This window comes from Zea mays, chromosome 2 (genome assembly GCF_902167145.1).
Source record: "Zea mays cultivar B73 chromosome 2, Zm-B73-REFERENCE-NAM-5.0, whole genome shotgun sequence".
NCBI lineage: Eukaryota > Viridiplantae > Streptophyta > Magnoliopsida > Poales > Poaceae > Zea > Zea mays.
The window spans coordinates 232,297,201-232,369,289 of NC_050097.1; the positions used below are offsets into that span (position 1 = coordinate 232,297,201).

Below are 72,089 nucleotides of genomic sequence, written 5' to 3' on the forward strand. Positions count from 1 at the left end.
CGCGGAGGAAGAAAGGGCGGAGGGGCTTACCGTCGGCGAGATGGCTCCGGTGAAGTGGTCGAGGACGTAGGGGAGGTCTCGGGGATCACAACGGTGTGCGGGTCGCCGTCCGGGATGGCCGGAGTCGGTCGGTCCACGCGCGCAGGCGGGGATGCTCGTCGGCGGCGAGGGGTCCGGCCTGCTCACGGCGAGATAGTTCAATTGGACGGGTCAGAGAGGTTCACGGGATGCCAGAGAAGATATGGGTGCAAGGAATTGGACGGAGACTCACCGGTTAGCTCTGTCCACGCGCGGCGGCGAAAGACCGAAGTCCGGTGAGGTCGATCTCGAGCCTCCGGTGAAGTCCGGCCTGGTCCGAGGGCTTGGAAAGCTTCACGGGCCACTGGCGGAGCTAGCCGAAGCACTGGCTCAACTTGGGGGTGGCTGGAGTGGGCTGGCCACGGTGGCCGAAGCTCTAGCGGCAATGGCGGGCGGAATTGAGCTCGCCGGAGCTAAGGAGAGGGGGCTGGCCGGTGAAGGTGAGCGCGGGGTGAAGTGGGGCGCGCCTGGGGAGGCTTTATGGGCACGACGTGGTGCATGGGTGGCCGTGGACCGGCGAGCGCGCGTGGACGTGCACTGGGAGGCGCGGTGCGCGAACGGGCGTGAACCGGAGGTGTCAGGCACGGTCGAACACGTGTGCCCGTTGCCTCTGCCCATGTTCAAGCGTTGGTTGGGTGCAAATCTTCGCGAATTTGGGCAAGATCACTGTGAAGGATTTGTTCACCTAACCTTGCTTTGTCTTTTGTGTATGGACGTCGCGCGGTTTTAGGCTAGGGACAGGGAGTTGTAGCGTCACCAAGGTGCCAGTGTCAGAATGTCTGGTCCCGAGGTCAAACTGCGCCAAAACCGTGTCAAATGAATTTGGTTTGAGTTCAAACTTTTTTAGGACGTGTTCAAGGGAATTTGGCACAATTTTGATATTTGGATCTTCTAGTTTTGAGTTTCGAAAAACAGAGGACGCAATTGATCTTTGGAAAGAGGTCTGAATTTCAGAAATCTGAATTTCTCCAAGGGTTCATGGTTCAAGGGCTGATTTGGGAATTTTAAAAAGACCAAAAGGCCAAACTCTCTTACTATGTTTTGTTAGTTATTTGGTGAACTAAAGTTTTGTGATTTGATCATATCTAAATTTTTGCATTTTCCCTCATGACTTCTCCCAATTCCCTTTTATGCTTAACTTGGCTTACTTAGGGTTTATTAGGGTTGCAACATTATTACCTTTTGGAAAGACCCATTTGCTTTGATCATGATACTTTTAAGTATATGCTTGGTGAATTCTTTATTCTTAAGTTAATTTGATGCTCATGCTCACTTTGGTTCACATAAAATGATGGTTCTTGATTTGGCATTTTTAAGAAAAAACCCTAGGTGACACTGGGGTGTCACACGTTCATCCTCAAAGCCAGGTGGTTGCTCCACATACACCTCTTCCTTGATTGGTCCATTGAGGAAAGCGCTCTTCACATCCATTTGGAACAACCTGAAAGAGTGGTGAGCGGCATAGGCTAACAAAATGCGAATAGACTCTAGCCTAGCCACGGGAGCAAAAGTCTCCTCAAAATCCAAACCTGCGACTTGGGCATAACCTTTTGCCACAAGTCGAGCCTTGTTCCTTGTCACCACCCCGTGCTCGTCTTGCTTGTTGCGGAACACCCACTTGGTTCCTACAACGTTTTGCTTGGGACGTGGCACCAGGCTCTAAACTTCATTCCTCTTGAAATTATTGAGCTCTTCCTGCATGGCCAACACCCAGTCCAGATCTTGCAAGGCCTCTTCTACCCTGAAAGGCTCAATAGAAGAGACAAACGAGTAATGCTCACAAAAGTTAGCTAGTCTTGAGCGAGTAGTTACTCCCTTGCTTATATCCCCCAGAATCTGGTCGACGAGATGATTCCTTTGAATCGTCGCTCGGACTTGAGTTGGAGGGGCCCGTGGTGTTTCTTCCTTCATAACTTGATCTTCTTGTGCTCCCCTTGATCACACGCCTCCTCTTGAAGAACCTGTTCATCATCTTGAGTTGGGGGTGCACCATTGTTGAGGAAGAAGGTTAATCCTGCACTGGGTGTTCCTGTGGTTGCACAACTCTAATCGCCATGGTGCGAATTGCGTCTGTTGGAACATCATCTTCATCTACATCATCAAGATCAACTTGCTCTCTTGGAGAGCCATTAGTCTCATCAAATACAACGTCGCTAGAGACTTCAACCAAACCCGATGATTTGTTGAAGACTCTATACGCCTTTGTATTTGAGCCATAACCTAGTAAAAACCCTTCTACATCTTTGGGAGCAAATTTGGAATTTCTACCTTTCTTCACCAAAATGTAACATATGCTCCCAAATACACGAAAGTATGAGACGTTTGGTTTGTTACTAGTCAGAAGTTCATACGAGGTCTTCTTGAGGAGTCGATGAAGGTAGAGCCGGTTTATGGCGTGGCAAGCTGTGTTCACAACTTCCGACCAAAATCGCTTGGGCGTCTTGAATTCTCCAAGCATCGTCCTCACCATGTCTATGAGCGTCCTGTTCTTCCTCTCTACCACATCATTTTGCTGTGGTGTGTAGGGAGAGGAGAACTCGTGCTTGATTCCTTCCTCCTCAAGGTACTCCTCCACTTGTAAGTTCTTGAACTCGGACCCGTTGTCACTTCTTATCTTTTTCACCTTGAGCTCAAATTCATTTTGAGCTCTCCTTAGAAAGCGCTTTAGGGTCCCTTGGGTTTCTGATTTATCCTGCAAAAAGAATACCCAAGTGAAGCGGGAAAAATCATCAACAATAACAAGACCATACTTACTTCCCCTGATGCTGAGGTAGGCGACGGGTCCGAAGAGGTCCATATGAAGTAGCTCCAGAGGTCTTGATGTGGTCATCACATTCTTGCTGTGATGAGTACTTCCCACCTGTTTACCTGCTTGACAAGCTGCACAAAGTCTATCTTTTTTGAAACATACATTTGTTAGTCCTAACACATACTCTCCCTTTAGAAGTTTGTGGAGGTTCTTCATCCCAACATGTGCTAGACGGCGATGCCACAGCCAGCCCATACTAGTCTTAGCGATTAAGCATGCATCTAGATCGGCCTCCTCTTTCGAAAAATCAACTAAGTAGAGTTTGCCATCTAGTACACCCTTAAACGCTAATGAACCATCACTCCTTCTAAAGACAGATACATCAACATTTGTAAACAAACAATTGTAGCCCATGTGGCACAATTGACTAACAGACAGGAGATTATAGCCTAGCGACTCTACTAAAAATACATTAGAAATAGAGTGCTCATTTGTGATGGCAATCTTGCCCAAGCCTTTGACCTTGCCTTGGTTCCCATCTCCAAAGATAATCGTGTCTTGGGAGTCCTTGTTCTTGACGTAGGAGGTGAACATCTTCTTCTCCCCCGTCATGTGGTTTGTGCATCCGCTGTCGATAATCCAGCTTGAGCCCCCGGATGCATAAACCTGCAAGACAATTTAGGCTTGGGTTTTAGGTACCCAACTCTTGTTGGGTCCTACAAGGTTAGTTACAATAGTCTTTGGGACCCAAATGCAAGTCTTGTCTCCTTTGCATTTGGACCCCATCTTTCTAGCAACCACTTTTTCATTTCTACATGAAAGTACATATGTAGTGTTGCAAGCATGATAGACAGAGGTAGGTTTATTACACATTTTCCTAGGAGCATGAGACACAAAATTTCTCATAGGCCTACCATTAACATTGGAACTCGAAGCAATCATAACATGTGAATCAAAAGCATTATAACTCCTATTATAATGAGAACTTCTAGAAAATTTTCTATCATTATACATGAAAGCATGATTCTTTAGATTACTACTAGCCATAGGGGTCTTCCCTTTCTCCTTGTTGGGAATGGGAGCCCTTTGGCTTGTTAAGTTCTTGGCTTCCTTTCGAAAGCCAAGTCCATCCTTAATTGAGGGATGTCTACCAATGGTGTAGGCATCCCTAGCAAATTTTAACTTATCAAAGTCATTTTTACAAGTCTTAAGTTGGTCATTAAGACTTGCCACTTCACCATTTAATTTTGTAATAGAAGTAAGGTGTTCAACACATGCATCAACATCAATATCCTTACACCTATTACAAATGACAACATGCTCTACACAAGAACTAGTTTTATTAACTACTTCTAGCTTAGCAATTAGATCATCATTCAAAGTCTTTAAACTAGAGATAGATTCATTGCAAGTAGATAACTCAGAAGGTAGTAATTCATTCCTCTTAATTTCTAAGGCAAGTGACTTTTGAACACTAACAAATTTGTCATGTTCCTCATACAAAATGTCCTCTTGCCTCTCTAGTAGTCTATCTTTTTCATTTAAAGCATCAATCAATTCATTAATCTTTTCTACTTTAGCTCTATCTAATCCTTTGAACAAGCTAGTATAGTCTACTTCATCATCACTAGAATCTTCATCACTAGAAGTAGAATACTTAGGGGCTTCTCGAATGCTTACCTTTTTCTCTTTTGCCATGAGGCAAGTATGACGCTCGTTGGGGAAGATAGACGACTTGTTGGAGGCCGAGGCGGCGAGTCCTTCGTCGTCGGAGTCGGACGACGAGCAATCCGAATCCCACTTTTTGCCAAGGTGCGCCTCGCCCTTCGCCTTCTTATAGGCCTTCTTCTTTTCCCTCTTCCCGCTCTTTTCTTGTTCCTGGTCATTAGTATTATCGGGACAATTTGCTATGAAATGACCAGTCTTACCACATTTAAAGCAGGAGCGCTTTCCCTTTGCTTTGCTCTTGTTGGGATGCTCCTTGCGTCCTTTTAGCGCCGTCTTGAAGCGCTTGATGATGAGGGCCATTTCATCTTCATTTAGCCCGACAGCCTCAACTTGTGCCACCTTGCTAGGTAGCGCCTCCCTGTTGTTGCTTGTTGCCTTGAGTGCAACAGTTTGAGGCTCATAGATGGACATTGGGCCGTTCAATGCATCATCAACATATCTTGCTTCCTTGACCATCATACACCCGCTCACAAACTTTCTGAGTATCTCCTCGGGCGTCATCTTTGAGTACCTAGGATTCTCACGGATTAGGTTCACAAGATGAGGGTCAATGACAGTAAAAGACCTGAGCATAAGTCGGACGACGACGTCGTGGTCCGTCCATCTCGTGCTTCCATAGCTCCTGATCTTGTTGACCAGGGTCTTGAGCCTGTTGTACATTTGTGTTGGCTCCTCTCCCCTGATCATGGCAAACCTTCCTAGCTCACCTTCCACCAACTCCATTTTGGTGATCATGGTGGCGTCGTTCCCCTCATGCGATATCTTGAGTGTGTCCCATATTTGCTTGGCATTATCCAAGCCACTCACCTTGTTGTACTCATCCCTGCACAAGGATGCTAGCAAAACAGTGGTAGCATGTGCATTCTTATGGATTTGCTTATTGATAAACATAGGGTTATCGGTACTGTCGAATTGCATTCCATTTTCTACTATCTCCCATATACTAGGATGGAGAGAAAATAAGTGACTACACATTTTATGACTCCAAAAAGCGTAGTCCTCTCCATCAAAGTGTGGAGGTTTACCAAGAGGAATGGAAAGCAAATGAGCATTGGAATTATAAGGAATACAAGAATAATCAAATAAAAAATTCGAATTAACCGGTTTCTTTTTCTCGTCGTCGTCGTTGTCTCTTGGGGAAGAAGAAGACTCGTCGCTGTCGTAGTAGATGATCTTCTTGATGCGTCTCTTCTTCTTCCCGTCCTTCTTCTTATGAATCGAGCCAGAGTCAATGGGCTTGTCGTCCCTCGGCTCGTTGAGGAAGGACTCCTTGTCGTTGACCACCATCCCCTTTCCCTTAGGATCCATCTCTTCGGGCGATTAGTCCCTTTCGTGAAGAGAACGGCTCTGGTACCAATTGAGAGCACCTAGAGGGGGGGGGGGGGGGGTGAATAGGTGATCCTATAAAATTCAACAACTAATAGCCACAAAACTTGGTTAAGTGTTAGAATGGCTAAGTAGCGAGCTCTTGTGAACACACAAGTATCACAGAAAAACAATCACAAAAGACACGCGAGTTTATCCCGTGGTTCGACAAGTATAACACTTGCCTACCTCCACATTGTGGCGTCCCGATGGACGAGGGTTGCACTCAACCCCTTTCAAGTGATCCAATGATCAACTTGAATACCACAGTGTTCTTCTTTGCTTATCTCTTTTCCCGTTTGCGAGGAATCTCCACAAGTTGGAGTCTCTCACCCTTACAACAAATATCAAAGTGAAACCACAAGAGTAAGGATGGGAAGCAACACACACAAATCCACAGCAATACGCACACACACAAGCCAAGACTTGAGCTTGAATGAAGCACAACTAGTTCACTACTAGAACAGAGCTCAAATCACTAACAAAGTCAATCAAGTGCGCGAAGACGGAGTGTGGAAGACTTAGAATGCTCAAAGTATGCTTAGATGACTCCTCCATGCGCCTAGGGGTCCCTTTATAGCCCCAAGGCAGCTATGAGCCATTGGAGGCATTCTTGGAAGGCTAATCTTGCCTTCTGTCGGGTGGCGCACGGGACAGTCCGGTGTGCCACTGGACAACCACTGTTCATGTCCGGTGCGCGATTTCCTTCCATTCCTGGCGCAGCCGACCGTTGCAACTTCGGGCTGGTTGGCGCACCGGATAGTCCGGTGCCCCAGCCGATCGTTGGCGCGGGCCACGCGTCGCCCGCGGATTGCGCGGCCGACCGTTGCGCTGGCGACCGTTGGCTCACCGGACAGTCCGGTGCACCACCGGACAGTCCGATGAATTATAGCCGTACGCCGCCAAAATTTCCCGAGAGTGGCCAGTTCACCGGAGACCTGCGTGGCGCACCGGACACTGTCCGGTGCACCACCGGACAGTCCGGTGTGCCAGACTATGCTGAATCTTGGCTGCACACAGACACTCTCTTCCAATCTTTTTCTTTTCCTGTTTCTAGCACTTAGGTAACTTCATTAGTACCAAAAACAAATGTACTAAGTCTAGAAACATACCTTCTTGTTGATTTGCACTTCATTCATCATTTGGCATATTATAACCCACTTAATATGTGTTGGACACTTAATCACCAAAATATACTAGAAATGGCCCTAGGGCACATTTCCCTTTCAGAGGCCAGGGGAGCTCCGTCCGCCGAGGCAAAGACTCGGGGAGACGGGAGACTCCGGTCGTCGGGGCAGGAAGCAGGATGTGGCCGCCGGTGCACGGGTGAGGACTTGGGGAGTTAGGGTTGAGTTGTGTATGTTGGGACTTAGAACTAAGTTGGGAGTCGTCTCGAATATAGTCATGCGGTCTACGGATGGTTGAAGATCCATGGAAGCCCACGCTTATGTAAACCCATCTACACCCATGAGTATCAACCATTTTGATCCACAATACAAAATAAACCTACCCAACCCAACCCCTTCACAATCAAAACCCATCACAACCCACCAAAATAAACTCATTTATTAAACCCACCTAAAATACACATTTACACCTACTCTGTTTGTAGGCCTAGGTCTGAGAGCCCACATATATTTCAGAGGGCCTCTCGGCATGTCTGTTGCTCTACAGGGTGATGTGGTGAGGCAAAGCACAATTTTGATGCCCATGTTCTCACAATATTCCCCGAACACCCCACTAGTGAATTTTACCGTTATTAGTGATCACTCGACTTAGTACCCTAAAACATGTGACAATGCCCTGAAAAAATGTGAGCTTTTTCGTTTCGCTCGTAAATCCTATCTCATAATTTTTTTATATGCCAAACAAAGTGGGCGCTAATGTTGGTTTATATCGAACAAATGAGAGACAATAGTGGAAATCAATTGAAAAAGTGCAAATGAATTATTCAGACCCCTCCCCACCTCCTCTCTCTCCCTTTTTTTAAGGAGGTGGGAGAGAAGATTTCCATTATTTCTATTGGTGAAGTTTGTATTTGTAAATGAAATTTTAAGGAATATTTGAATGCACTAGATCTAATAGTTAGTTGCCTAAAAATTTGCTAGTGAAATGAGCTAGCTAACAAATAGCTAGCTAACTATTATCTAATTTACTAAAATACTTAATAATTAAACTATTAGTTAAAGTGTTTGGATGTCTCCAGCTAATTTTAGTTACTAACTATTAGCTCTAATGCGTTCTAACACCCCTAAGACGATAAATGACTCTTAACTATTATTTTACAATGAGTGAGATGCAACAGGGGTCCTCAAACTTGGGTTTCTATGTCGCTTGGGTCCCCAAACTAAAAAAACCCATGAAAACGAGTGTCGGGACTTGGTGGCCATCCAGAACTGTCTAAAACTGGGTTTACTCAAACCAGATGCTAACATGGCGTGTCATGCTGGAGTCATTTGGGTTTTTAAACTTGGCATGCTGTGTTATTTGAGCTTCGAACTTTTATTAGTGTGCTCCAATGTGTCACGCACGTCGACACTCGATTTGCACAAACCCGACATTGGACAGTTTTACACGAATCGACCAAGTTACAGGACCCATTTCTATGATTTTTTAGTTCGGGGACCAAATAACACAGCATGCCAAGTTCAACTGATAGTGTATTTCATTTTATGAGCCTCTTAACTATATAATTAGATTCTAAGTTTACTAAAAGAAGTTTCTAACACGTAAAATAGACCCTACAACATGACTTAAACACAAACATACATTAAATTATGTGATTAAATTATGTGATGATATGTCAAAAGATGCTAGAAAGAAAAGGAAATAAAAAGAAAAGAAAACGTGGATTTGAAGCATGGATGTTAAGCTCCAAACTCACATTCACACTTATCTAACCAACAGAACACATATTTTTTGTGATTTATATTTTAAAACTAGTCAGTTGCCTGTGCTTTGCTACGGTTGTTATATATCATATAACTAGGTATTGAGATGTTTATTTAAATATAATTATTGTTTACTTCTTAACAACGAGGTACATGTGGTTTGGTGGTTGATCTAAATTTCATGGAGTAGAGGGGCATGGGTTCAAGCGCTCGCTTTATACTATTTTTTGCGCGATGTGGCTGTGTGGGAAGGGTCGGATGGAGGTGGGCCTAGAGTGTTAGCGTGGAAGGTGAAACCGTGGTAGCACCAAGTGCTCATATTATATTCTTAATAGAGTAGTACTCCCTCCGTTTCTTTTTAGTTGTCGCTGGATAGTTTAATTTTGCACTATCCAGCGACAACTAAAACGAAATAGAGGGAGTATAGATTATGCACAAATAAGGGTTCGAACTAAGGTTGTTTTTAAGAATCCAGTTTCTATCCCCAGTTTCTAGAAACTTATTTAAAAAATGGTTAACGGTGTTTGAAACCATCTCAGTTTTCATAAACTAACTTTAGCTAGAAGATGCTAGTTTATTGGTTTTTAAGAAACTGAGAATCTAATTTCTATAATTGGGACATAAATTAGTACGTTTAGAACCAACTCGATTTTCACAAAACAGTTTCTTTAAAACTAGATTCTACCAAACAGACCTTTACTCAAGGATAAATAAAAACATATCAGCGTATGAGCATTTTACTAGTAGAATTTTATTTTTTGGTTCATCTAAAAACCTATTAATTTAACACAAATCTAAGTTTCACGAGACAAAGACCACTCGAGCAACTTATTCATTCTTATATCTATATTTAAACTCACACGGTACAATGTACACTATAAACAATTAGCTGGTGGACGGTTTTACCCTAACCTTTTCACTGCTCCATGCTCCAGGGAAGGCACACAGCCGCCGCTGGTCATCTTCCCGCAGTTCCATCTTCCGCTCACTCCCTTCATCGCGCTCGGCACACAGGCGACGGCGGCGGAGCTCATGCTAGGGCTCTCAGCGAAGGCATCAGCTGCTTCCCCTCCCGCCTCTCGCCAATCGCCTCCCGTCCTCCGCACACCGGCCGGTGATCCTGCGTGCGTGACTCTCTCTCTCCTCCCGCCTCCGGTGTATCGTCAACGGCGCCCGGCCCCGGCTGCTGCGCCGCGCGCGGCCTGAGGGCAGCCGGAGCCAGCAGCCGCTGCTCCAACAAGGCGGTCGTGACGTTTTGGGAGCCCTTCTGCCCCAAAGCGAAGCGTTACCCGTCCTCTTAGCGCTTCAGCGCGCGCTTAGTGACGCTTTTGTAACCCGTTTTTCCTTACTATTTTCCTGGTCTATTTCTGTGCTCATTTAACTTGAATATGTTATTTTATTTCTGGGATCTGCTGAACTCATTAAATGTTGATGTTAGTGATCTATCCTTTTCGAGAGATTCTGATATTTGCCATCAGCAAGAAACAGATTTGTAAAATTGCCATCAGACCCACATTTCATAGAACTAGCCGAACCTACAATTCATAGACACAATGTTAATTATAACAAGAAGACAACATTGCGAGTGGCAAAAATCCAATTATCTCATCCTTTTCAGAATGTTATTCTTTCATCATTTCCGTGAAAGCACCGAACATGAAGTCTGCATTTGCAGTAATGCATAGACAGTTATAGTCATAAAAGGGGTGATAGCTTGGATATGCATCGCTAACTAATGCAGCATTTCTCCTTAAGTCTTAAACAAATCTGTCAACTTACTCAGTGAATAAGCAAGACTATATTTTATTCTGCATGGTCAAATCTAGCAAAAAGTCAGGCAAATTGTGACACTATGAGTTGTTCGTAAGAAACACATTGTTCATGAGTTAATTCGCCTTGCAATCTGGTGTCGTGGTGTGCCTGGTTGGTCCTAGGAATGGGTCCACACGTTACTTCGGATTCCTGCCAAATGGACCTTTAGTATTATAGAAATGTGTTTTTCTATGTTGATATGTTTACCTTTGCAATGTAACCTTATATTTTCTTTTTCTTTATTTAGTTATCCTCATACTCTTTAATGATATAGTAACTCTTTAATTGTGTGTGATTCAAAAAAAACTCTTTAATTGTGTGCCTCAGGCGCTGTGATGAACTCTGGGCTGGTGTGTGGTTAAAAGATGCTTTTTTTTTTCTGTGCAGGTCTTTTCATTCGTAAATCATACTCCAGGTATCTGCATCGCAGGGGAAATGGCAAGCAAAGCAGGTGGTGATGGCAAAGAAGCCATAAACGAGCAAGTAGTTGCCAACACTTATGCCAACATGCGTACCGAAATGAACCAGCTCTATACCAAGATCACAGAGCTGGAGATGGAGGTCAGTGAGCACTCCCTCGTGATTGGTGCGATCGAGCCGCTGGACCCCTCAAGGCGCTGTTACAGGATGATTGGTGGGGTCCTGGTTGAAAGGACCATCAAGGAAGTCCTGCCTGCTGTGAAGCGCAACAAGGAGGGCCTTGAAGAAGTGATTGCTCGCATGCATGAGGCACTGGAGAGGAAGAAGAAAGAGATCACCGAGTTTGAGCTTAAGTACAAGATCAGGATCCGGAAGGCTGACAATGACGCAGAGGACGAAGGCGGCAAGAAGGAAGGCACTGCACAGGGAGTCCTTGTTGGGCCTGCTGGACAGTAAAACTTAATTAGATGGATTTTGTGTAAAAGATGAGGACCGATGTGAACTGAAGTAGTTTCTTTGTTACCTCTTCGGGTGCTGCAGCAATCCAAGTTTCTGTTTGTTATTGATGACACATCGCAAATCTCCCAGGACTAGAATCTCTGTTCGTGATTCCTTTTACTATATTCTCAAAATAATTGTGGATTAGTCATCTGCATGACTTCATTTCAACTGATGCTGAAATATTGTGGTGCTTGGTGGCTGGTAAATTCCTGTAATTGAGCTGTTTCAATGGCATACCAGCTTGTTGTTCCTTAAGTTTTGAGGGAAAAAACCTTGAGTATTTTGCTTGAGTTTTCTCCATAAGCTTGGTTCTGTTATCTGCCTAGCTCCAATATGGTAGGAAGTGCATGAATCAGTTTATATAACTTATAAGTGTCATGCTCCTTAATATGAATCACCCGGCAATTATACTTCTGTGTTTTCTCATCCAAGAAAGTGCATGAAACATAACCAGACAAACTATAACACCCATACATTGATACATATACTCTGAAAAAGTGTTTTGTTCTCTTTGTTCATTATCTGAAATTGGACATGGTTTCTAACTAGGAACTTTAATCATACAATTTGCAGTGTTATATGAAGCAAGGTCAAACACATGTTTTGTTCTCTTTGTTCATTATCTGAAATTGGACATGATTACAAAAGAAAGAAGCTTTTTCAGGTGAAGCATTGATGCTACTTGCATTAGTAGAGTGACATGTTTCATATTAGAACACCCCCTTGGCTTTTGAAGGCACCATGCATCTTTAGCTAGAATATAATTTTAGATTATGTGAAGTAATAGTAATCAAATACAATTATTTTGTTTATCGATTTGTTTTTATAAGCCATCTGATTTCACCTTAGTGCTTGACACTATTCACTGACTTTTATCTTCTTCTTTTAGGAATATACCACTAATCCATTTTAAGCATTTCTTTTATCATACTAGTATTATTCATTTTTCAGCTTTAAAAATATACTGTATTCATTTTTTTCCGCAATTAACATCATCAGGGCAGTAGCTAATATGGATATTAAGCTAGATTTTGTTCCACCATGGTTGATCAACTTCATATCAAGGCAACTAATAGGCAGCGGGCATAAGCTGTATCAAAAGGTTAGTGGCTGGTAATGTTTTCACATTTCAGCTATATTGTCTACAATAGTTTTCCTTGTACCATAGTGTGTGGTGGGGTGGTAAATCAGGGCATCAGATAAATCGTGCATGCTGATTAATGAGCATGAGCTTCTAATTGAACACCAATAACCTACTGAAGCATTTCTGCAGGCAGTCAGTACTGTGGCCAGTCATGATGGTGACTACAGGAAAGCTTTGAGAGGATCACTCTACGCCAGGATCCGTGAATACCAGGATTCTGATAACAAGGCGAAGGTGGCCCCTGATAATGCCACTACACAAAATCGTTTGTCGCTAACAAATACAATATTGAATAGTGAGATTGTTGAGGAGACTGAACAGAACACATCCATCGCTGTGGATAATCTTCCAACTAGCCAACCCTATGTACCAGTTGAGCAAGCACAACGCGTCGAAAGCAAACCTTTATATCAGTCCTGAGGTAGAGCATGCATTGTGCATATTGGAGACTGTTATTGCAGTTCTCAAAGGCAATAAGGCTGGAAATGTTACCACACGTTATGATGCAACTTTGGAAGAGAGTACTGCTGGTTCCAGAACTTCACAAACAGACATTTGTTAACGCAGACGACCTTCTGAATGGCCATCCTGTTACCACAGCGCCACAAGGCTCCAGGTCAGCATGAAAGATTGACTTCTTTTGTGATACAGTTACGTTTCAGTTACTGGGTCGGTTGTGATCCAAAATATGTTTTCCTTGATGCAGAGATACCCGACAAGCACATCCATTGGCTAGTGAGAAAATTAGCGATAGAGCAGAAGACGCCATCAACAAAAGTTCTCTGAAAATTTCGACAACTTAGTGAAGAGAGCCTAGGCACTAATGGCTCCCATCAGAATGGTTTCGGCAACAACAAAGAGTCAACACGAACAAGGAAGGCCAAGAGATGGCCCTACCACCATTGGATGATGGAACCCATCATAAGACTTCATTCAAGTTTTAAATTGCTGATTTTTGAAGGTACAGTAGGAAATAGTAAATTATAGAAATTTAGCCCTTCATCGGTTACACGATGTGGGTTCAGATGACAAATCAGGATGCCGCTTCTTGTCGTCACAGCTCGTAGATAGTATCTTGATAAATGTAAAGAAGTATTGTTGTAAACAATACGTAATTCTTGATAAATGCAGTACAGCTGCTACTATCTACTTACAGGGTAAGTAAGACTAGTTCCTTGACATTCAGTGAACCCTTTTGAGATTTTCGGAGATGTTACTATGAGTCTTATTGATCGGCTGTCGTCAGCATTGGATGATGATGCGATGCAACCTGGAACATATATATAGTGGAGTAGCATACCGCGCTCCTGGCGAAGCTCATTCAGCGATGTGTCTGGCATATTGCACTAATCACTGGGGGTATAAAGTTTGAGTGCGGATATCACCTAGGCACGGGCACCGTCTGATCTAAGAGCCATCTAGGCTCTACATCAAGCAATTTAGCTTCTTATCTGTGTGGTTTCCTGATTAAGCATCAATAGTAACAATGTAACAACACGTCCACTCCCGGACCAGCGGTATTTACTTCTGGCAGTTCTTTAGGATCATAGAGTGGACCAGCGGTATTTACTTCTAGCAGTCCTCTATAATTATAGAGTATCCGCACAGACCAACACGAGTCTTTTGTGCGCACTTTGTTCTCACTCGTGCACATCCGAAAAAACTTCTTGGTCGGTCACCCACCCCGATTGCTCTGGATCAAACACGTTTAACCCAGAAGTTCTTTTGGGATAGACTTCTGAAAAAAGATGTATTTTGTTGGTATGCGTAATCTATTAATTTTATTAAGCCTTGGACCTTCCACTTGGACCAGGATATCACAAAACACCTTTGTCAAATTAATAAGATTAGATGCATATGTGGGACCCACATATGAAGCTCGACCATAAAACTTTAAAACCTCACATTGACACTTCAGAATTTGGATGAAATTGATGGAAACTTTTTCATGTGACTTAGTATGACATCCGACTACTTTGTGCATACATATGGAGTATCCTAGTCTCATAGATAGATAGTAGATACATCACATAAAAGCAGATAAGTATATAGCAATCAAGGTACCAAATAGATAAATAGATACATCACATAAAACACACATAATTATATAGCAACCAGGGTACCAAATAGATAAATACAACATATAAAACACACATAATTATATAGCAACCAGGGTACCAAATAGATAAACACAACACATAAAACACATATTTAATGTTGCTCAGCGATGAAACAACACACACAAGCGTAGACAATAAACTGGTGGTGGTGATGTGGATGCAGAGAAAGGCAGAAGAACAACGTAGTTGAAGCGGAGGGAACCAACCACACACCACGACTTGAAGAGGGAGATACCAATAATTAATAGGAGTCTTATTTCATCGACTGCTGTCAGGAATGGACGTCGACACTGTGCAACCCGCAACATATATATGGAGTGGAGGGATCCATCCGCCTCCAATGGCAGCTGTTGTTGATTACCTGCAAGGAATTATTCAGTAAATTGATCAACAACACTATATATACAACAGTATGGGATGATTGAGTGAATGTCTAGGCATGCATGCAATAAATTGGCTGATCACTTGACCTGAGGACGCTGCCTCTAAGAAGCTTGGGCTTCCTGTAGTGGCATGAGTGCTTGGGGCGGAAGAGGGAAGGGTGGTGCTTGGCCTCCAACCCATCCCACTCGAGGGCGTTCCACCAGTCCTTCTCGCACACCACTGTGGGTGGCTGCCCGAGACGGCCGCCGACTGCCGGCAAACGTCTGAGTGCTAGGCAGCCCGTGACATTGATAGTCTCGAGCATTGGTGAAGACATCATGCGGCCACAAATGCTGCGCAGCGTCGGGAGGTTGTGAAGGTGGATGCGTCGTAGCTTGGGGAAATGCTTGACAACCTCCTCTTGGTTCTCGAGCCTGGGATCCTGTGGGCGGAAGATCTCCCTAAGATCACCGCAACAAATGATCTCTAGGGTCTCAAGCTGAGGCAGCGACATATTCGAGTCCAAGGGGAGCACGAAGATGACCCTCGGGCAGTAGTCCAGGTGCAAGAACTGGAGCTGTTGAAAGGAGTATGCAGATGGATAAGCTCTTGGACTCCAGTTCCAGATGTGCTTTGCCATCGGGAGGTGTGATGCCCAGAATGTTGTCAGGTTTTGAAATATCAGCCATGAATCACTAGAAATATCATTTTCTTTTCCTTCAGAAAAGGCAGTGAAGACAGATCGCAACATGGGGCACCTTTCAACTCGGCACCAATTAAGTAGATCCCATGAGGTAATGTATGACAGAGAAATGCCGGAGGTGATGGACAGGCAATCATGCACATGCATAACATCAGCACTTGTGCATATAAATCTAGGGGGCATAGACCATGTTCCACCTATGTTCAACTCTCCCTCCTGCTCATCATCCTCTGCTTGTACGTGAATATACAAGCCATGACCATGCATCGTCCGGGTCGTTGGGCAATCCCACATCCAGTGGATCGCTCCTTCACCGTCCTCATCACCCGCAGTTGCATCCTCATCATGAATAAGTTGGTTATGGGTGATCATATCTCTTGCATATACATCTACAACATGTATAGACTGCTGCAAGATATTGACTCCTTGAGCAGCAACAAGATCACCTGATGCTGGTGGTGTAGTGAACTCCACACGTGCAGGCCAGCCAATGGAACAACGATTGTTTTCATAGGTATAAAAGACATCTAGCGACCGTAGGAGCCTCGCATCCCTTACACAAATGTACCAGTTTCTATCCAAGGATGATGATTCTGCAGTAGAAGCAGAGGTAGCCTCCTTCCTCTTTTCTTCCCATTTACATAGATGTGGCCATTCCTGTCCTGATGCTGTGGATGGGGTGGTGCTCACACAAAACACATCCAAGGTCTCAAGAATAGACGAGGATCTCGGTGGCCATAGTATTGCACGGAGCTTCTGGCACCCAAGTAGGATGAGCCGCTTCAATCTCTGGGCTTCTACCTCTCGCAAGTCGACGGTTTCCACAGATGTGCAAGAGAGGTCCAACTCATGGAGGCAACAAAATAATCCTCCCAGCAATATACTCCTCAACTGAGCACAACCACGAAAGGAGATGTATGTAGCGCCTTCATCTTTAGCATGGTTAACGAGGACGGCTAGTTCCAGTGCAACAGAGTTCTCAAGTATTAATCTTTGTCCGTCAACGCTGCCGTCTTCTACTCGAAGCTTGACAAGCCTGCCACAACCACGTAGATGACTTGTGCTCAAATTCTTGATTCCCTTTGCATTCAACTCTCTGAGGTTGGCCATTATGTTCATCCTTTGTGACAGCAACCACCACCATTTGGTGTAGCTCAAATCCATTACTTGCAGCTTCCCGAAGCAAGCCCTCCATGCTCCACTCTGGTCGTCAAGTTCCTTGCCCTCTGTTGGTGTGATACTTGTGCCATCGTCCTTGCAACGGTGAAGGAGGAGGAACCTTAGGTTGCTGCAACAGAGGAATGGTGGAGATGCAAATCTAAAGGTGCATCCAGAGAGATGCAGCACACGCAGATTACTGGCTGAATGTTTGAACATAGAAGCAAGTAATTGAGATTCTTCATCTCCATATTTTGGTTGTAGAAAAAAGGATGTTGCTTCAGCAGGCACACTAATAATCTCGGAAGTGCAGCAAATCGCTGGAGGTCGTGGTAAATAATGCTGCATCTGCATCTCAATAGCTGAGGATGAAAAGAAATAATCCATATAAGACCTACTAATCCAGCCCAAATGCATGTTTCTCTGTAGTGCATCACCAACCTTCCAATCCCATGCTTCCGAGCTACTACTGCCTTGTATAATGCCATCACAAACCCAGTAGTTTGAAGCATGAGTATCCCAATCTATGTTACCCATGTCTTTTAGCTTCCACGTGTACAGGATGCACGCCACCACTGCCATGTGGTCAATGGTACCTGTGTACTGAGCAACCTCCTTAGCTTCCTCATTCACAATGCCCCATAATGAAGTGTCATCTAATTGCACCGTATCAGGATCCACATAAAGGTACACCATATTAGGATCCTTTTCTTTTATAGTGTAGCTAACATAGGGTCTAAACCTCCCTTGCATTGTCCACAACAACACATCACCTTTGAAGTTTCGGTTCAGTGGGATACCAAACTCGCTCAGGTCAATGAAGCTACCACTTCCATTATGGAAGACCACAACTAATCTTTTGACGGTGGCTAGCTTTGTGTAGGTATGCTTAATGATTTCCCGTACCTCATTTCTAGCGCCTTCTTCTACACCGTTGAAATCATCCTCCTTGTCATGCTGGCTCAAGATGGCCATCACTGAATGGGGGAGCTTTATCTCCTCGGCGATAGCCTTCTGTAGGGCCCTCCTACTTTTCCATAATGAGCAATCCAAATGGAGAACGCTGTCAAACTTTGATGCTGAAGATTTTAGGCGTTTTGCTGCTTCCTTGAGAGCAGCAGATGCACCAATTCCATCCCAGCCATCAAAGTAGAACACATTTGCATGCTTATATCCATACTCCACTTGATAGAGTATTTCTCTAGCTGCATCAAACGTGTTCTCCGCGTAAATAGACCTTCTCTACAATGTTCAAAAACAATTACCAAATGAGATCGTTTGAATTACTTTCGTATTAAAATTGTTCATGTGTGATAGAGAGCGAGGAAATTTCCTTTTCTATGTCTCAGGCAAGCGACCGGTCCAAAAACAGAGCAAGGGGCTGAGTATCACTTGTATATGTTTAATGTTATGCGATCAGGTGATAGACTGCTAACAGTTAAAAAATGGCGTTCTAGGTGCTGAGATGAGCAGTGTTAAACCCTTGCACAAGTTGATTTAAGAAAAAAGTTCTCAGTAATTAAGGCCTTGAGGTTTGGACTCTTCCCTAGAGCAAAAATAATTACTGTTTATTCAAACAAACAATAAAAATTACTCGAGTAAAATACGACAATTCAAAAAAAAAAGTAATCAATGGTAGTATATAGTGCTATTAGTAAGTAGAAAGTTCTTAACACATCGGAGGTTACCAAGAACATGTCTCTTTGAAGTCAACAATTAAGAGTCTTATCCTAAAAGTTATTTGTCAGCGCTTATGTGGCCACGTTCTCACCATCAAAGAAGACATATGACAACTAAGAACATGATATGCATATTTCGGCCTTATTTAGATGTAGTTATTGAAGATCAGAAATCCACAACTTAGTGAAGGACGAGGACCCTAAGTCTACTATGAATCTGAACTCAGCAGAAACAAAAAAGGCTAGTGCTAGAATCCTTCCTATATGGCTAGGATAAATACACCGATATCTATTAGGCAAGGATGTTTGTTAATAGATAGATTGATCTTTATTAGATAAGAGTCGGTATTCATTGGTGTTAGAATCCTACCTTTATGGCTATAATAGATAGATCGATCTCACAAAGGTCTCGGTTGATAGATTGATCAATAATCTATATTAGGCAATGATCTCGGTTGATTGGTTCTATTTCTATAAAACTCAGCTATCCTTGCTTACATATGTGTAACATCATATCTCCTACAATACAACAATATCCTTTCTATCATGATATCAAGAGATGGTCACAATCCAGTGGCCCTCGCTACTGCCTAACCCTACCCTAGTTACTAGCCCCTAGTGAGGTTGAGCTTGCCATAGCTCATGTCCAAGAGTAGGTTGTACAACATGCCAAGGAGGACGCTAGTGCCACTAAGAGGAGAGGGACAAACTAGTCACCAAAGCCAACATCAACGCCAAGCTTGCTGCTGATGCCTATGTCCATGTCCTGGACACAACTGAATCAATAGAGAAGGAACAAGCACCCACCACCACCCTAGAGTATACGACCATGCCGCTCTCAAGCTGGCCTAACCCCCTGCCATCTCCTTCTCTAACATTGAGGCAGCAACGATCCATGAGGCCTCCATCATCGCCAACCTCCACTTGTTGACTACCGATATCCAGAACATCTGATTGCTTCTCAAGATTACAAATCCACAACTTGGTGAAGGACCCTAAGTCTACTATAAACTCGAACTCGATCATTGGGAACCAAAAAGGCTAGTTTTAGAATCTGACCTATATGACTAGGATAGATATATTGCTCTCTATTATACAAGGATATATAGATTTCTCTCTATTATGTAATGACATTCGTTGATTGGTGTTAGCATCCTACCTATATGGCTAGGATAGATAGATAGATCTATTTCTCAATGATTTTTGTTGATAGATAAATCAATATATATATTAGGTAAGGATATCCGTTGATTGGTGTTGTTTCTATAAACTCTTGGCTATCCTTGCTTATATATGTGTAAAACACTATATCTCCTACAATACATCAATAGGCTTTTATCATGGTATCAGAGGATGGGCATGATCCTATGGCCCTCATTTCCACGTAACACTACCCTAGTCTCCACGCACCACCCTTCTTTTCTCTCCCATCGATGCCTCATCTCCACCATGTCGCTGACATCGCCAACCCCAATGAGCCCAACTCACATCTGCTGGTGCTTAAGAGGAGACTACATAGTGCACCAAGGAGAACACTGCTACGACTAAGAAGATGATCAACATAGTCGCTAAAGCTGATGTTGACGCCAAGGCTGCTACTGATGTCTGTGCCTGTTTCATTGCCGCAATCAATGCCCTAGAAAAGGAACAAGTAGCCACTGCTACGCTAAAGTGTGTGACTGCCACCACTTTCAAGCTGGCTCAGGACCGCAGCGTTTCCTTCTCTAACGCTGATGCCTCTACAATCTACGAGGTCTCCATCATCGGCAACTTCCACACGTAAGTTGTTAGTGTTGAAAGGGAAATGTGCCCTTGGGCCATTTCTATTTTGTTTTGGTGATTAAATGCTCAACACATTGGGTTTAGACTAACATCATCTTGTATGAGCAAAGAGAACAGGAATGAAAGGGAAATGGGCTTAATCATTTCCTATAATCGATTTTGGTGGTTGATGGCCATCACAAACCACATGGACTATTTAGTTTGCCAAGATGTCATTTATCTCAGGTGCATAAGGTTGAACACAAACCAAGAAAGAAATTCAGTTGGGGACTCAAACAAATTTGGAGCAAAGGACTTAAGACTGTGTTGCAGTGGCGCACCGTACAGTGTCCGGTGCACCAGACCGAGCTACACTCAAACAGCTCACTCTCGGGAATTTCCAAGGGGCGCTTCGCTACAATTCACCGGACATGTCCGGTGAGCCAACGGAGCAACGGTAACCTGGCGCCAACGATCGACTGCAAAAGTGAACAGTAGCGAACAGTGCGCGGCAGAAGTCAAAGTACACCGGACTGTCCGGTGCAGCTACAAGACAAAGGCTTCCAACGGTCAACCGCTCTAAACCCCAACGAGCGTGCTGACGTGGCGCGCACCGGACAGTGAACAGTACTTGTCCGGTGCGCCACCGGATTGTCTGATGTGCCCATCGACAGCAAACTCAGCCAATGGCTAGGAAGTGGTTGGAGGCTATAAATACCCCCAACCACCTCCTTCATTGGTACCCAACTTTTCTGAAGTTCACATTCAATACAAGAGCAAAAGACTTCACTCCAAGACACATTCAATAGATGAAATCCTCTCCAAGCCTCCAAATCAACTCAATTCCATTAGTGACTTGAGAGAGGGTGTTTTGTGTTCTTTTGTTGCTCTTGTTGCTTGGATTGCTTTTTCCTTCCAATTCTTATTCTCTAAGTGCTTTGTAAAGCTAGCAAGAGACACCTATGTGTGTGGTGACCTTGTGGGGTCTTAGTGACCCAAGTGATTAAGGAAAATGCTCGACCGGTCTCTGTGACCGTTTGAGAGAGGGAAAGGGTTGGAATAGACCCGACCTTTGTAGCCTCCTCAACGGGGACTAGGTTCTTTGGAACCGAACCTCGGTAAAACAAATCACCGTGTTCACTTGTTGATCTTCACTTGATTTGTTTTCCTCTCTCTCTCCGAAGTTCCCTTGCTCATATTGATTTGAGTTTGCTCCCAAACATTATCCGCATTGATTGAGCAACTCTAAGCAAGGAGAACTATCTTTTGAACTCTGATTTAATTCTAATGCTAACCCCGGCCTTAGTGCGAGTTTAAGTTTTTAAATTTCAGGTTTCGCCTATTCACCCCCTCTAGGCGTCTTTCAGTTGGTATCAGAGCCAGTGCTTCATTAAGAGTCTAACAAACTCGAAGTGATGTTTGGAGATCACGCCAAGAGGGAGATCGTCACTGGCGACAAGCCCGTAGGCTCGGGGAGGACTCTATCAAGGGAGTCCGGCGACAAGTTCAAGGAGGAATCCTCTTCCTCCATCAAGTCACTTAGGAGGGGTGACAAGAAGAAGAAAATGAAGAAGGTGGTCTACTACGAGACCGACTCTTCATCACCCTCCACATCCGGTGCCGAGTCTACAACTTCAAAGCGCCACGAGCATAAGAAGTATAGTAAGATACCACTTTGTTATCCTCGCATTCCTAAACACGCTCCTCTACTTTCGGTACCCCTAGGCAAACCACCATATTTTGATGGTGAAGATTATTGCATGTGGAGTGATAAAATGAGGCACCATCTAACCTCACTCCACGAAAGCATATGGGATATTGTTGACTTTGGAGCGCAGGTACCTCAAGTGGGCGACAAGGACTACGACTCGGACGAGGCCGTCCAAATTAGCCACTTTAACTCCCAAGCAACTTCTATACTCCTCGCCTCTTTTTGTGTCGAGAGGAGTATAATAAGGTGCAAGGGTTAAAAAATGCAAAAGAAATTTGGGACGTCCTCAAGACGACACACGAAGGGGACGAGGTGACCAAAATCAACAAGCGCGAGACGATAGAGGGAGAAGTCGGTCGATTCGTCCTCAATAAAGGGGAAGAGCCGCAAGCTATGTACAACCGGCTCAAAATAATGGTGAACCAAGTGCGCAACCTTGGGAGCACCAAGTGGGATGACCATGAGATGGTCAAGGTTATTCTTGGATCACTTGTTTTTCGTAATCGCACTCAAGTGCAACTAATCCGTGGAGACCCAAGGAGGTTATTGGCAAGATTGTGAGCTTTGAACTTATGATTAAAGACTGTAAACACATTGTCAACTTGGAACAAGGCGCCACCTCCACACCCGAGGTGCAACCCGTTGCATTCAAAGCAACAGAAGAAAAGACGGAAGAGTCTACACTAAGTAGACTACCAATCAACGCCTCCAAGCTTGACAACAAGGAGATGGCTCTTATCATTAAGAGCTTCCAGCAAATCCTCAAGCAAAGGAAGGGGAAGGACTACAAACCCCGCTCCAAAAGGGTTTGCTACAAATGTGGTAAGTCCAGTCACTTTATAACTAAATGTCCATACTCCAGTGATAGTGACAGGGACGATGACAAGAAGGGGAAGAAGAAAATGGATAAGAAAAGATACTACAAGAAGAAAGGTGGCAAGGCACACATGGGGTGGGAATGGGACTCCGACGAAAGCTCCACTGACTCCTCCGACGAGGATGCCGCCAACATCACCGTCAACAAAGACCTTCTCTTCCCCAATGTCGGCCACAAGTGCCTCATGGCAAAGGATGACAAAATAAGAAGGTACATTCTAGAGATACCCCCAAATATACTACATCTAATGATGAGGGTAGCTCTAGTGATAATGAAGATGATTTAACCTCTCTTTTTGCCAACCTAACTAAAAGTCAAAAACAAAAGATTAATGAATTAATAGAATCCATTAACGAGAAGGATGATCTCTTGGAATGCCAAGAGGACTTGCTCGTTAAGAAAAACAAAAAAATTATTAAATTGAAAAATGCTTATACTCTAGAAGTAGAAAAATGTGAAAACTTGTCTAGGGAGCTTAGCATTTGCAGTGATTCAATTTCCTGTCTTAGAGATGAGAATGCTAGTTTAACTGCTAAGATAGAAGAATTGAATGTTTGCAAACCCTCTACATCTACTGTCGAGCATATTACTATTTGCACTAGATGTAGAGATATTAATGTTGAAGCTATTGATGATCACCTTGCCATGATTAAAAAACAAAATGATCACATAGCTACATTAAATGCTAAAATTGACGAGCGTGAGCTAGAAAATGAAAAAATTAAATTTGCTAGAAGCATGCTCTATAATGGGAGACGCCCTGGCATTAAGGATGGTATTGGTTTCCCCAACAGGGGAGCCAAAACAACACCAAACTTAATACCCCAAAAAATTATCTAATTTTGTTAAGGGTAAGGCTCCCTTGTTCAGGATAGAGAGGGCTACATTTTATATCCTACAAACTATCCTGAGCATAAGATTAGGAAAATTCATGCTAGAAAACCTCACAATGTTTCTCATCATGCTTTTATGTATAAAAATGAGGCATCTAGCTCTAGGCATTCAACTCATATCAAAATGCCTAAAAAGAAAATTGCGAATGCATCAAATGAGCATGACATTTCATTTAAGACTTTTGATGCTTCTTATGTGCTGACTAACAAATCAGGCAAAGTAGTTGCCAAATATGTTGGGGGCAAACACAAGAGTCCCAAGACTTGTGTTTGGGTACCCAAGGTGCTTGTTTCTAATGTCAAAAGACGCAAGACCGTTTGGGTACCTAAGAATAAGGCCTAAATTTGTTTTGTAGGTTTATGCATCCGGTGGATCAAGTTGGATAATCGATAGCGGGTGCACAAACCACATGACAGGGGAGAAAAGAATGTTCTCATACGAGAGAAATGAAGGTCCCCAAAGAGCTATTACATTCAGGGATGGAAATCAAGGTTTGGTCAAAGGTTTGGGTAAAATTGCTATATCTCCTGACCATTCAATTTCCAATGTTTTTCTTGTAGATTCTTTAGACTACAATTTGCTTTCAGTTTCTCAATTATGCAAAATGGGCTACAACTGTCTATTTACTAATATTGGTGTTACTGTCTTTAAAAGAAGTGATGATTCAATAGCATTTAAGGGAGTGTTAGGTGGTCAGCTATATTTAGTTGATTTGAATGTTAACAAGGTTGAACTAGACACTTGCTTAATTGCTAAGACTAATATGGGATGGCTCTGGCATCGCCGACTTGCTCATGTTGGGATGAAGAATCTTCACAAACTTCTAAAGGGAGAGCACATTTTAGGACTAACCAGTGTTCATTTTGAAAAAGACAGGATTTGTAGCGCATGCCAAGCAGGGAAGCAAGTTGGAGTCCATCATCCACACAAGAACATCAGGACGACCGACAGTCCGCTTGAGCTACTCCACATGGATCTATTCGGCCTGATAGCTTACATAAGCATCGACGGGAGTAAGTATTGTCTTGTAATTGTGGATGATTATTCTCGCTTCACTTGGGTGTTCTTTTGCAGGAAAAATCTCAAACCCAAGAGACCCTAAAGATATTCTTGAGAAAAGCTCAAAATGAGTTCGGATTGAGAATAAAAAAGATTAGAAGCGACAATGGAACAGAGTTCAAGAACTCTAAAATTGAAGGATTTCTTGAGGAGGAGGGCATCAAGCATGAGTTCTCTTCTCCCCACACACCTCAACAAAATAGTGTAGTGGAGAGGAAGAATAGAACTCTATTGGATATGGAAAGGACCATGCTTGATGAGTACAATACACCAGATCAGTTTTGGGTGGAGGCGATTAAAACCGCCTGCTACTCCATCAACCGGTTATATATTCACAGAATCCTCAAGAAAACATCATATGAACTCCTCACCGGTAAAAAGCCCAATGTTTCTTATTTTAGAGTTTTTGGGAGCAAATGTTTTATTCTTATTAAAAGAGGTAGAAATTCTAAATTTGCTCCTAAAGCAGTAGAAGGATTTTTACTTGGTTATGACTCAAACACAAGGGAATATAGAGTCTTCAACAAGTCGACTGGATTAGTTGAAGTTTCTTGTGACATTGTGTTTGATGAGACTAATGGCTCCCAAGTGGAGCAAGTTGATCTTGATGAACTAGATGATGAAGAGGCTCCATGCGTCGCACTAAGGAACATGTACACTGGGGATGTGTGTCCTAAAGAATCCAAAGAGCCTCCACAAGCACATGATCAACCATCATCTTCCATGCAAGCATCTCCACCAACACAACATGAGGTTGTGGCTCAAGAGGACGAGGATTAAGATGAAGACGATGAACCACCTCAAGAAGAAGACATTGATCAAGGGGGAGATGATGATGATGAAGACAAGGAAGATGATTAAGAAATACAGGATCAAAGACCGCCACAACCAAGAGTCCACCAAGCAATTCAAAGAGATCACCCCGTCAACTCCATACTTGGTGACATTTATAAGGGGGTAACCACTAGATCTCGAGTTGCTTATTTTTGTGAACATTACTCTTTTGTGTCCTCTATTGAGCCATACAAGATAGAGGATGCACTAAGAGATCCAGATTGGGTGGTGGCAATGTAAGAGGAGCTCAACAACTTCACGAGGAATGAGGTATGACACTAGTTCCACGTCCTAACCAAAATGTTATAGGTACCAAATGGCTATTCCGCAACAAGCAAAATGAGCATGGTGTGGTGACTAGGAACAAAGCCCGACTTGTTGCCAAAGGTTATTCACAAGTCGAAGGTTTGGATTTTGATGAAACCTATGCACCCATAGCTAGGCTTGAGTCAATTCGTATATTACTTGCCTACGCTACTTACCATGTCTTTAAGTTGTATCAAATGAACGTGAAGAGTGCTTTCCTCAATGGCCCTATCAAGGAAGAGGTATATGTTGAGCAACCTCCCGACTTTGAAGATAGTGAGTATTCTAACCATGTTTATAAGTTCTCAAAGGCGCTTTATGGGCTCAAGCAAGCTCCAAGAGCATGGTATGAATGCCTGCGAGACTTTCTTATCACTAATGGCTTCAAAGTTGGAAAGCCCGATCCTACTCTCTTCACCAAGTCCTCTTGTGAAAAGTTCAGTAGGATCATGATACAGAAAATCGAGATGTCTATGATGGGGGAGTTGAAATATTTCCTTGGATTTCAAATCAAGCAACTCCAAGAGGGCAACTTCATCAGCTAAACTAAGTACATTCAAGACATACTTAAAAAGTTTGGAATGAAGAATGCCAAACCCATCAAGACACCCATGGGAACAAATGGGCATCTCGACCTCGACACGGGAGGTAAATCCGTAGATCAAAAGGTATATCGGTCGATGATAGGTTCTTTACTCTATTTATGTGCTTCTCGACGTGACATTATGCTTTCTGTATGCATGTGTGCAAGGTTCCAGGCAAATCCTAAGGAAGTTCACCTTAAGGCCGTGAAAAGAATCATGAGGTATTTAGTTTACACTCCTAAGTTTGGGCTTTGGTACCCAAGGGATCTGCCTTTGATTTAATTGGGTATTTCGATGTCGATTATGCTGGATGTAAAATAGACAGGAAGAGCACATCAGGGACTTGTCAGTTTCTAGGAAGATCCCTGGTGTCTTGGGCTTCAAAGAAACAAAACTCAGTAGCTCTTTCCACCACCGAAGCCGAGTATATTGTTGTAGGCCATTGTTGTGCACAATTACTCTGGATGAGGCAAACCCTCAGGGACTATGGCTACAAGTTGAGCAAAGTCCCTCTCCTATGTGATAATGAGAGTGCAATCCACATGGCGGATAATCCCGTTGAACACAACTGCACTAAGCACGTAGACATCCGGTATCACTTTTTGAGAGATCACCAACAAAAGGAGGATATCGAAATTTCTTATGTTAATACCCACAACCAATTAGCTGATATCTTTACCAAGCCACTAGATGAAATGACTTTTAGCAAACTTAGGAATGAGCTAAATATACTTGATTCTCGGAACTTTGATTGAAACATTGCACATATTTCTCATTTATATACCTTTGACCATATCTCTTTCATTTGGTACAAATGCATAATTCCTATTCTTCTTGTGCCAAGGCTAAGGCTAATGTGTTTTCAAGTATATTTTCTATGATTTGTCTTAGATTGAAAGGGAAATGGAGTATTCGGCAAAGACAAGGCTTCCACTCTCCTCTGATGATATCATTTATCCTTTGTCGTTACTCAAGAAAACTCTCAATTGGTATAACACTTCACTCATATTTCTTCTACCAAAGGGGGAGAAAGTATAAAGGGCTCTCAAGTTCTCCGTTTTTGGCGATTAATGCCAAAGGAGGAGAAAGTATTAAGCCCAAAGCAAAAGGACCGCACCACCACCATTTTTTAAAATTTTCAAAAACTAAAGGAATAAATTATTTCAATCGATATTTGAGTTCATTTCAAAATTTTCAATTGGTATCTTATTTGGCTTCAAAATTTCAAGACAGTATAAAAATTTCAATTGTTATAATTTCTTTTGATATCAATTTCAAAAAGGGAAATCATTTCAAAACCCTCTTGAAAGCTAAGGGGAGAATTTCTTCAGTGGGAGCTTTTATTTAGTCAAAGAAAAAGCATTTGAAATAGGGGGAGAATTTTCAAATCTTAAAAATGCTTCTTGAAATCATATTCTTATACCTTTGGCTATTTAGCAAAAGAATTTGAAAAGATTTCTCCAAAAGATTTACAAAAACAAGCATGTGGTGCAAATGTGGTCCAAAATGTTAAATAGAAGAAAGCAATCACGTTTATTCTTAGACATATGCATAAAGTCTTTCAATTGGTTTAAATCTAAGTAACTTATGCACATCTATCATAATTGCAAACTAGTTACATTGTTACACTTTATATTTGCTTTGGTTTGTGTTGGCATCAATCACCAAAAAGGAGGAGATTGAAAGAGAAATGGGCTTAATCATTTCCTATAATCGATTTTGGTGGTTGACGACCATCACAAACCACGTGGACTAATTAGTTTGCCAAGATGTCATTTATCTCAGGTGCATAAGGTTCAACACAAACCAAGAAAGAAATTTAGTTGGGGACTCAAACAAATTTGGAGCAAAGGACTTAAGAGTGTGCTGCAGTAGCGCACCGTACAGTGTCCGGTGCACCAGGCCGAGCTGCACTCGAACAGCTCACTCCCGGAAATTTTCAAGGGGCGCTCCGCTATAATTCATCGGACATGTCCGGTGAGCCAACGGAGCAACGGTAACCTGGCGCCAACGGTCGACTGCAAAAGTGAACAGTAGTGAACAGTGTGCGTCAGAAGTCAGAGCACAGAAGTCAGAGTACATCAGACATGTCCGGTGTGGCACCGAACTGTCCGGTGCAGCTACAAGACAAAGGCTTCCAACGGTCAACCGCTCCAAACCCCAACGAGCGTGCTGACGTGGCACGCACTGGACAGTGAACAATACCTGTCCGGTGCGCCACCGGATTGTCCGGTGTGCCCATCGATAGCAAACTCAGCCAATAGGTAGGAAGTGGTTGGAGGCTATAAATACCCCCCCAACCACCTCCTTTATTGGTATCCAAGTTTTCTGAAGTTCACATTCAATACAAGAGCAAAAGACTTCACTCCAAGACACATTCAATAGATCAAATCCTCTCCAAGCCTCCAAATCAACTCAATTCCATTAGTGACTTGAGAGATGGTGTTTGTGTTCTTTTGTTGCTCTTGTTGCTTGGATTGCTTTTTTCCTTCCCATTCTTATTCTCTAAGTGCTTTGTAAAGCTAGCAAGAGACACCTACGTGTGTGGTGATCCCTGCAGGGTCTTAGTGGCTCAAGTGATTAAGGAAAAGGCTCGACCGGTATGTGTGACCGTTTGAGAGAGGGAAAGGGTTGAAATAGACTTGGCCTTTGTGGCCTCCTCAATGGGGACTAGGTTCTTTGGAACCGAACCTCAGTAAAACAAATCACCGTGTTCACTTGTTGATCTTCACTTGATTAGTTTTCCTCTCTCTCTAAAGTTCCCTTGCTCAAATTGATTTGAGTTTGCTCCCAAATGTTATCCACATTGATTGAGCAACTCTAAGCAAGGAGAACTATCTTTTGAACTCCGATTTAATTCTAATGCTAACCCCGACCTTAGTGAGAGTTTAAGTTTGTAAATTTCAAGTTTCGCCTATTCACCCCCCTCTAGGCTTCTTTCAAGGAAGTTAAATCAAATTGAGAAAAAGGCACTTTTAGGCTTGAAAGTGGGCATACCACAAATCCATATGGTACCAAGTGAAAAAGGTAAGCTACAAACACTTAGTCAATTGTTTTAGGTACTAATCATATTTGTCTAAGTGTTAGGGACTATATGAAGTCAAGTCAAAAGGAGCAAAAGAGAGTTGAAATGAAAAAGGAGCATCTAGGATGCTATTCTGCAGAGCACCGAACGGTCTGGTGCCACCCACCGAATAGTCCGGTGTGCACCGGACAGTCTGGTGCACGGTCCGAACAAAAGGGTCGCTCTCAAAAAAGAAGCCTTTGTCGACTATAAATCACCGAATAGTTTGCGCAGAGCGATTGACAGTCCGACGTGCCAGCCGACCAATGGCTAGTTAACACGTCGGCCGAAGCCAACGGTCAACTGGAGCACCGGGCAGTCCGGTGCCACTCACCAGATGCTTCGGTGCTCCCTAGAAGAGGAAATCAATCAATCAGGAGATACATAGCCGTTGTGTTGTGCATTGTCTGGTGTGCACTAGACAGTTCGGTGCACCCGCGGATAGAAGGCAACCGGGGCCTTCCAAATGGAGCTCCAACGGATCCTAGGTCCCTTGGGGTTATAAAAGGATCCCCTAGGCACATGGAGCTATTACCCAAGCATACTAAGAGCACACCGAAACGCCGATTCAACACAACCACGCCTTCGACTAATTCTAGAGAGAATTGAGCATTTTCTTGAGAGAAACTCTGTCATTTTGATTCTTGTGTTCTCTCCTTTGCTTGTGTGCATGGTGTTGCTGCTCTTGTACTCTTGTGTCTATTTCTACTCCCTCCTTACTCTTGTGCTTTGATTGAGATAATTTGTGTAAGGCATAAGGGACTCCAACTTGTCGAGATTCCTCACAAAAGGATTTGTTATATGGAAGAACAACGTGGTACTCAAGTCTGATCTTTGGATCACTTGAGAGGGGTTGAGTGCAACCCTTGATCGAAGGAAGTCACCACAACGTGGAGTAGGCATTGGCTGAACCATGGGATAAAATTGTTGTGACTCTTGTGCATTTTCTTTATTGCAATTGTTATCTTCTAATAGTTCTCATATTTCACTTGCATTGTTGTTCCTAAGTTTAATACACATATCCAAGGAACAATCAAGTGAAGAGTTATCTTCTCCTCTCCACCTCTACTCATAACAACTTGGTTTTAGTTTTCACTAACACTCATCATAAACCAAGTTTGTCTTATTTAGAGTTGATTTTTGCAGGATCACCTATTCTCATCAAATACAAAGGCATATAGAGTCTTTAACAAATCTTTGGGTTTAGTTGAGTATCTAGTGACGTTGTATTTGATGAGACTAATGGCTCTCAAAGATTGCAAGTTGATCTTGATGATATAGATGAACATGAGGTTCCGACGACCGCAATGAGGACTATGGCGATAGATGATGTGCGACCACATGCACAACAAGTACAGGATCAACCTTCTTCCTCAACTATGGTGCAACCCCTAACTCATGATGAGGAATAGGTACGTCAAGGCGATGGCATAAATCAAGGGGGAGCACAAGAACAAGAAAGAAGGGAGAAGGAAGAAGTACCACATGCTCCTTCAACACAATTTCGCACCAACATATAAAGGGATCATCCAGTGGATCAAATTCTTGGTGACATTAGCAACGGAGTTACTACTCGTTTATGTGTTGGAAATTTTTGTTAGCACTACTCTTTTGTCTCTTCTATTGAACCTTTCAGGGTAGAAGAAGCCTTGCAAGATCCGGACTGGGTGTTGGCCATGCAAGAAGGGCTCAACAACTTCAAGAGAAATGAAGTATGGAGTCTGGTGCCACGTCCAAAGCAAAATGTTGTGGGCACCAAATGGGTGTTTCACAACAAACAAGATGAATATGGAGTGGTGACAAGAAACAAAGCAAGACTTGTAGCAAAAGGCTATGTTCAAGTCAGAGGTTTGGATTTTGAGGAGACTTTTGCTCCTGTAGCTAGGCTTGAGTCTATTCACATATTACTAGCCTATGCTACTCACAATTCCTTTAAGCTCTTTCAAATGGACATGAAGAGCGCTTTTCTCAATGGGCCAATCAAGGAGGAGGTGTACATGGAACAATCCCCTGGCTACGAAGATGACAGGTACCCCGACCATGTGTAGAAACTCTCTAAGGTGCTATATGGACTTAAGCAAGCCCCAAGAGCATGGTATGAATGCCCTATAAATTTCCTTATCTCTAATGCTTTCAAGGTCGGGAAAGCTGATCCTACTCTTTTCACTAAGACTTGCAATGGTGATTTGTTTATATACCAAATATATGTCGATGACATAATATTTGGTTCTACTAATCAAAAGTCATGTGAAGAGTTTAGCAGGGTTATGACTCAGAAATTTGAGATGTCCATGACGAGAGAGTTGACTTACTTCCTCGGATTTCAAGTAAAGTAACTCAAGGAAGGGACATTCTTCTCTCAGACAAAGTACATCCAAGATATATTTAAGAAGTTTGGGATGAAGGACACAAGGCTTGCTAAGACACCAATGGAACTGATGGACACTTGGACCACAACGCGGGAGGTAAGTCTATAGATCAAAAGGTATACAGGTCTATGATAGGATCCTTACTGTATCTTTGTGCAAGTAGACCGAACATTATGCTTTCTATTTGCATATGTGCTAGATTTCAATCCGATCCCAAGGAATGTCACCTTGTGGCTATGAAGCGTGTTCTTAGATATTTAGTTCACATGCCTTATATCGAGCTTTGGTATCCTAAGGGGTCTATCTTTGACTTGATTGGATACTCAGACTCCGACTATGTTAGGTGCAAAGCTGATAGGAGGAGCACATCATGGACTTGTTAGTTCTTGAGAAGATCCCTGGTGTCTTGGAGTTCAAAGAAACAAACTTTCGTTGCCCTATCCACCGTCGAGACCGAGAATGTTGTCGCAGGACAATGTTATGCGCAACTACCTTGGATGAGTCAAACTCTCCGGGACTTCGGCTACAATTTGAGCAAAGTCCCACTCCTATGTGATAATGAGAGTGCAATCCGGTTGGCATATAATCCCGTTGAACATATCCACACTAAGCACATAGACATCCGACATCACTTTTTGAGAGATCACAAGCAAAAGAGAGATGTCAATGTTTGCCATATTAGCACCGATCACCAGCTAGCCGATATCTTTACCAAGCCTTTAGATGAGAAAAGGTTTTGTAAGCTGCGTACTGAGCTAATTGTCTTAGATTCGTGGAACTTGGATTGATCTAGAGCACATATGTTTTATGTATTGATCATGCCAATTGTAAGTTTAATTCTGTACTTGTGGTGTTCAAGTTGTAAAACGTCATCCTCGGACCTCACAAGTCCTTGTGCAAATGATGCATATGTTTAGCGGAGGATACGTTACAACTTGACCCTTTGAGACTCATATGTTTGCTTAAGTGATTTTGATGTAGTCTCAAATGTGAATGGAAAGGGAAATGATGAACTCGAACAAAAACAAGGCTTCCACCGCAAAACGTTATATTGTTCAAGTTGTCATTGGTGTTCATTGCCCTCTTGCTTTTTATTTCGCAACTTTTGGTGAGGCAATGATGTTTTAAAGCCGCTAGTTTCTCCATTTTGGTGCTTAATGCCAAAGGGGGAGAAATTAAAGGCCAAAGCAACCGGATCAACTACCACTTGTGAATTTCAAAAATTATTGTGCTTAGTACTTGTTTTATATCAAAACCCTCCTATTGCAAAACTACTCTCTTGTGGGAAAAAGGGGGGGAGTTTTTGGCTTTTGATCAAAATCGATCTTGAAAAATGTTTTGATTTACAAAACAAAGTGTTTTGACATAGAGGTAAGAAAATGAATTTGTTTTGTGAAAACAAACCAAGTGGTGGCAAATGATCCAAATATACCAAATCCTAGACTTATTCAATTGGTTTTAGTTTGATCTCAATTTGCACATGTTGGCTCATAATTCAGTAAGCTAATGCTTTTAGGTTGCTTTTAATGTGTTGGAATGAATCACCAAAAAGGGGGAGATTGAAAGTGAAATGTGCCCTTAGGCCATTCATATTTTGTTTTGGTGATTAAATGCTCAACACATTGGGTTTAGACTAACATCATCTTGTATGAGCAATGAGCACATGAAGTTAAATAAAATTGAGAAAAGGCATTTTAAGCTTGAAATTAGGAATACCATAAATCCATATGGTACCAAGTGAAAAAGGTAAGCTTTGAACACTTAGTCAATTATTTTAGGTACTAACCATATTTGACTAAGTGTTATGGACTATATGAAGTCAAGTCAAAAGGAGCAAAAGAGAGTTGAAATGAAAAAGGAGCATCTGGGCTATTCTGCAGAGCACCGAACGGTCCGGTGCCACCCACCTGACAGTCCGGTGTGCACCTGATAGTCCGGTGCACGATCCGATTGAAAGGGTCACTCTTAGAAAAAGAAGCCTTCGTCGACTATAAATCACGGATAGTCTGTGCGGAGTGCCGGACAGTCTGGTGTGCCAGTCGACTAACGATTAGTTAACACGTCGGCCGGAGCCAACGGTCAACTAGTGCACCGGACAGTCTGGTGCTACCCACCAGATGGTCCGGTGCCCCCAGAAGAGGAAATCAGTCAATCAGGGGATACGTAGCTGTTGCACTATGCAGTGTCCGATGTGTACCGGATAGTCTGGTGCACCCACGAACAGAAGGCAACCAGGGCCTTCCAAATGGAGCTCCAACGGCTCCTAGGTCCCTTGGGGCTATAAAAGGCCCCCTAGGCGCATATAGCTATTCCCCAAGCATACTAAGAGCACACCAAAACTCCAATTCAACGCAACCACGCCTTCAACTCATTCTATAGTGAATTGAGCATTTTCTTGAGAGAAACTCTCTCGTTTTGATTATTGTGTTCTCTCCTTTGCTTGTGTGCGTGGTGTTGCTGCTCTTGTACTCTTGTGTGTGTTTCTACTCCCTCCTTACTCTTGTGCTTTGATTGAGATCATTTGTGTAAGGCGCGAGAGACTCCAACTTGTGGAGATTCCTCACAGAGGGATTTGATATAAGGAAGAACAACATGGTACTCAAGTTTGATCTTTGGATCACTTGGGAGGGGTTGAGTGCAACCCTTGACCGAAGGAGGTCACCACAATGTGGAGTAGGCATTGGCCAAACCATTGGATAAAATCACCGTGTCTCTTGTGCATTTTCTTTATTGCGATTCTTATCTTCCAAGAGTTCTCATATTTCACATGCATTGTTGTTCCTAAGTTTAATACACATATCTAAGGACCAATCAAGTGAAGAGTTCTCTTCTCCTCTCCACCTCTACTCATAACAACTTGGTTTTAGTTTTCACTAACACTCATCATAAACCAAGTTTGTCTTGTTTAGAGTTTGTCGGTGGGGAAATCCACCGGCCGGGTGGCAGAACGCACCCGCCCTAATCCTAAGATGAGGAGGGGGCCTAAGCGTTTTGCCTGTCTGGTGAGATCGGGATGAGCACACGAGGACACGAGGGATTAGAGTGGTTCAGGCCGCCGGAGCGTAATACCCTACCTCCACTGTGTGTAAGCTGTATTGAGAGTGTGTAAAACTTGTCCCTTGTCACGCTGTGTGCCTTCCCTTTTATAGTTTAAGGGAGCACATACAAGGATGCTGAGCCAAAACATGTGGGCCCAGGAGCATAATAGTAGGAATACATTATGTGGATAGTAAATGTTGACAGTACACAAGGATCCTCCGCCTTAGTAACGCATGAGCAATCAGCGGTAGTCATGATGGCTGCAGTCCATGCAACATTGATAGACAGTAATCCGCATGAGTAATGGTAAGTGATTGCCCTCGATATAGTAACGTGCGAGTAATTGTGCGGCCCACGTATCGTGGACTGGGCACGCCGCCTGTTGAAAGGGAAATGTGCTCTTGGGGCCATTTCTAAGTATTTTGGTGATTTAGTGTCCAACACAAGTGCCTAAGTGTTAAATGGTGGACAAAGTACAAATCAAGTATAAAGGTATGTTTCTCAGACTTAGTACATTGTTTTAGAGACTAATGTATTGTGTCTAAGTGCTGGAAACAGGAAAAATCAAGTTGAAATTAAAGATGGCTTTGTTCTGCCAAAGTCAGCTCTGTTTGGGTGCACCGGACAGTGTCCGGTGGTGCACCGGACAGTGTCCGGTGTGCCAGGCTGGCTCAGGCGAACTTGCTGCTCTCGGGAAGTGATTAACGGCGTATGGCTATAATTCACCGGACTGTCCGGTGTGCACCGGACTGTCCGGTGAGCCAACGGTCGGAAGGGGGCACCGGGCTGTCCGGTGCGCCAACGGCCCCAAAGCACCAACGGTCGGCTTCGCCAAATAAGGAAGGAGATCCGCACCGGACAGTGTCCGGTGCGCCAGGCGACAGAAGGCAAGAATTGCCTTCCTGGAATGCACTCAACGGCTCCTAGCTGCCTTGGGGCTATAAAAGGGACCCCTAGGCGCATGGAGGATAACACCAAGCATTCTCTAAGCATTCCTAAGCACCAAGACTTTGATTCCGCGCATTTGATTCTTTGTGATAGCAATTAGAGCTCTCTTTGAGTTGTGAACTCGCCGGGTTGTGTTGTGAGCTCTTGTTGCGACTTGTGTGCGTGTTGGTACTCTGATTTCGTGTCTTGTGTGTGTTGCTCATCCCTCCCTTACTCCGTGCTTCTTTGTGAACTTCAAAGTGTAAGGGCGAGAGGCTCCAAGTTGTGGAGATTCCTCGCAAGCGGGATATAGTAAAGTGAAAGCAAAACACCGTGGTATTCAAGTGGGTCTTTGGACCGCTTGAAAGGGGTTGATTGCAACCCTCGTCCATTGGGACGCCACAACGTGGAGTAGGCAAGTGTTGGACTTGGCCGAACCACGGGATAAACCACCGTGCCATCTCTGTGTTGATATCTTTGTGGTTATCGTGTTGTGCAAGTTCTCCTCTCTAGCCACTTGGCTTATTCGTGCTAACTCCTAATCAAGTTTTGCGGATTAAGTTTCAAGTTTTACAGGATCACCTATTCACCCCCCTCTAGGTGCTCTCAATTGGTATCAGAACCGTTCTCTTTAAGAAAGGGACTAATCGCCCGAAGAGATGGATCCTAAGGGCAAGGGGATTGTGATCAATGATAAGGAGAAGGAGTCTTTCGTCAACGAGCCTAAAGATGACAAGTCTACCGACTCGGGCTCGGGCCACAAACGAAAAGATGGGAAGAAGAAGACGAGGCGCATCAAGGAGGCACTACCTAGCAAGGTGGCGCAAGTTGAGGCGACCGGGCTTAATGATGAAGAGATGGCCCTCATCATCAAGCGGTTCAAGACGGCGCTAAAGGGTCGCAAGGAGCACCCCAACAAGAACAAGACGAAGGGGAAGCGCTCCTGCTTCAAATGTGGTAAGATTGGTCATTTTATCGCTAATTGTCCCGATAATGATAGTGACCAAGAAAAGAAGAGTGGAAAGTGGGAAAAGAAGAAGAAACTACAAGAAGGCGAAGGGCGAGGCACATCTTGGAAAGGAGTGGGATTCGGATTGCTCCTCGTCCGACTCCGACAACGAAGGACTCGCCGCCACCGCCTTCAACAAGTCATCCCTCTTCCCCAACGAGCATCACACTTGCCTCATGGCAAGGGAAAAGAAGGTAAGCACTCGTAATACTAGTACTTATGCTTCTTCAAGTGAGGATGAGTCTAGTGATGATGATGAAATAGATTATTCATGTTTATTCAAAGGCCTAGATAGAACCAAGGTTGATAAAATTAATGAATTAATTGATGCCTTGAATGATAAGAATAGGTTATTAGAAAAGCAAGAGGATCTTTTGTATGAAGAGCATGATAAATTTGTTAGTGCACAAAATTCTCTTGCTCTAGAAGTTAAAAGGAATGAAATGCTTTCTTGTGAACTATCTACTTGTCATGAAACCATCTCTACTTTAAAAGGTATTAATGATGATTTAAATGCTAAACTAGTAGTAGCGAATAAATCTAACTCTTGTGTAGAACATGTTATGATTTGCAATAGGTGCAAAGAGTTTAATGTTGATGCTTGTAGTGAACACCTAGCTTGCATTTCTAAATTAAATGATGAACTGGCTAGTCTTAATGCTCAACTTAAGACTAGCAAGAGTGAATTTGACAAGCTAAAATTTGCAAGGGATGCCTACACGATTGGTAGACACCCCTCAATTAAGGATGGTCTTGGCTTCAAGAGGGAAGTCAAGAACTTAACAAACCATAAGGCTCCCATCTCCGCCAAGGAGAAAGGGAAGGCCCCTATGGCTAGAAGTGCTCAAAAGAACCATGCCTTCATGTATCATGATAGGAGACATTCTAGAAATGGCTATAGAAGTTATAATGATTTTGATTCTCATGACATGGTTGCTTCTAGCTCCTCTATTATGCATGATAGGAACTTAGCTAGGAGAAATGTTATTAATAACATGGCTAGAAGAAATGTTGTTCATGTGCCTAGGAAAACAAAAAGTGAACCTTCTACAATTTATCATGCTTTAAATGCTTCCTTTGCTATTTGTAGAAAAGATAGGAAGATAATTGCTAGAAAATTAGGGGCAAAATGCAAGGGAGATAAAACTTGCATTTGGGTCCCTAAGGCTATTTGTACTAACCTTGTAGGACCCAACATGAGTTGGGTACCTAAGACCCAAGCCTAAATTTGCCTTGCAGGTTTATGCATCCGGGGGATCAAGCTGGATTATCGACAGCGGATGCACAAACCACATGACGGGGGAAAAGAGGATGTTCTCTTCCTACGTCAAGAACAAGGATCCCCAAGATTCAATCATATTCGGTGATGGGAACCAAGCCAAGGTTAAAGGCTTAGGCAATATTGCAATCTCAAATGAGCACTCTATTTCTAATGTATTCTTAGTTGAGTCGCTTAGTTATAATTTGTTATCTGTAAGTCAATTATGTAATATGGGATATAATTGTCTATTCACAAATGTAGATGTGTCTGTCTTTAGAAGAAGTGATGGTTCACTAGCTTTTAAGGGTGTATTAGACGGCAAACTCTATTTAGTTGATTTTGCAAAAGAGGAGGCTGGTCTAGATGCATGCTTAATTGCTAAGACTAGCATGGGCTGGCTGTGGCATCGCCGCTTAGCACATGTAGGGATGAAGAACCTTCACAAGCTTCTAAAGGGAGAACACGTGATAGGTCTAACAAATGTTACTTTCGAAAAAGATAGACCTTGTGCAGCTTGTCAAGCAGGGAAACAGATGGGAAGCTCTCATCATGCCAAAAATGTGATGACAACATCAAGACCCCTGGAGTTACTTCATATGGACCTCTTCGGACCCGTCGCCTATCTAAGCATAGGAGGGAGTAAGTATGGTCTTGTTATAGTTGATGATTTTTCCCGCTTCACTTGGGTATTCTTTTTGCAGGATAAATCTGAAACCCAAGGGATCCTCAAGCGCTTCCTAAGGAGAGCTCAAAACGAGTTTGAGCTCAAGGTGAAGAAGATCAGAAGCGACAATGGGTCCGAATTCAAGAACCTTCAAGTGGAGGAGTATCTTGAGGAGGAAGGAATCAAGCACGAGTTCTCTGCCCCCTACACACCACAGCAAAATGGTGTGGTAGAGAGGAAGAACAGGACACTTATAGACATGGCGAGGACGATGCTTGGAGAGTTCAAGACTCCCGAGCGCTTTTGGTCGGAAGCCGTGAACACGGCTTGCCACGCCATCAACCAGGTCTACCTTCATCGCCTTCTCAAGAAGACTTCGTATGAGCTACTAACCGGTAACAAACCCAATGTTTCGTATTTTCGAGTTTTTGGGAGTAAATGCTACATTCTAGTGAAGAAGGGTAGGAATTCCAAATTTGCTCCCAAAGCCGTAGAAGGGTTTTGTTAGGTTATGACTCAAATACAAAGGCGTATAGGGTCTTCAACAAATCATCGGGTTTGGGTGAAGTCTCTAGCGACGTTGTATTTGATGAGACTAATGGCTCTCCAAGAGAGCAAGTTGTTGATCTTGATGATGTAGATGAAGAAGACGTTCCAACGGCCGCAATGCGCACCATGGCGATTGGAGATGTGCGGCCACAGGAACAAAATGAGCAAGATCAACCCTCTTCCTCAACAATGGTGCATCCCCCAACTCAAGACGATGAACAGGTTCATCAAGAAGAGGCGTGTGATCAAGGGGGAGCACAAGATGATCAAGTAATGGAGGAAGAAGCACAATCGGCACCTCCAACTCAAGTCCGAGCGATGATTCAAAGGGATCATCCTGTCGACCAGATTTTGGGTGACATTAGCAAGGAAGTAACTACTCGGTCTCGATTAGTTAATTTTTGTGAGCATTACTCTTTTGTCTCTTCTATTGAGCCTTTCAGGGTAGAGGAGGCCTTGCTAGATCCAGACTGGGTGTTGGCCATGCAGGAGGAGCTCAACAACTTCAAGAGAAATGAAGTTGGACACTGGTGCCTCGTCCCAAGCAAAATGTTGTGGGAACCAAGTGGGTGTTCCGCAACAAACAAGACGAGCACGGGGTGGTGACAAGGAACAAGGCACGACTTGTGGCAAAAGGTTATGCCCAAGTCGCAGGTTTGGACTTTGAGGAGACTTTTGCTCTTGTGGCTAGGCTAGAGTCCATTCGTATTTTGCTAGCATATGCCGCTTACCATTCTTTTAGGTTGTTCCAAATGGATGTGAAGAGCGCTTTCCTCAACGGGCCAATCAAGGAGGAGGTGTATGTGGAGCAACCCCCTGGTTCGAGGATGAACGGTACCCCGACCACGTCTGTAAGCTCTCTAAGGCGCTCTATGGACTTAAGCAAGCCCCAAGAGCATGGTATGAATGCCTTAGAGACTTTTTAATTTCTAATGCTTTCAAGGTTGGGAAAGCCGATCCAACTCTTTTTACTAAGACATGTGATGGTGATCTTTTTGTGTGCCAAATTTATGTCGATGACATAATATTTGGTTCTACTAACCAAAAGTCTTGTGAAGAGTTTAGCAGGGTGATGACTCAAAAGTTTGAGATGTCGATGATGGGCGAGTTAAGCTATTTCCTTGGGTTCCAAGTGAGGCAACTCAAGGATGGGACCTTCATCTCCCAAACGAAGTACACGCAAGACTTGATCAAGCGGTTTGGGATGAAGGACACCAAGCCCACAAAGACTCCAATGGGAACCGACGGACACACCGACCTCAACAAAGGAGGTAAGTCCGTTGATCAAAAGGCATACCGGTCTATGATAGGGTCTTTACTTTATTTATGTGCTAGTAGACCGGATATTATGCTTAGCGTATGCATGTGTGCTAGATTTCAATCCGATCCAAGGGAATGTCACTTAGTGGCTGTGAAGCGAATTCTTAGATATTTAGTCGCTACGCCTTGCTTCGGGATCTGGTATCGAAAGGGGTCTACCTTTGACTTGATTGGATATTCAGACTCCGACTATGCTTGATGTAAGGTCGATAGGAAGAGTACATCGGGGACGTGCCAATTCTTAGGAAGGTCCCTGGTGTCATGTAGTTCTAAGAAACAAACTTCCGTTGCCCTATCCACCGCTGAGGCCGAGTACGTTGCCGCAGGACAGTGTTGCGCGCAACTACTTTGGATGAGGCAAACCCTCCGGGACTTTGGCTACAATCTGAGCAAAGTCCCACTCCTATGTGATAATGAGAGTGCTATCCGCATGGCGGATAATCCTGTTGAACACAGCCGCACAAAGCACATAGACATCCGGCATCACTTTTTGAGAGACCACCAGCAAAAGGGAGATATCGAAGTGTTTCATGTTAGCACCGAGAACCAGCTAGCCGATATCTTTACCAAGCCTCTAGATGAGAAGACCTTTTGCAGGCTGCATAGTGAGCTAAATGTCTTAGATTCGCGGAACCTGGATTGATTTATAGCATACATGTGTTATATGCCTTGATCATGTTCCTTAATGGATTTTGTTGTTTATTTATGGTGCTCAAGTTGTACAAGCACTCCCCGGACCTCACAAGTCCATTTGCGAGTGATGCACATACTTAGGGGGAGGTGTGCTACAACTTGACCCTTTGAGACTAACTGTGTGCTTGAGTTTGCTTAATTTAGTCTCAAAGGAGGTTTGAAAGGGAAAAGGTGGACTTGGACCATGCAAGACTTCCACTGCACTCCGATGAAAGAGTAACTTATTCCAAGTTCATCTCTATACTCTTATTGCCTTTTTACTCTTAGTTGAAGATTTTGGTGAGGCAATGGGGTTAAATGGCCAAAATTGATCCCGTTTTGGTGCTTGATGCCAAAGGGGGAGAAAATAAGGCCAAAGCAAGAAATGGATCAGCTACCACTTGAGGATTTTGAAAATAGTAGAATAGAGCTTTTGGTTTGTCAAAATTCTCTTATTGTCTCTTTTTGTCAAAAGTTGGTCTCTTGTGGGGAGAAGGCTTAATTATGGGAAAAAGGGGGAGTTTTTGAACTCTTTGATCAATTTCTCTTGAAATATCTCTCTTCATGTCTCAACTAGTGTGTTTGACTTAGAGATAGGAAATTAAGTTTGATTTGCAAAAACAAACCAAGTGGTGGCAAAGAATGATCCATATATGCCAAATTTGAATCAAAACAATTTTGAGTTCTTATTTGGATTGATTTTGCACTTGTTCTACTTGCTTTATGTTGTGTTGGCATAAATCACCAAAAAGGGGGAGATTGAAAGGGAAATGTGCTCTTGGGGCCATTTCTAAGTATTTTGGTGATTTAGTGTCCAACACAAGTGCCTAAGTGTTAAATGGTGGACAAAGTACAAATCAAGTATAAAGGTATATTTCTCAGACTTAGTACATTGTTTTAGAGACTAATGTATTGTGTCTAAGTGCTGGAAACAGGAAAAATCAAGTTGAAATTAAAGATGGCTTTGTTCTGCCAAAGTCAGCTCTGTCTGGGTGCACCGGACAGTGTCCGGTGTGCCAGGCTAGCTCAGGCGAACTTGCTGCTCTCGGGAAGTGATTAACGGCGTACGACTATAATTCACCGAACTGTCCGGTGTGCACCGGACTGTCCGGTGAGCCAACGGTCAGCCGGGCCAACGGTCGGCCGCGCGATCCGCGCGAGACACGTGGCCGAGCCAACGGTCGGAAGGGGGCACCGGACTGTCCGGTGTGCACCGGACAGTGTCCGGTGCGCCAACGGCCCCAAAGCGCCAACGGTCGGCTTCGCCAAATAAGGAAGGAGATCCGCACCGGACTGTCCGGTGCGCCAGGCGACAGAAGGCAAGAATTGCCTTCCTGGAATGAACTCAACGGCTCCTAGCTGCCTTGGGGCTATAAAAGGGACCCCTAGGCGCATGGAGGATAACACCAAGCATTCTCTAAGCATTCCTAAGCACCAAGACTTCGATTCCGCGCATTTGATTCTTTGTGATAGCAATTAGAGCTCTCTTTGAGTTGTGAACTCGCCGGGTTGTGTTGTGAGCTCTTGTTGCGACTTGTGTGCGTGTTGGTACTCTGATTTCGTGTCTTGTGTGTGTTGCTCATCCCTCCCTTACTCCGTGCTTCTTTGTGAACTTCAAAGTGTAAGGGCGAGAGGCTCCAAGTTGTGGAGATTCCTCGCAAGCGGGATATAGTAAAGTGAAAGCAAAACACCGTGGTATTGAAGTGGGTCTTTGGACCGCTTGAAAGGGGTTGATTGCAACCCTCGTCCATTGGGACGCCACAACGTGGAGTAGGCAAGTGTTGGACTTGGCCAAACCACGGGATAAACCACCGTGCCATCTCTGTGTTGATATCTTTGTGGTTATCGTGTTGTGCAAGTTCTCCTCTCTAGCCACTTGGCTTATTCGTGCTAACTCCTAATCAAGTTTTGCGGATTAAGTTTCAAGTTTTACAGGATCACCTATTCACCCCCCCTCTAGGTGCTCTCACCTGTTAGTGGAATGGACAGACATATGCCTTATCCGTAGTGAATGCGAAGGCGCGCGTAGCCCAGAGGCGTCATGCCAGGTTCTGCCCGTTGGCTTATGTCGCACGCCGTATGCCACGTGGTAGCGTCGGGTCTCCGCCTGAGCAAGGAGCAGGGGTGTATGCGGATAGGTCCGGACACGTGTCGGCACCGGACCCCCACCTGGGTCCTGATTAAGGACCGGTGTGTTCTGTCCTGGGACCTTGGGACCCTACTGTGGGCGGCCTGGACCCCATATGGGGGGGGGTCCGGATCCCATTCCGGGGGTCCGGTCCGTACATGTGGGGGTCCTAGACCAAACTTGGAGGTCCGGACTGTATATCCAGGGGTCCGGCACTTTCCCATGGGGGTCCAGACTCACTGTTGATACCTTGGAGTATATCACTTTCACTGGACACGTGGCGGTCCCGGACCCGCCCATGTGGTGGGGTCAGGTGTTGTTGCTTGGCCTAGAGTAGTCTCCCAAGGCTGGGCGAGTCATGGTCTGGTCCCACACACAGCTCTTTTGTCACGCGACTAAAGATAGCCGCGTGGGTACTGCGTCTTCATACAGTAGTAAGGGGTACCCTAGTTTATGGGTACCGACAGTGGCCCCCGGGCCCACCTCAGGGGAGGATGCGAGCCTGCAGGTGGGGCCAGAGCTTGTACTCTGCCTCAACATGGCCTGATTGGAGATTGGCGCGCCGTTTCAGCACGTCTGCTGACGCACCCTCTGTCAATCACCTTCGGTCACGCCCACTGCCATATCTGTCCCCGCGGCTGACTGACCCACGGTCCCCACGCCTGGTGGTTTCGTCGGGCCACGAGCGGGGTGCCTCGTTGCCGCTGCCTTGGTCTAAAAAATTACCTTCTGTCTTCTGCAGCAGTCCCGAGGAGGCACACTACCGGCGCGCGCGGCGGTTCGCTCTTTCCGCACCTGAAGTCCGGCACACAAACCGTATGACTTGTGGACCTGGGCCCTCGTGTCATAGGTTGGGTTTGTATTCTACAGTGGCCCCAAGGAGATGCACTACAAGCACATGCGACGGTTCACTCCACAGGCACATGCGGCGGTTCGCTCTTTCCACACCCGAAGTCTGGCACACAAACCGTATGACTTGTGGGCCCGGGCCCCCGTGTCACGGACTCGGTTGCCTTGGTCCTTGGTGTCCGTCGGGCAAGATTTCCTGTGATGATTAAGGGACGCGCGGAAGGGTTTCCCTAACAAGGACTCTGGTTTCCTTGAAAAATGATTCACCCCGTGTGCAGCAGGTACCCTTTTGCATTCTCTCCCAATCACTTGCGCCCATTTGCCTTCGTGCTCCTCTGTACCCCTTTGCCTTCGTGCTCTTCTGCTCTACACCTGCGCCGCCACACAAGCCATGACTTCGCTTGGCCATCCCGACTGCTTTTAGTCTGAGGAGGCGCTCAATCTGGTGCGCGACCTGCTTGGATGGAGCGTGCCAGGGCTCGCTGGAAGAATCCGCGCCAGCGCTGTCCCCCTCAGCGATCTCGCCACCGGGGAGTTCGTGTTGTTCACCTCCTACATCTCCTGCGGGTTGGCGCTGCCGATCTCGCCCTTCTTCTTGCTACTGCTGGAGGAGTTCAGGATTCAGCTTTAGCACCTCACGCCCCACTCCGTCCTCTAGGCGGCCATCTTCGTCCACCTCTGCGAGATGTTCGTAGGTGTGGCTCCCTGCACTTCTCTCTTCCGCCACTTCTTTGTGCTGGTCAAGTCCAGGAAGACTAGGGACCACATTGGTGCCTACTACTTCCAGACGAGGCCGGATCCAGCCATCGTCTACATCCCCACCCTCGGTGGCGCGAGGTGGGAAAACTGGCGCAGCAACTGGGTGATTGCCAGCGCTGAGGCCAACGCCCGCCTCATCTTGCCGAGCGATGGGCCGGCGCTTGACCGAAAGATGTGGAGGACCAAGTCGTCCCTGGCTCCAGAGTTCCTGCCCGTATTGGATAGGATCAAGGGCTTGGCCACGGGCGGCCAGACGTCGATGCACGTGGTCGGCGACCTCCTGAAGCGTCGGATCACGCTGCTGCACAGGAGACCGCGCCTGTGTTATTGGTTCACCGGCCCGAACGACATCGGCTGGATCCAGCGCGGGCCGGGGACCGACCTGTCCTGGGATGAGCTGGCAGTCCTAGTGGGAGGGATTACTGGGGAAAATTTTGTCCCTGAGTCCCTGATCCTCCCCCAGGGCATCCCTGCGCTCTACGACGACCTAGGGCTGAGGACGGCGATCTTGGCCACGTTGCCGACCCTCGACGAGAGCGGCGTGGCAGTTCGCCAGACCGGCGGCCGGGACCCCCACTGGGGGATCTGGATCTCAGATGCACCGGCTGGAGGTCCCCAGCCCGCCGGTGCGGCCCCCAGCGCCCCCGTCGCGGTCCCCAGCCCCTTGGACAAGGGTAAAGGGGCTAAAAGCAGCGCCTCCGCCCCAGTTGGTTCTGGGGGGTCGGAGGAGGAGAGGCGACGCCGGCTGCGTCACGCTGATGGGTCGCTCATTTTGGAGCCTCCCCAGAAGCGCCAGAGGACCACAGGCGGGGCCAAGGAGGCAAGCTCCCAGGCCCACAGCGCACAGAGGTGTGTCAGTCCTCCGGTCACGCTGCCACCACCACCATCGGTCCCACCGCCACCGCCACCACCATCGGTCCCACCGCCACCACCACCATCTCGGGGTGATCTCGCCCAGGGCACCAGCAGCAGCAACAACAACAGCAGCAAGAGTGGCGATCTCGCTTCCAGGGTCACTGGAAGGTCTAGGGCCCCAAGTAAGTGTGTCCCCTCCTTCTTTGAGCTTAATCGTCATGTCGACAAGTCTTAACCCATCGTCTGTTTTTTAGGGCTTCTTCCCCCTCTGCTCCCAAGGTCACACCTCCTCCGCCGGTTTCCAGGCCCATCGACGGGTCTGGCTCTCAGCAGCAGGCATCTGCTAGGAGTGGTGCCAGGGATCCGCCCCTGGCTGCTGCCAAGACAACGCCAGCAGCTTCCCATGCCCCAGCTAGGGGTCTGGCGGCAGTGGCGCCAACGTCGGGCGGCGTCGCAGCGACGGAGGAGGCCCCAGTTGGGGGGTCCGTGCCCCCTCCGGACGCTGGGGCGACGCAGGAGGCGCATCCAGCTCCAACCCTCCGCCTGCTCCGGAGGAGATGGAGGTGGTGTTCGGGCGGCGCCTCCGGTCAGGTGCCGAGCAAGAAGCAGCGCCAGTCCCGCTCCCTCGCATGCTGTCCCATGCCCACCAGGTCCTTAGTGACACTGGGGCGGCAATCTTGCGGGAGTGGGAGGCGCTAGAGGCTGAGCACCAACACCTCAGCGACTGGTGCATCCAACGGGAGGAGCGCACCAAGTCGGCGTCCCGACAGTTCCTCTTCGAGCGGTCCCAACTCGAGCGGGACCGCAAGGAGTACAAGAGGGACCTCCAGAAGGTGTGCACCAGGGAGCTAGAGGCATCCTGGAGGGAGAAGAAGGTGACCAGGAGGGAGGAGGCCATGTCTCAGCGGGAGGCCCTCGCAACAGAGTTCCGAGCCAAGCTGAGTGCCCTGGACCAGACCCTAGAAGCCCAGTGGGTCCAGCGGACCAAGGATGTGGAGAGGCTGCAAAAGTGGCAGCAGGAGCTCAAGGGCAAGGCCAGCGACGCCACCCTCGCCAAGGGAAACTTAAAGCGAAGGAGCAGTCCTTGGACAGCCGGGAGACGGACCTTGCCAGGCGGGAGACGGATCTCACATTCTGGGAAGAAATGCTCACGCGGCGAGGCGAGATGCTGGCCGAGCACGAAGGAGATCAAGTCTGGCGAGAGAACCATCAAGGATTTGGAAAAGGCTAAGGTGTCTAGGAGGAGCATCAAGGGCGTCCACAACAGGAAGGAGATCAAGTCTGACTCGGTTGCGATACCATCTCAGGTTCCAGAACTAGTCTGCACTAAAATGGACGTCCAGGACACATCCAGACTCTGATTGTGACAGACTTGATATGGTTCAAAAGATACGAAGATTATCTAACCAACACAACTGGTCCCACCTTAAAATTCATTCAGAGTCAATGGGAATCATCGAAACAAGTCAGCGCTCAGATTCCGTTTTGGTGTTGCGACATCGTCTGTTGGGCCGTTGGGCCCTGTATCGTGTTGGAGCCCATTAGAGGTACCTCCAAAGGATGTGCACACCCCTAACATCTATTTTAACAACATCCGCTGCCACATTAGGGTTTAGGTTTTGCATAGATCATATCTATTATCGAACAATCTCGCTATTCATTAGTTTGTGAGACCACACCTCGTGATCAATGCATTTTTATTGCATTCTTCCTATTCTTTCTTGTGTTCTTGATTGCACTTGCAGGGATAAGTCTTCGTGGTGAGGTCACTCAAATGTCATGGGTGAATGCATTTTTATTGCGTTCTTCCTGTTCTTCCTCGCATGAGTATTCGTTGCCATATATATATATATATATACACACTGCACGTGTGATAGGAAATAAAATCTCCACTTATAATACTTTAGGTGTGAATTATTTTATAGGCAAACGTCTTAAATTAACAAGTTACCTCTAGTCTACAAACAAAAGGAAGACACTTAATTTTAAAATGGATCTGAATCTTATAACGATGCCCGTAAAATGATGTCCAATATTGAAACGATTCTTTTTACTGTAAATTTTGTACATGATCGACCTCTACAAAAAATTGATATTACATTTATCTTCATTTGGCTTTGTACGAAAATATATATTTAATCGGGCCTATTTATAAAGTTGAGCTTTCTTAAATATCGTTTTGAAAAATTGATTTAGTAGGACGTTTAGAGCATCTCCAAAAGAAACTTCTATAATTGGGGCCTCAAAAGTTAAATTGAACCTGATTCAAATTAACTCGGATCAACATTTTTTCTCAACTCCAACAACAACTCCTAAACCCACGTGGTAGTTGAGTCCGTGAGATTAGCGGCATGGGGCAACGACAGAGGGCATATGGGGGCAATGCCCCCTAATGGTCTCCTAATTCTATAGAACATGTTAGTTTTTTTTAGCTAATTATCATGTAAATAGTGTAAAAATGTTTCTAACAACCCCTTAATCTAATTTGGTCCCCTATTTTTAGATGCTGGCTTCGCCCCTGCTAGCGGCACGGTTCCATCTCCGTGTCATGTGAATGAAGCTTCTTCCGGGTGCCTCCGGTAGTTGCGTCCAGGAAGCGTGAAGGACTTTCCACGCCAGAAAAATCGTTGGATGCAGAGAAATATGTCCGCTGGCTAGGGTGCTATATTTAACACCTGTGACTTCGGGTGCTATATTCATTTGATGGAAATTTATAAAATAGCAACTTTGTTGGAAGTTATTTTGAGACCTTAACTCCTATATTTGAATATAGGACCCGGCTTAAGTTATCTCTTGAAGATGCTCTAAGATAATTTCTGATTTCTAGTGATGGCGAACCACCTCCCATTTTATAGTCTTCTTCATTCCTTTCTCAGCAATGTGTGAAAAAGAATAAACGCACATGCAACTAGCAGAAATCATTTCATATAGTCTTTTTTCCAACCAAACTAATATATGTATATATCTAGTTAATTAAAAGAACAAGTGCGCAGAATAGATATAAGAAAATGTATGTACCTCAGACATTTGTGTGTCCATAGCTTCAGATTATTAGACTTGCAGCTGCCAAAGTTTTATCCAATCACCAGAAAACTCCAGACTTGGTTCGTTCCTACACGCATACGAAGCAAGTATATGTGTCAGTGACTGACTCATTCTATGTACTGCACGGACCGACCATCATGCTAATAGATCTTGTATAAACTTGGAGAACGAAGCAGCAAGAGAACCAGCATAATATGAGATCAACGATGCAAGTTTTGCGTGGTTACCTTGAGCGAGGCCTCAGATCCAAGACGTACAAGCATAGCTGGGCACAAGCATCTAAATGAACATATATAGAGAGTCGCGGCCGATATATATACACCATTGGATGGCTGCGTGTCCATGCGCAGGTTGGCGCCGACCTGGTCAGCTAGGTACGATAATTTTGAGTGTATAAATGGATGTAGGTTAATAACATCAAAATGGCTTATTTTGCATCTAACCATATGGGCTGTGACTTCCACATACAAATATCCAAACATAATCTCAAATAAAGTCAACACATGCAGTGATTTAAGATTCGTCTGATTGGTTTCCCGCATCGTTTTATTCTGGACCACCGTATGCGTTGACTTTATCCAAGATTGTGTTTGTTTACTTAGGTACCGGAGACGTGAGCTGTATGAATGGATGCAAGATAAGTTATTTTACCTGCATCCATAGATACGCCTAAATCTTGCGTATCTGGCCGACCACCCTCCCAGGAGCATGCGCACGAAAGCGCAGACATCCAATCAGCTTGGATGAGATGATGCGGGTAACCAATCACACATATAAAGTTAGCTATGTGATATGATATTATACTCCATAATGCATGCATGGGAAGGAACATAATATGCCCATAACCAAAGCAAGCATAGTATATACCTTGCGTTACTTGCTTCTTTATTCTTTGCTTTTCATAAAGAAGATGGATGATTCTTTCATGTATGGACACATGATTAAGATCCTTCGCTTCCTGAATTCGAAGGAAATACTAAAGTGTTTATAGCCTTCAAAATGAAAAGGGTAAAGATACAATATTCTTTAGGCCTTTAGTTTGTTTTAATTTATTGCCTGCTGACCCATGCATGATCATGATCCGATCAGCTAGCCTTTCCTTTATTTAGCATCTGACATATATAATATTAATCGAAAAAGAATATATGTCTTGGCACTACTGAAGAAACAGGACTCAATTACGTCCTAAAACGTCAGCACCGAATGCTCACCCCTATAAAATTGATTTAGTATATAATTGAGCTCGATCTATAAAAATTGATTTATAGATCATATTTCATCATGCAGAAAAAGTAAAAGGTTTCTAAGGTTCAGCTTTCTTCAAGAGAGGCCGTCTTTAAAAATTGATTTAGTAGTAGTAGGATGTTTTGTAAGAAGGCACGTCTCTTGAAATAGATAGTTTCTACGGATAGTTCACCTCACCAGCGGTGTCTCCCTAGTTTTTTGTCAGCCATGCGGAAAAAGTATACACGGACACCTAGAAATAATTTTATATAGCCTTTTTGCAAACAAAAGTGAGCGAGAATATATAAGTAAAAGGACAAGTGCGCAGAATAGATAAAATAAAATGCATGTACCAACATCTACTGCTTCTATAGTACTTTTGTCTCAAAGAATTACAGTTATATCAGTTTAAAGAGTCGGCTTTAATCCAAAACGAACGACCAAAGCAATCATATTATGCCTTGCGTTACTTTGCTTCTTTATACTCCTACATGCATGGGAAGAAACGCCAATAACCAAAGCAAGCATATTATGCCTTGCGTTGCTTTGCTTCTTTACTCTTTGCTTTTCAAAAAGAAAATGGATGATTCCTTCATTCCTGGATACATGATTAAGATCCTTTGCTTCCTGAGTTCAAAACAAATACTAGGGGATGTTTGGTTTCTAGGGACTAATTTTTACTTTATCCATTTTATTCTATTTTAGAATACTCATACCAATAAGGTGCACCTTCTTTTTTAGAAGACTGTCTCGAAAGAACCTCTAGATTAAGTATGCTTGGCCTAGAGCAATTTTGGAATGGGTGAACGACCGAGAAGTCTTTCCGAGTGCGCACGAATGAGGACAAAGTACGCACGAAAGACTCGTGTTGGTCTGTATGGATGGTCTATGGCCCTAGAAGGCTGTTAGGAATAAGTATAGCTGGTCCAGTAGTGGACGGGGTGTGACAATAAGAAATAGAGTAAAGTAATCTTCAACCAAGATGAGTAATTCACTTTATCTTCATGCTTTACTTACTTAATTTCTGTCACCTTTTGGTCATCTTTTATTTATCCTTACATTCTCCCTCTAATTAATCTCTAAGAATTGTTATTTAAAGGATGGAGTGTTAGACTAATTCATTTGTGTTGCCTTGTTTTTAATGTCCCTTAGGAGTAAAAAATGAGTGGCCAACAATAACATACATACACATTCTCACATTCAACATTTCATCAACACACAATCAATATATAAAGCGACAACAAGCCCAATACAAGCGATAAAATTTCGTCCATTCTAACATTGTGGCGATATACGTATCAACATTCAAGTGTGAAATACAAGTGGTAACAAGTCCCAACATTAAAAATAAAGACTATGGCCACTAAGGATCATTGCAGTTGTGGCCACTATCATCAGATGTGAATATGTTGTTTATAAAGTTGGTAGTTGGATCGTCCTACAATAAAGAACAAAGTTCACAATTAGAGAACTAAATATCTACCAAATTCATAAGTTACCCTTTACCTCTCTCTAGTCTCTCTCTCTTTTTCTTTTGAGTAGATGTAGCTTAATTAGTGAGGGATTTATTATTTATTTTTTTGTCAAAACTTATGTGAGTCATGAATTGTTGCATCATGCTGAGCCCAAAATACTATTTGAATTGATTGCACATGTTTGATTCGAATTTGAAATTTGGTTTGAATTTGAATTGAAAACCCTAGAGAAAATAAAAAGAAAAGGCAATAGAAATTCCCTGGAAAAAGAGAAAACCCATTTCAGCCCAAACCAGCCCAGTCCAGCCCAGCGGGGCCGCGCGCGCATCTGCACCGCCTGACAGGTGGGCTCCACCTGTCAACGGCGATTTCTTTCCCCCGTGCTCTCTCTCTCTCCCTCTCTCCCTCCCTCTGCCCAGTGGGGCCAGTGTGTCGGCGCCAGTCGCACTCGCGCCCCCTTTCTGTCTCTGCCTCGCGGGCCCGTCTCGTCAGCGCGTTGAGCCATTTCCCCGTGCACCCGCTCTCCCTCGCCGCGCCGTGGACTGCCCTATCAGCTCCACCTTCCCCGCGAACTGCCGTGGACCAGCGGGCACCCACGCCGAGATCCCCGACCATGTCGCCTGCCCACACACCCTAGCTCCTTTTTGAGCACCACCCGCACCCGCACTCGCTCCCCTGCCTCATTTCGCGCTAGCTCACCCTCTCTCGCGCTCTGCTCTGGCCGCTCGGCTTCACCAGAGTCCCGCCGCCGCGCTGCCCACCGTTCAGCTCACTAGAGACCACGCCAAGCCACCCCGAGCTCCGTCCTGTGGTGAGACATCCGTTCCCATGCTCGATTTCTCCCAATTCTGCTTTGTCTTGGCCAATTCGGCTTAACCGGGGTTCAGCCATGCCGGCTTGCCACACCCGCACGGTGACTGGCCGAATTAGCTGGCCCTTTGCCCCTGCTTTGGTCCTAGTGTTCCCCTTACCCTGCCGTAGCTAGTCTAGGCCTTAGCACGCCCTAGACTCCCTCTCCCGGCCGAAATTCCTCATTTGAGTTGCCCGACCCACCCGAAGTATGTTCCACTGTGGGGGACAAGGCCATTGGGTGAATTATTGCCCAAAGAAAGCAGCTCAACAGCAGCCAGCTCCTAATGCCCCTGCCAGGCAGATTGCATTGCAATAAGGAGGCAACAACCGTGGGCAACCTCGTGCCCAATACAGAAAGGTGAACCACCTAGAGGCCGACACAGTCCAAGAGACCCCATGAGTGGCACTAGGTACGTTCTCAATCGAGTACCATTCTGCAAATGTGTTATTTGATACTAGAGCAACACATTCTTTTGTGACTGCATCATGGGTAGAATCACACAATGTAACAGTAGCACCCATGTATCCACCTATGAGGGTTAGTTCAATTGGTGGGATAACCCAAACAGATAGATTTTGCCCGAGTGCAAGAGTTCAAATAGGGGGGATAGAGTTCCCCGCTGATCTAATAGTTATGGGTAACTAGGATGCGACTATAGATGTGATCCTAGGGATGAATTGGTAACCAAATATCAAGAAAGTCTTAGCTGTGACAAGAGAACGGTGAAGTTAGTGTCCTTATTAGGAGAGGAAGTGTTAGTGGAGTTGGTCTTGTCTGGACCAAGGAAAGGAAGCTATCACCAAGTCACCGCCCATATTGAGGAAATCGAGCCATCAGAAGCTATCAACGTAGTATCAGAATTCCCAAATGTGTTTCCTGAGGAGTTACCAGGCATGCCACCTGAAAGGAAAGTTGAATTTCCAATAGAGCTTATACATGGCACCGCTCCTATTTCCAAGAGAGCCTATCGAGTCTCCGGACCAGAATTGGTGGAACTCAAGAAGCAGATTGATGAGTTGTTAGAGAAAGGCTACATCAGACCAAGTACCTCGCCTGAGGGGCAGCCCCAGTGTTATTTGTGGAGAAGAAGGATGGTACAAAGAGGATGTGCATTGATTACAGATCCTTGAATGAATTCACTATCAAGAACAAGTACCCCCTGCCCAGAATTGAAGATCTATTTGATCAGTTGAGAGGAGCCAGTGTGTTCTCGAAGATAGATCTAAGTTCAGGTTACCATCAGCTTAGGATCCGACCTTTGGATATACCGAAGACAACATTTATCACCAAGTATGGACTATTTGAGTTCACTGTCATGTCATTCGGTCTGATGAATGCGCTAGCTTATTTCATGTACTTGATGAACAGTGTGTTCATGGACTACCTCGACAAGTTCGTAGTGGTGTTCATTGATGATATCCTTGTATACTTCCAGAGTGAGCAAGAGCATGAGGAGCACTTGAGGAAAGTACTACAGAGGCTACAAGATTATCAATTGTATGCCAAGCTGAGCAAGTGTGAGTTCTGGATCAATGAAGTCCTGTTCTTGGGTCATATTATAAACAGAGATGGACTAGTTGTGGATCCAAAGAAGGTAGCAGCGATTCTAGACTGGAAAGCACTGAAAGATGTTCGAGGAATCAAGAGTTTCATTGGAATGGTAGGTTACTATCAGCGTTTCATTGAAGGTTTCTCCAAGATTGTTAGGCCAATGACAGCCTTGTTGGCAAAGAAAGTTGAGTTCAAGTAGACCCCAGCGTGCCAAGAGTCCTTTGAGACGTTGAAGAAGAAGTTGACAACAACACCGGTATTGATTCTGCCAGATGTCCACAAGTCATTCTTAGTATATTGTGATGCTTCGTACACCGAACTGGGATGTGTGTGTCGGTGTTTTGGGTCCGACCGCACACCCGGGGTTGCCCCTCAAGGTGTTTTTAGGAGTAGGACGGTGTCGACAACTGTAGCAAAATGGTTCGTGCCGATCGCACGAGGGACAGTGGACAAGGTTTACAGGTTCGGGCCGCTTAGAGATGCGTAACACCCTACGTCCTGGTGAGTATGCTCGGTGAATGTGGTTACAAGAGAGCTCTCTGGATCGAGAATGCAGAGAGTTGACGTGGGTGGCTAAGTAAAGGGTCGATCGATCTGAAGGGGTGCCCCCTAGGCCTTATATACTCGACCGTGGGGCGGTACACGTGGGTAAGATAGCAACAAGTAGCTAAAAGATAGTGAACCTCTTGAGATTATCCCTACGTAACCCTCGCCGACTTATCCTCGCATGGCTTTTGTTGCATGGAGGCTTCAGCGCGGGAAAGTCGGATTTCTGTTGCGGTCATTCGTTCGACGCTGTGGGCCGTCCGGGTTTGCACCAACCCGGCCTCATGTCGTTCTGCTCTGCTGGTTGTTTCTCCCCAGGCCCACGAAAGAATGACCTCACGATTTATTGGGCCCTTGGGCCTTTCGTGAGGTCCTTTACTCTTTTAGTGGACCCGGGGGATATCTATCCCCCACAGTGTGTTAATGCAAGAGGGGAAAGTAGTGGCATACTCATCCCGACAGTTGAAGATTCATGAGAAGAATTACCCCACTCATGATCTGGAGTTAGCAGCAGTGGTTCATGCACTGAAGACTTGGAGACACTATTTGTATGGGTAGAAATGTGATATCTTCACGGACCACAAGAGTCTCAAGTACATATTCACTCAGTCAGAGCTAAACATGAGGCAGCGAAGATGGCTAGAGTTGATCAAAGACCATGAGTTGGAGATACATTATCACCCAGGCAAAGCAAATGTGGTTGCAGATGCTTTGAACAGAAAGAGTCAAGTCAATATGTTGCCACTGACCTGATGCCATACGAGCTAGCAAAGAAATTCGACAGGCTGAGTCTCAGATTTCTGAACAACACTCAGGGAGTGATAGTAAAGCTGGAACCCACTCTAGAACAAGATATCAGGAAGGGCCAGAAAGACAATGAGAAGATCAATGAGATCTGACAGCTGATAATAGATGGGAAAGGCCCTGTTGGGGGCTTGTTCTCAAATGCTATGAATGAAGAACAAGGCAACATAGAAACTGTTAAATGTTAAAGTCCTTCGTCCTTCGAAGCATTATTTCCCTCAGGATATAATGAATTCCGGACGAAGGTTATGAAGGTTATACCTTCATAAACATGGCAAATAATGAGGAAGGGTAAAAAATATGTAAAATAATTTAAACACATGATTATTATTATTAACTTATTTCTACTTCATTATTGTAAAAATGATAACAAATTACAAATGTACCTTCGGCTTGAAGGAAAGCAAAAATACCAGTGTGAAGCAAAAACAAATGCCCAATGCGTGATTACAGGAAAGCACGTGAACAGTAAAGGGGTACTGTTCACCTATTTATAGGCACAGTTCACAGCCTGTATATAATTACATTTATACCCTTTACAATGAACTACAATAATGACACAGAATATTATGGGTCTTTAAGTCATTTCATCTTTAAGTCGGTTCACCCCTTCGTCTTGAGACATATCACTGTGCCGAAGCTTTATTGTCGCTAGCTTCGGCGCTGCTTTGGAGAGGATCTGCCGAAGGTGTTCATTTCTTTAGGATCTTCGGCTACGAAGCATACCCCCAACAGTAGCCCCTTCGCGGCGCTAGATCGTTTTTCGTAACGAGCTTGATCCCTGAAAAATCTTCTAAGCTTCGGGATGCCGAAGATCCAAAAAACACCTTCCCTGAGCTCGTTGGCGAGAAACGATTAAAATAATCGTCGGACGCGCAACCCATCTTGCACCAATTACACACTCGCCAGCGATTCACCTTCTCGAGCTATGTGGCCCACCGTTCAGTGAGTGCGGGTGACTGTTTGTTCGGTGTTGGAGACCTTGCCGATTCACCTTCCCACCTGCAGCACTATATAAACAGACGGGTAGGTGTGAAGTTACCACAACATTCATTGATATTGTACTGTTTTGCTGCCAAATTTTTAGTCATAGCCAAAGCTTGATCATTGCGCTCATAAAAAATCTGCTGCGGCTCAAGTGGAGGAGCTTCGGAAAAGACAAAAAGTCAATTCAAAAAATTTCAAGTAAATCATAATCAAATGGCTAGAGTTCGCTCTACTGCAAGAGTTGACCGCGAGGGAGACGAAACCGAAGTTGTGGAAACTATTCCTATTTCAGAAGCAATGAAGCGATCTGGGTTGGTGGCACCGGAAGACGTCCCTGCTGCTGAAGCAGAGCAAGCAGATATTGAAGAGACCGATTCTGAAGATGATTACAACATCGCAGTACCGAGCAAACCTAGCCACCTGGACTTCGGAAAGTCGACCATCTCCAAAGCTGATTTTCCTAAGATGGTGAAGTCGGGCTACTTTAGCGAAGATAAGAAAGAGCTGATTCGCTTCGGTGGAGAAGAAACAACTCCGAAGCCACAGAAAGATGAAATAGTGATTTTCAAGAGTTTTCTCAAAGCTGGTTTGAGATTTCCTTTGAATAGGATGATTGCCGATGTGCTAAAGAAGTTTGGGATCCACTTCCATCAACTAACTCCTAACGCTATTGTTAGGCTTAGTGTTTATATTTGGGCTCTCCGAAGCCAGGGGGTGGAACCGTTTGCCGAAGGTTTCTACCGGGTGCATGAGCTACATTACCAAACCAAGGCCAGAAAGGATGGGTTACATGAAAATTTTGGTTGTTACAATTTTGCCTATTGGAAAACTACAAAATTTCCTGTGATCAGCTACCGAAGCAAGTGGCCGGCAGGCTGGAAATCGGAATGGTTCTACGTCAAAGTTGACGATGACAAGTAGAAGCTGGTACAGAGTCCGCTTGAACTGATCTTCGGAGAAACCAGACCCCAAGGCAATATGACACCAGAAGGTCCAACCCAAACTGCGTTGGCTGAATTCAGGATTATCGCAGAGCACATTGGCACTAGAGATTTAGTGCAGGAATTTCTGGCTTTCAAAATATTTCCAACTATGAAGGAATGGGCTATGCCGAAGCTTGAAAGAGAGAAAAAGAGGGGGAGCTTGTCCGACTGCCCTACCACTATAAGTTCAAGAAATATTTCAAAGCACCCTGCCAAGAATGGCTCGAAACAATCGAAGTAATGAGCACTGAAATTCTTGGGAATTATTCTAAAAAAGAGGATCAATTGATGACAGCAGCCTTCGGCACCCGGCCGAAACGAAGGCTAAACAGAGTGCTCGATGCTATAGGCTTTGAATATCCTGATTATGAGCGACTCGACAAGGGTGCCGAAGGGCAGAAAAGGAAAAGAGTAGCTGGCGCTTTGATCAAAGACGACGAAGATCAATCAAAAAAGAAGAAAGAAAAGTTTGAATCGAAAGTGTTAACTTCGAAGAAAAGAAAAGAATCAATCCCGGAACAAAAATCAATTGATGAAGAAGAGAAGACTTCTGCGACATCTTCTGATGCTGAAATAGAGGAAATTCTAAAGGTAATGACTGAAACTTTGCCTGTCAAACTAAGTCCGTTGGGGCTTCTGAAAGGGAAATGTGCCCTTGGGCCATTTCTAAGTATTTTGGTGATTGAGTGCCAACACAAGTGCTTAAATGTGAATCTATGCCCATGGATGAACAAAGTGCAAATCAAGAGTAAAGGTATGTTTCTAAGCCTTAGTACATTGGTTTTGTGTACTAATATATTTGTCTAAGTGTTAGAAACAGAAAGAAGAAGAAAAGAAAGGAGGTGAAAAAGACTTGGCTGTGTACAGCCAAGACTCAGCTCTGTCTGGCACACCGGACTGTCCGGTGGTGCACCGGACAGTGTCCGGTGCGCCAGGCTGGCTCGGGCGAAGTGGCCGCTCTCGGGAATTCGCCGACGGCGTACGGATAAAATTCACCGGACTGTCCGGTGTGCACCGGACTGTCCGGTGAGCCAACGGTCGGCCGGGCCAACGGTCGGCCGCGCGATCTGCGCGGGACACGTGGCCGAGCCAACGGTCGGAAGGGGGCACCGGACTGTCCGGTGTGCACCGGACATGTCCGGTGCGCCAACGGCTCTCAGATCTGCAACGGTCGGCTGTGCCATATTAGGAAGGAGATCGGGCACCGGACAGTGTCCGGTGTGCACCGGACTGTCCGGTGCGCCCGATGACAGAAGGCAAGATTAGCCTTCCAGAATTGCTCTCAACGGCTCCTAGCTGCCTTGGGGCTATAAAAGGGACCCCTAGGCGCATGGAGGAGTGGACCAAGCAACCTTAGAGCATTCTTGATCATCCACACTCAGTCTTTGCGCATTCGTTTGTCATTCTCAGTGATTCGAGCTCCGTTCTAGTGAGAACTTTGAGATAGTCTTTTGAGCTCGATTCTTGGTCGTGTGTGTGCGCATTTTGCTGTGGATTTGTGTGTGTTGCTTCCCTCCCTTACTCCGTATTTCTTTGTGAATCTCAAGTGTAAGGGCGAGAGGCTCCAAGTTGTGGAGATTCCTCGCAAACGGGATATTGAAAGGCAAAGCAAAACACCGTGGTATTCAAGTTGGTCTTTGGACCGCTTGAGAGGGGTTGATTGCAACCCTCGTCCGTTGGGACGCCACAACGTGGAGTAGGCAAGCGTTGGTCTTGGCCGAACCACGGGATAACTACTGTGTCATCTCTGTGTTTGATCTCTTGTGGTATTGTGTTTTGTTGAGACTCCTCTCTAGCCACTTGGCGATTATTGTGCTAACACTTAACAAGTTTTTGTGGCTATAAGTTTAAGTTTCACAGGATCACCTATTCACCCCCCCCTCTAGGTGCTCTCAATTGGTATCAGAGCCGTTCTCTTCACAAAGGGACTAACCGCCCGAAGAGATGGATCCTAAAGGGAAGGGAATCGTGATCAACGACAAGGAGAAGGAGTCCTTCGTCAACGAGCCAAGAGATGACAAGTCCAACGACTCGGGCTCAGGCCACAGACGAAAAGATGGGAAGAAGAAGAAGACAAGACGCATCAAGGAGATCGTCTACTACGACAGCGATGAGTCTACTTCCTCCCAAAAGGACGACGACCACAACGAATACGAGAAAAAGAAACCGGTCAATTCGAACTTTTCTTTTGATTACTCTCGTATTCCTCAAAGTACTAATGCTCATTTATTATCTATTCCACTTGGTAAACCTCCTCATTTTGATGGAGAGGACTACGGATTTTGGAGTCACAAAATGCGTAGTCACTTGTTCTCTCTCCATCCTAGCATATGGGAGATTGTAGAAAGTGGAATGCACTTTGATAGTACGGATAGTCCCATGTTTATTAATGAACAGAATCATAAAAATGCACAAGCTACTACTGTGTTGCTAGCCTCCTTGTGCAGGGGCGAGTACCATAAGGTGAGCGGCTTGGACAATGCCAAGTAGATCTGGGACACCCTCAAGATCTCTCATGAGGGGAATGATGTCACCTTGCTCACCAAAATGGAGTTGGTGGAGGGCGAGCTTGGACGGTTCGCGATGATAAGGGGCGAGGAGCCGACACAAACATACAACCGGCTCAAGACCCTTATCAACAAAATAAGGAGCTACGGAAGCACGCGATGGACGGATCACGACGTCGTTCGCCTAATGCTAAGGTCATTTACCGTTCTTGATCCTCATTTGGTGAACAATATTCGTGAAAATCCTAGGTACACCAAGATGTCGCCCGAAGAAGTTCTGGGGAAGTTCGTAAGCGGGCGAATGATGATCAAGGAGGCAAGATATGTGGACGACGCGTTGAACGGTCCTATTTATGAGCCTCAACCCATTGCTCTCAAGGCAACGAGGAGCAAGGAGGCGCTACCAAGCAAGGTGGCGCAAGTTGAGGCGGCCGGGCTAAATAATGAGGAGATGGCCCTCATCATTAAGCGCTTCAAGACGGCGCTTAAAGGTCGCAAGGGACAGCCAAGCAAGACTAAGACAAAGGAGAAGCGCTCGTGCTTCAAATGTGGTAAGATTGGTCATTTCATTGCTAACTGTCCCGATAATGAAAGTGACCAGGAAAAGGGGAACAAAAGGGAGAAGAAGAAGCATTACAAGAAGGCCAAGGGCGAGGCACATATCGGAAAGGAGTGGGATTCAGATTGCTCCTCCTCCGACTCCAACAATGAAGGACTTGCCGCCACCGCCTTCAACAAGTCATCCCTCTTCCCCAACGAGCGTCACACATGCCTTATGGCAAGGGAGAAAAAGGTAAGTAATCAAAACAATGTCACTTATGATTCTTCTAGTGATGATGAGTCTAGTGATGAAGAAATAGATTACTCTAGTTTGTTCAAGGGATTGGATAGAACTAAAGTAGATAAGATTAATGAATTGATTGATGCCTTGAATGAAAAGGATAGACTCTTAGAAAAACAAGAGGATCTTTTATATGAAGAACATGACAAGTTTGTAGAGGCACAAAAATCTTATGCTTTAGAAGTTAAAAGAAATGAAGTGCTTTCTAGTGAATTATATTCCTGTCATGAAACCATTGCTACTTTAAAAGGTGTTAATAATGATTTAAATGCTAAACTAGAAGTGGCAAGTAAATCTAACTCTTGTGTAGAACATGTTTGCACTAGGTGTAAAGATTTTAATGTTGATACTTGTAGTGAACACCTAGTTTCAATTTCTAAATTGAATGATGAAGTGGCTAGTCTTAATGCCCAACTTAAGACTAGCAAAAGCGAATTTGATAAATTAAAATTTGCAAGGGATGCCTATACGATTGGTAGACATCCCTCAATTAAGGATGGACTTGGCTTCAAGAGGGAAGCCAAGAACTTAACAAGCCATAGGGCTCCCATTCTCGCCAAGGAGAAAGGGAAGGCCCCTATGGCTAGTAGTGCTACAAAGAACCATGCTTTTATGTATCATGATAGGAGATATACTAGAAATACAAATAGAAGTTATAATGTTTTTGATTCATATGTTTATGATTCTCATGACATGTTTGCTTCTAGTTCTTCCTATATGCATGGTAGAAATATGTCTAGGAGAAATGCTATTCATCAAGTGCCTAGAAAGAATATTATTCATGCTCCTAGGAAAGTAATGAATGAACCTTCTACAATATATCATGCTTTAAATGCTTCCTTTGCTATTTGTAGAAAGAATAGGAAAATAGTTGCTAGGAAGTTAGGGGCAAAATGCAAGGGAGACAAAACTTGCATTTGGGTCCCTAAAGATATTTGCACTAACCTTGTAGGACCCAACATGAGTTGGGTACCTAAGACCCAAGCCTAAATTTGCCTTGCAGGTTTATGCATCCGGGGGTTCAAGCTGGATTATAGACAGCGGATGCACAAACCATATGACGGGGGAAAAGAAGATGTTCACCTCCTACGTCAAGAATAAGGATTCCCAAGATTCAATCATATTCGGTGATGGGAATCAAGGCAAGGTAAAAGGGTTAGGTAAAATTGCAATCTCAAATGAGCACTCTATCTCTAATGTGTTTTTAGTAGAGTCTCTTGGATATAATTTGCTATCTGTTAGACAATTATGCAATATGGGATATAACTGTTTGTTTACAAATATAGATGTGTCTGTCTTTAGAAGATGTGATGGTTCACTAGCTTTTAAGGGTATTCTAGACGGCAAGCTTTACTTAGTTGATTTTGCAAAAGAAGAGGCCGGTCTAGATGCATGCTTAATGGCTAAGACTTGCATGGGCTGGCTGTGGCATCGCCGCTTAGCGCATGTGGGGATGAAGAACCTCCACAAGCTTCTAAAGGGAGAACACGTGATAGGTCTAACCAATGTTCATTTCGAAAAAGATAGACCTTGTGCAGCTTGTCAAGCAGGGAAACAGGTGGGAGGCTCTCATCACACCAAAAATGTGATGACAACATCAAGACCCCTGGAGCTGCTACATATGGACCTCTTCGGACCCGTCGCCTATCTGAGCATAGGAGGAAGTAAGTATGGTCTAGTTATCGTTGATGACTTTTCCCGCTTCACTTGGGTGTTCTTTTTGCAGGATAAGTCTGAAACCCAAGGGACCCTCAAGCGCTTCCTCAGGAGAGCTCAAAATGAGTTTGAGCTCAAGGTGAAGAAGATAAGGAGCGACAATGGGTCCGAGTTCAAGAACCTTCAAGTGGAGGAGTTCCTTGAGGAGGAAGGGATCAAGCACGAGTTCTCCGCTCCCTACACACCACAGCAAAATGGTGTGGTAGAAAGGAAGAACAGGACGCTAATTGATATGGCAAGGACGATGCTTGGAGAATTCAAGACCCCCGAGTGTTTCTGGTCGGAAGCCGTGAACACGGCTTGCCACGCCATCAACAGGGTCTACCTTCACCGCCTCCTCAAGAAGACGTCATATGAGCTGCTAACCGGTAACAAACCCAATGTATCTTACTTTCGTGTATTTGGGAGCAGGTGCTACATTCTAGTAAAGAAGGGTAGAAATTCTAAATTTGCTCCCAAAGCTGTAGAAGGGTTTTTGTTAGGTTATGACTCAAATACAAAGGCGTATAGAGTCTTCAACAAATCATCGGGTTTGGTTGAAGTCTCTAGCGACGTTGTATTTGATGAGACTAATGGCTCTCCAAGAGAGCAAGTTGTTGATTGTGATGATGTAGATGAAGAAGATGTTCCGACGGCCGCTATACGAACCATGGCGATTGGAGAAGTGCGGCCACAGGAACAAGATGAACAAAATCAACCTTCTTCCTCAACAACGATGCATCCCCCACCTCAAGACGATGAACAGGTTCATCAAAAGGAGGCGTGTGATCAAGGGGGAGCACAAGATGATCAAGTGATGGAGGAAGAAGTGCAACCGGCACCTCCAACCCAAGTTCGAGCGGTGATTCAAAGGGATCATCCCGTCGACCAAATTTTGGGTGACATTAGTAAGGGAGTAACTACTCGATCTCGATTAGTTAATTTTTGTGAGCATTACTCCTTTGTCTCTTCTATTGAGCCTTTCAGGGTAGAGGAGGCCTTGCTAGATCCGGACTGGGTATTGGCCATGCAGGAGGAGCTCAACAACTTCAAAAGAAATGAAGTTTGGACGCTGGTGCCTCGTCCCAAGCAAAACGTTGTGGGAACCAAGTGGGTATTCCGCAACAAACAGGACGAGCACGGGGTGGTGACGAGGAACAAGGCTCGACTTGTGGCAAAAGGTTATGCACAAGTCGCAGGTTTGGACTTTGAGGAGACGTTTGCTCCTGTGGCTAGACTAGAATCAATTCGTATCTTGCTAGCATATGCTGCTCACCATTCTTTCAGGTTGTTCCAAATGGATGTGAAGAGCGCTTTCCTCAACGGGCCAATCAAGGAGGAGGTGTACGTGGAGCAACCCCCTGGCTTCGAGGATGAACGGTACCCCGACCACGTGTGTAAGCTCTCTAAGGCGCTCTATGGACTTAAGCAAGCCCCAAGAGCATGGTATGAATGCCTTAGAGACTTTTTAATTGCTAATGCTTTCAAGGTTGGGAAAGCCGATCCAACTCTTTTCACTAAGACTTGTGACGGTGATCTTTTCGTGTGCCAAATTTATGTCGATGACATAATATTTGGTTCTACTAACCAAAAGTCTTGTGAAGAGTTCAGCAGGGTGATGACGCAGAAATTCGAGATGTCGATGATGGGCGAGTTGACCTACTTCCTTGGGTTCCAAGTAAAGCAACTCAAGGACGTCACCTTCATCTCCCAAACAAAGTGCACACAAGATTTGCTAAAGAGGTTTGGGATGAAGGACGCCAAGCCCGCAAAGACACCGATGGGAACCGACGGACACACCGACCTCAACAAAGGAGGTAAGTCCGTTGATCAAAAAGCATACCGGTCAATGATAGGGTCTTTACTTTATTTATGTGCTAGTAGACCGGACATTATGCTTAGCGTATGCATGTGTGCTAGATTTCAATCCGATCCTAAGGAGTGTCACTTAGTGGCGGTGAAGCGAATTCTTAGATATTTGGTTGCTACGCCTTGCTTCGGGCTCTGGTATCCAAAGGGGTCTACCTTTGACTTGGTTGGATACTCAGATTCCGACTATGCTGGATGTAAGGTGGATAGGAAGAATACATCGGGGACGTGCCAATTCTTAGGAAGGTCCCTGGTGTCATGGAACTCTAAGAAACAAACCTCCGTTGCCCTATCCACCGCTGAGGCCGAGTATGTTGCCGCAGGACAGTGTTGCGCGCAACTACTTTGGATGAGGCAAACCCTCAGGGACTTTGGCTACAATCTGAGCAAAGTCCCACTCCTATGTGATAATGAGAGTGCTATCCGCATGGCGGAAAATCCTGTTGAACACAGCCGCACAAAGCACATAGACATCCGGCATCACTTTTTGAGAGACCACCAGCAAAAGGGAGATATCGAAGTATTTCATGTTAGCACCGAGAACCAGCTAGCCGATATCTTTACCAAGCCTCTAGATGAGAAGACCTTTTGCAGGTTGCGTAGTGAGCTAAATGTCTTAGATTCGCGAAACTTGGATTGAAATGTAGCATACATGTGTTTATGCTTTTGATCATGTTCTTTTTGCATTTTGTTGCTTATTGTGGTGCTCAAGTTGTACAAACACTCCCTGGACCTCACAAGTCCATTGCAAAGTGATGCACATGTTTAGTGGGAGATGTGTTACAACTTGACCCTTTGAGACTAACCATGTGCTTGAGTTTGATGATTTAGTCTCGAAGGAGGATTGAAAGGGAAACGGTGGACTTGGACCATGAAAGACTTCCACTGCACTCCGATGAGAGGGTAACTTATTCCAAGTTCATCTCATGAACTCTTATTGCCATTTGCTCTTAATTGAAGATTTTGGTGAGGCAATGGGGTTTTCAGGCCAAGATTAATCCCGTTTTGGTGCTTGATGCCAAAGGGGGAGAAAATAAAGGCCAAAGAAATAAATGGATCAGCTACCACTTGAGAAACTTTGAAAACAGTAGGATAGAGCTTTTGGTTTGTCAAAACTCTTGCATTGTCTCTTTTGTCAAAAGTTGGCCTCTTGTGGGGAAGTGTTGATTATGGGAAAAGGGGGAGTTTTTGAAATCTTGAATCAATTTTCTTTGGAAAACCTCTCTTTATGCCTCTACAAGTGGATTTGGCTTAGAGATAGGTTTTTGAGTTTGATTTGCAAAAACAAACCAAGTGGTGGCAAAGAATGATCCATATATGCCAAATTGAATCAAATAAATTTGAGTTTTTATTTGAAGTGATATTGCACTTGTTCTAGTTGCTTTATGTTGTGTTGGCATAAATCACCAAAAAGGGGGAGATTGAAAGGGAAATGTGCCCTTGGGCCATTTCTAAGTATTTTGGTGATTGAGTGCCAACACAAGTGCTTAAATGTGAATCTATTCCCATGGATGAACAAAGTGCAAATCAAGAGTAAAGGTATGTTTCTAAGCCTTAGTACATTGGTTTTGTGTACTAATATATTTGTCTAAGTGTTAGAAACAGAAAGAAGAAGAAAAGAAAGGAGGTGAAAAAGACTTGGCTGTGTACAGCCAAGACTCAGCTCTGTCTGGCACACCGGACTGTCCGGTGGTGCACCGGACAGTGTCCGGTGGTGCACCGGACAGTGTCCGGTGCGCCAGGCTGGCTCGGGCGAAGTGGCCGCTCTCGGGAATTCGCCGACGGCGTACGGCTAAAATTCACCGGACTGTCCGGTGTGCACCGGACTGTCCGGTGAGCCAACGGTCGGCCGGGCCAACGGTCGGCCGCGCGATCTGCGCGGGACACGTGGCCGAGCCAACGGTCGGAAGGGGGCACCGGACTGTCCGGTGTGCACCGGACATGTCCGGTGCGCCAACGGCTCTCAGATCTGCAACGGTCGGCTGTGCCATATTAGGAAGGAGATCGGGCACCGGACAGTGTCCGGTGTGCACCGGACTGTCCGGTGCGCCCGATGACAGAAGGCAAGATCAGCCTTCCAGAATTGCTCTCAACGGCTCCTAGCTGCCTTGGGGCTATAAAAGGGACCCCTAGGCGCATGGAGGAGTGGACCAAGCAACCTTAGAGCATTCTTGATCATCCACACTCAGTCTTTGCGCATTCGTTTGTCATTCTCAGTGATTCGAGCTCCGTTCTAGTGAGAACTTTGAGATAGTCTTTTGAGCTCGATTCTTGGTCGTGTGTGTGCGCATTTTGCTGTGGATTTGTGTGTGTTGCTTCCCTCCCTTACTCCGTATTTCTTTGTGAATCTCAAGTGTAAGGGCGAGAGGCTCCAAGTTGTGGAGATTCCTCGCAAACGGGATATTGAAAGGCAAAGCAAAACACCGTGGTATTCAAGTTGGTCTTTGGACCGCTTGAGAGGGGTTGATTGCAACCCTCGTCCGTTGGGACGCCACAACGTGGAGTAGGCAAGCGTTGGTCTTGGCCGAACCACGGGATAACCACTGTGTCATCTCTGTGTTTGATCTCTTGTGGTATTGTGTTTTGTTGAGACTCCTCTCTAGCCACTTGGCGATTATTGTGCTAACACTTAACAAGTTTTTGTGGCTATAAGTTTAAGTTTCACAGGATCACCTATTCACCCCCCCTCTAGGTGCTCTCAGCTTCATCTGACGAAGCTTTTTCATAATGAAAAGGAGCCCGCAAAGACAAAGGCATCTAGGCCAAAAAGACAAAGGATTGTTACCGTGACTGAAGTGATTGAAACAACACCACCAAGAGCTCCAACTCTGAGGATGCCGGCAATTGAAATCATGACAGCTACTGAAGTTGTACCTTCGGAGGCTGCCGCAGAAGAGGCCAGAGCTGAAGATGCTAACTCCGAAGGTATTAATTTAGAGAGCATAGCTGCTGATATAGATAAAATGCTGCTAAACATGGCCACTGAAGAAACTGCTGCAGCCACCGAAGAGACCACAGCTGCCAAACCCGAGAAAGGGGGAATAACCGAGGATACCTCGGAAGATGAAACTTTTGACTTCCGAAGCTTAGTTGGCCAGGATCTGACTGAAGCTGAGAAAGAGGAATTAAAAGAGTATGCTATTTCTTGTGGATATCGGCCGGGGGCGCTTCTCTTTGGTGGTATTGACGATGAAGGGTTAGGATGTATACGAGACCAAACCGGTGCGAAGGTTGCCGGTACCTTATCGAAGAGTATCGGCTTCCCGAAGCTTGAAGCGGATATCAGCCGCTACCGTCGACAGCATATTGTCGGCAGTTTATTCTATTCTAATTTCAAGGTAAACATTTTGAGTCTAACTCTTATTACTTGTGGTGCGAAAATATTTTCTAATGAAGGCTATTTGTGCACAGAGCATGCTTTTGAGCAAGGCATTAAAAATGCAACAAGATTTAGAGGATAAAAGGCAAGAAGTTATAATTGAAAATTTAGAAAACAAAATAAAGGAGCAATCTGCTGCCATTGAGAAGAAGGACCTCGAGCTACAAACAGCCGAAGGCTTATTAGTGGATGCTGAAGCAAAAATAACAGAATTAAATTCGAAGCTTTTTTCCCAGTCAGAAAATTTTGAACAAGAGAAACTGAAGCTTGATGCAAAGCTTGAAGCTGAAACTCAAAGAAACTTGGAATTGAAAGAATCTTTGAAAAATCTTCAAAATAAATGTTTGGAATTCTGCACTCGATGCATTCATCAGCTAAAGCAAGTGTTTCATTTTGTCGGAGCCAGTAGTGAAGAGTTTACTCCTTCGGCCGAGGACCTGCCTGGTGCCTTCGAGCACATTGAAGGTGAAATTAATGATCTTGACAAAGTTATAGCTGGGCATAGCGACTTTTGTGCCCTGGCAGCTTCTCGGGGCACAGCTGTTGCTTTTTCGAAGTCTGGCTGTGAACACGGCAAGATTGTTAATAGACCCAACTTCAGCCTGTCACCGGCAGACTTAGATGATGTTCCGAATCTGGCTCGAAGTATTGCAAACAGATTTATAAAGTTAGTATGGACAAAGGGTGGTCAGAGCAAAGCTAGTGACGAAGCTCGGAGCCACCTCAAGCTGGTAACAAAATCATACCTTATGCTTACCTTTTCCTTTGAATTTTTGAATTTAGCTTATAATACCTTTGTGCAGATTGACCAAGCTGAAGCTGAAGCTGTAGAGTAGAAGAACGAAGCTCCAGAGATTGTATCGAAGCTTGAATTATCTATAAAAGTAGCTCAAAAAACTTCTGTAGTAACTTGTATAAAGTATGATGTAATCTGAGCCTTACTCTGTAATATAATCTTACTTTTCCGTCCATGTATGAAATGCTTTGGTGTGGACGAAATTAATACTTTTGAGCCATAAGCGAAAAACACCTTCCCTTCTTTGCGTACACAACGAAGCATAAAAATTTCCTCTTTCTCTGAAGTTTTTCCTCATAGCCGAAGCATCTGCCCTTTTTCTGTATGGTATGATAATGATGATCCTACATATGCCTAAATGAATGTTTATGAATGCAAATGTCATGATGTAATGTATTGTGCAAATGATTATCCGAATGTACATCCAAAACCATAATCATAGCCTTCATTCCCTTGGGAATGACTCAAATATTTTTGCCGTTTATTTTTCGGCTTCACCGTTTACTTTTCGGTGTATCAGCGCTGACTTTTCGCTGTAAGCCTCCCTTAGGAGCTTCTTCGCCTTTTACTTTCGGCGGAATCAGCGTTTATTTTTCGCTGTAAGCTCTGCATTCCCTTAGGAACGACTTTTGAGCTTCTCCCTGTTTTCTTTTCTTTTTCCTTTGCACTCGATGGTGCGTTGTCAGCTTTTACATTTACATCTTTGGGGGATATCGCTCTTATAGAATTGAAATAAGGAAAAGAAAAATTACATGTTCTGGCCCCATTAAAAACCTTTCTCCCCCTTTGGAAAGGAAAAGGGTGCCACAAGAAAGAACAGAAAAAATTACATCAAGCTATACATAATATCGCCGAAGCTCGTCCGCATTCCATGATCTAGGAATGTCGTTGCCGTCCATATCTTTCAATCTGTAGGAACCGGGTCTTGACGAAGATACTACCAGAAAAGGTCCTTCCCACTTCAGCTGTAATTTGCCTACTGTCTCTGGGTTGGCTACTCTTCGAAGCACCAAATGTCCTGGTTCGATGTTCTTTAGCCTAACCTTTCTATCACGCCATTTTATTGTTTCAGCTTGGTATTTGTTGATGTTTTCCACAGCTTGAAGCCTGATCCCCTCTATAGCATCTTTTTCCACAGAGTAATCAGCTTCAGCTTCGTCTTCTGCCGAAGCTACTATTCTTATTGATCCTGCTTTGGCTTCTTCCGGAGTTATTGCTTCGTCTCCAAACAATAGTTTGAATGGTGTAAAACCTGTTGATCTTGATATTGTTGTGTTGTGGCTCCACACCACTTTGATTAATTCGTCTGGCCACTTTCCCCTGGGCTGATTGAAGATTAACTTCATTATTCCTGTCATTATGATGCCATTAGCCCTCTCAACAAGTCCATTTGACTCCGGATGCCGAACTGATGCGAAATGGATCTTCGTGCCAATTTGATCACAAAATTCTCTCAAAGCTTCGGAATCAAACTGCGTCCCATTATCCACAGTAATAGCCTTCGACACTCCGAAGCGACAAACAATATTTTGCCAGAAAAACTTTTGAATAGTGACCGAAGTTATTGTGGCTAAAGGCTTTGCCTCAATCCATTTAGAAAAATATTCCACTGCCACTACAACATATCTTAAGTTCCCTTGTGCTGGTGGTAACATACCTAACAAATCAAGGCCCCACCTTTGCAACGGCCAAGTGGGTTGTATTAACTGAGTTAGAGATGAAGGTTGTTTTTGATCTCTTGCACATTTCTAACAACCTTCGCACTTTTGGACTAATTCCGCTGCATCCGAAGCTGCCTTTGGCCAATAAAATCCTTGACGAAAAACTTTTCCAAGCAAAGGCCTAGATCCAATGTGAGATCCACACAGGCCTGCGTGTATTTCCTTCATCAATTCAATACCTTCGGCTCTGGATAAACACTTGAGTAACGGAGAACAGACCCCACGCTTGTATAGTTCCCCTTCTATTATAACATATGGTCGAGCTCTTGCCTCTATCCTCCTGTTATAAGCTTCGTCATCTGAAAGAAAGTTACCCTGAAGGAAAGAGATGATCTCAGTTCTCTAGTCTTCACTATAGACAGGGGATATATTGAGGACTGCTCTTTCAAGAAGCTCAACCGAAGGTGCTTTTATTGTTTCGAAAAATACTTTCGAAGGTAAGGGCAGCCCATGTGCTGCTGACTTGGCTAATAAATCAGCATATTCATTTTCTCCACGAGGGATATTTTTAACAGAAAACCCTTCAAAGGAAGCCTCAATCCTTCGAACCGTGTCTAAATATTTTCAAGCTTCGGATCTCTTGCTTTATAACTTTTGTCAATATGACCAGAAATAACCTGGGAATCAGTTTTAAGAACCGCCCTTCTGATTCCCATTGCCTTTAACTTCCGAAGACCCAAAAGCAAAGCTTCGTACTCAGCAATGTTATTTGTGCAACTGAAATCAAGTCTTGTTGCATAACAAGTTTTAACTTTAGAAGGTGCAACCAACATAGCGGCTGCTCCTGCTCCGAAGGTTCCCCAAGATCCATCGCAAAATGCTGTCCAAACTTCGGCATCTTTACTCGTTTCTTCTTCCTGAGCCCCTGGCGTCCAGTCATCAATGAAGTCTGCCAACGCTTGGGACTGAATCGAAGATCTATGCACATAATCAATACAAAATTCATTGAGTTCCGCAGCCCATTTTCCAACCCTTCCAGTAGCTTCTCTATTTCTCATAATATCCTTCAACGGTTGTGAAGAAGGAACAACTATATTGTATGCTTGAAAGTAGTGTCGAAGCTTTCTAGAGGCCATCAAAACAGCATACAACAGCTTCTCCAATTCTATATAATTTTTCTTTGATAAACTAAGAACTTCGGATACAAAGTATATTAGGGCTTGCTTTTTGACTTGGCCTTCAAGCTTCTCCTGAACAAGTGCTGCACTCACCGCTGAATGCGAAGCTGCCACATATAGCAACAGAGGAGCCCCTGGCGTGGAGTTAGTGTTGTTAGGTCTATCAAATATTGCTTCAGCTCTTCGAAGGCTCTCTGCTGGACTGGTCCCCATTGAAAAACTTCGGCTGACTTCAGCACTTCGAAAAATGGTAAATTTCTCTCTGCTGATCTAGATATGAATCTGTTGAGAGATGCCAGTCTTCCTGTCAATCTTTGAGCCCCCTTCTTTGTACTTGGTGGTTCCATTCGAAGGATAGCTTCGATTTTATTTGGATTAGCCTCAATCCCTTTTGTTGAAACTAGGCAGCCAAGAAATTTCCCTTTCTTCACTCCGAAGACACATTTTTCTGGATTCAACTTTAAACCGGCCTGTCTAAAATTAGCGAAGGTTT

General features: G+C 44.7%; 2 protein-coding genes and 1 pseudogene across 3 annotated transcripts; 2 read left to right on the forward strand and 1 right to left on the reverse strand.

Annotated features, from left to right (window-relative positions):
• Positions 1-9,720: 9,720 nt before the first annotated feature.
• Positions 9,721-11,795, forward strand: LOC103648083 (probable prefoldin subunit 2). The gene is made up of 2 exons (NM_001154795.2): positions 9,721-9,935; positions 11,011-11,795. Exon 2 carries the CDS (start codon positions 11,059-11,061, stop codon positions 11,497-11,499), a length of 441 nt encoding a protein of 146 aa, NP_001148267.2. The 5' UTR covers positions 9,721-9,935; positions 11,011-11,058; the 3' UTR covers positions 11,500-11,795.
• LOC103648082 (uncharacterized) lies at positions 11,651-13,314 on the forward strand (annotated as a pseudogene).
• Positions 13,315-14,749: 1,435 nt separating this feature from the next.
• Positions 14,750-49,582, reverse strand: LOC103648084 (uncharacterized). 2 transcript variants are annotated; one of them, XM_020548683.2, is made up of 5 exons: positions 49,475-49,531; positions 49,221-49,314; positions 28,618-28,755; positions 15,279-18,274; positions 14,750-15,169 (listed from the first exon to the last, which is right to left on the reverse strand). In XM_020548683.2, exons 4-5 carry the CDS (start codon positions 18,005-18,007, stop codon positions 15,166-15,168), a joined length of 2,733 nt encoding a protein of 910 aa, XP_020404272.1. In that variant the 5' UTR covers positions 18,008-18,274; positions 28,618-28,755; positions 49,221-49,314; positions 49,475-49,531; the 3' UTR covers positions 14,750-15,165. The 2 variants fall into 2 exon arrangements, with proteins under 2 accessions (XP_020404272.1, XP_008670811.1); XM_008672589.2 differs by lacking the exon at positions 28,618-28,755 and having other exon boundaries at positions 49,475-49,582.
• Between the last annotated feature and the right edge of the window lie 22,507 nt (positions 49,583-72,089).

Bases quoted from the DNA above. Each gene is read 5' to 3' on its own strand.
- LOC103648084 (XM_008672589.2), bottom strand. From the start codon at position 49,241: ATGGACACACAAATGTCTGAG. The intron at 18,275-49,220 runs GTACATACATTT...TGAACATTGTAG, and splicing joins TGGACACACAAATGTCTGAG to AGAAGGTCTATTTACGCGGA.
- LOC103648083 (NM_001154795.2), top strand. From the start codon at position 11,059: ATGGCAAGCAAAGCAGGTGGTGATGGCAAAGAAGCCATAAACGAGCAA.